The sequence below is a fragment of the Tenrec ecaudatus genome, chromosome 12 (assembly GCF_050624435.1).
Source record: "Tenrec ecaudatus isolate mTenEca1 chromosome 12, mTenEca1.hap1, whole genome shotgun sequence".
NCBI classification, from domain to species: domain Eukaryota; kingdom Metazoa; phylum Chordata; class Mammalia; order Afrosoricida; family Tenrecidae; genus Tenrec; species Tenrec ecaudatus.
In genome coordinates, this window is record NC_134541.1 from 15,750,095 (window position 1) to 15,820,781 (window position 70,687).

The 70,687-nt window shown below is 50.4% G+C and overlaps 2 protein-coding genes across 4 annotated transcripts; one reads left to right on the top strand and one right to left on the bottom strand.

Moving 5' to 3' along the window:
• Positions 1 to 16,212: 16,212 nt before the first annotated feature.
• On the bottom strand, positions 16,213 to 40,776 carry SLC2A10 (solute carrier family 2 member 10). 3 transcript variants are annotated; one of them, XM_075528661.1, is made up of 6 exons: positions 40,596 to 40,755; positions 26,335 to 27,612; positions 25,310 to 25,432; positions 23,323 to 23,458; positions 22,380 to 22,487; positions 16,214 to 21,255 (listed from the first exon to the last, which is right to left on the bottom strand). In XM_075528661.1, exons 1-5 carry the CDS (start codon positions 40,597 to 40,599, stop codon positions 22,382 to 22,384), a joined length of 1,647 nt encoding a protein of 548 aa, XP_075384776.1. In that variant the 5' UTR covers positions 40,600 to 40,755; the 3' UTR covers positions 16,214 to 21,255; positions 22,380 to 22,381. The 3 variants fall into 3 exon arrangements, with proteins under 3 accessions (XP_075384778.1, XP_075384776.1, XP_075384777.1); XM_075528663.1 differs by lacking the exon at positions 25,310 to 25,432 and having other exon boundaries at positions 16,213 to 21,255; positions 40,596 to 40,776; XM_075528662.1 differs by lacking the exon at positions 22,380 to 22,487 and having other exon boundaries at positions 16,215 to 21,255; positions 40,596 to 40,748.
• A 46-nt stretch (positions 40,777 to 40,822) lies between these two features.
• On the top strand, positions 40,823 to 54,256 carry TP53RK (TP53 regulating kinase). Its single transcript, XM_075528664.1, has 4 exons — positions 40,823 to 40,927; positions 41,088 to 41,193; positions 48,427 to 49,142; positions 53,673 to 54,256. The coding sequence occupies exons 3-4, from the start codon at positions 48,860 to 48,862 to the stop codon at positions 54,149 to 54,151; spliced, it is 762 nt and encodes a 253-aa protein (XP_075384779.1). The 5' UTR covers positions 40,823 to 40,927; positions 41,088 to 41,193; positions 48,427 to 48,859; the 3' UTR covers positions 54,152 to 54,256.
• The last annotated feature ends 16,431 nt before the right edge of the window (positions 54,257 to 70,687 follow it).

Here is a 70,687-nt window from a genome sequence, read left to right on the forward strand (position 1 = left end):
GCATGGCCCACCCAGTCCTGTCAGTATCCACTCTCTCCGCATCCCGTCTTTGTCCTGTTGGTGCTGGGAGTCACAGAGTTGAGTCCCCCTCGAGGCAGTCTGGTAGCACAGAGCAGAATGGCCCGTGGGCTTCCCGGGCTACTGTTCTTACACAGATGCCCTGGTGGGGTACTAAGTGCTGAGCTGGGCTTCTCACCATGAGGTCAACAGCTGGAGGTCCCCGGTTGATCCCGGGGAGAAAGACGAGGTGGTCTGCTCCCGTAAAGAAGTACCTCCTGGGAAATGCTCGGGAGCAGATCCACTGTGCTCTCCAGGCCACAAGGGATCCGAGCCTTCTGGAATGGCTTGCCTGACTGTTTTCTGCTGGCAGTTACCAAGGTCGTTGTGTGGCAGGATGTGGTCTGCGACGTGCTTCCCTCACACCTGGACGGCAGTGGCCTTTGTCCACTGGACACTGCTTTCTCTGTGTGGGAGGTCTTTGATGTCATCCCATAACTCTCCTGTCTTTGGTTAGGAGTGGCCTGTGCACTGAATCTATACTTGAGGTGGCCTCCATTTGAATATCCTCAAGGTCATATGTGGCTCTCTTGGGGGCCAGGGCCATCCAGACAAGTCCTTGCCCTCTGACTTGCTCCATTTGGGGCAGCGCTGGGGTGGGACCAAGCAGGATGAGGCTGATGGGAATACCGTCTTTCCAGGCAGCCCTCTGTGAAGCCAATGAGAGCGGACGATGGAATTGGTAGGGGGGGAGGGGGGGTGGCGTGGTGGTGGACAAGGACTCCTGGTGGCACAGTGACTAAGTGCTCAGCTGTTAGCCCAGAGGTGGGCGGCTTGAACCTGTGTGACCTTGGAAGGCCCAGGTGCCTGCCTTGGACACATTGCGACACGAGGCCTTTAGAACAACTGACTTTCCAGCCCTGAGCTGTGGCCCATGCATGTTTTGGTGAGGGGGCCCCACTATTGGTACAAAAGTGAAATGAAAGACACCGAAGATGTCAGGGTGAATCACACAACACGGGTGCCGGGAGCGCCGCCATTGGCGGGCATGCACACGGAGGCTGTCGTAGTACCGGCTGCTGACCTCCGGCTGGAGAGCTGTCCAGACCGTCTCTCAGGGCCGTCCCACCAGAACCTGACCGTGGAAACAGACCGGTTCCCCAACAGGCTCCCACGCTGTGGGGAAATTGAATCGGGGAATATGGTCTGAGCAGACATTTTGTTATTCCCCATACGCAGGCGTCACATTAAGGCTGCGGCTAAGAACCTGTAATATTGTGTGGTGCCGTGGTATTTCCCGGGGCTCTGTTCCTATGCTTGGCATCTGAAATGCTGAAATCTCTCTCAAGGGAGCCGGAGAGAGCTAGACAATCCCTCATTCTCCCCTCTCTCCCTGCCTGGTGCTTCTCATCATGCCAGTTCAGCCACTCTCTGGCTGCGTCCTTCAGCGAGTGCCCGCTGTGAGCCACACAGCTGCCGGGAAACACTGGAAGCTCCTGGTCCGATGAGGGCGTGTGGCTGCTGAGGATGGTGATGGAAGCTGGGAGAGAAACAGAGAGACTGCTGGGAGATGATGGGGGTGGGCTGCTTCAGACAGAGGAGCAGGACAGGTCTCCTCCGGGAGGGGGTGCATCTGAGTTGAGACCCGGATAGCAGAGGGACCCAGAACCGGGCAAGCATGTGCATCATGGGCAGAGCCCTGGGGTGATCCCCAGTCCTTCACCTGCCCTTCCTTCCAGTTCACCAGAGCTTTGCCCTGAGTTCATCAACCTTCCTGCTTAGACGGGGCCCCTGTGTGTGTGTCTGTGTGCATCTTTCTCTGCCTTCTGAATTCTTTTTATCTCCCCTAATTTTTAAAAATCATTTTATTAGGGGCTCATATATCTCTTGTCACAATCTACCCATCCATCCGTTGTGTTAAGCACATTTGTACATTTGTTGCCATCATCATTCTCAAAACATTCTCTTTCTACTTGAGCCTTTGGTATCGGTTCCTCGTTTTTCTTTCCCTCCCTCCCTCGTGAGCCACTGATAATTTATAAATTATGGTTATTTTTTCATGTCTTACACTGACCGATGGTCTCCACAACTCTGGGAGCCAGACCGCCCATATCCCCATTGTCCTGACATTGAACCTGAGGTTCAGATGGGCTCATTGACTCACTCAAGGCCATAGCCAGGAGACCAGGATGCTCCTTGGACTCCTCCTTGTGAATGGGGTGAAGCTGTGCAGAGCAGACGAGCCGTGTTCCATTCAACAGTCCATGTATGTTGGTTTGCAACCCATCCACAGCTGTCCCCTCAATGCCTCATCCTGCTTCCTCCCCGGGTTCCCTGTTTCCATGCCTCTTCCTTCCCTAATGTTCAGAGCTGTGTCTTTGGACTGGGGGTTCATCAGGCCCACCTTAGTCTGCTTTTGAAGCCTCTGGCCTGAGCCTTGGCTTCAGATGGGCCCTCGCTGCTGACTGACAACGCCTTAGGTTCTTCTTGCCGAGTCTTGTAGCCATTGGCACTCTCTCTTGCCTGTTCAGATGAAAAGGGCCCCAGGGGCTCAGTAGTTAAGCAACCAAATGCTAACTGCCGTGTCAGTGGTTCCAAGATGTTCCGAGGAAGAAAAGGCCCGGAGGTCAGCTCGGGTCAGGATTAAACCAAACCCACTGCTATCCAGTCGATGCCAACTCGCAGTGACCCTGTCACACAGCGTGGAACTGTCCCTGTGGGCTTCCAAGACTGTCACTCTTCACAGCCCCATCTTTCTCCTGTAACCACCCCTCTGACAGAGCTTCCCCTTAAGGATTGCACCAGTTCCCTTGCCCTGCAGGCTGCTGGAAGTCAGGTCCACCCAAGGCAGCAGACCTGTTCTGACTGACTAACAGTGCTGGCCAGGGACCTGGGTGACAAGAACCCTGAAGCCTGGGGGCAGCAGTGTGCACTCACTTAGCAGCTGTCTATTAGGCACCGACTGTGTGCCCAGCCTGTTTTAAGCCCTGAGAACCCACCATTGAACTGAGCAGCTGGCAATCACTGCCCTTTTGCACACCAACAGAGGGAGGCCGATGATACATAACCCAACAGGAACCCGCAGATGACGTCAGAGTGTAAGGAGGATGGTCAGCGAGGAAGGGGCCTGGCTGCCATTCAAAGACAGTGGCATCAATGAAGTGGCCCAACTCAGTTCTTGACCACGGCCAACTCCTTCTCCCGATCCAGCCTCTGCTCACATGTCACCTCCTCAAGGAAGCCTGCTCTGACTGCCTGCTGCTACTGTCCCACAGCCTGCACGCTTCAGGCCTCCATAACCAACTGAGCCCACTGAGTCAGTCATTCCCACTCGTGGTGACTCCACAGCGATTTCTCGGCTGTCGTCTAGAAAGAGCAGTTCACCAGGCCTTTCTTCCGAGGCTCCACTGGGTGGGTTCACACCGCCAGCCTTTGGGTTTCCACCCAAGCGCGGACTGTTGTGCGGGGTGCACCTACCATGTGCCCTTAATCCTGCAGAAAGCCAAACTCGCTGCCCCAGAGTCCATTCCGACTCGTAGCGAGCCCACGGGACAGAGTGGCGCTGCCTGGATGGGTTTCTGAGACTGCAGCTCTTCACGGGAGCAGACACCAGCCTCCTCTTTCTCCTGTGGAGCCCCTCGTGGTTTTAAACTGCTGACCTTGAGGTTAGCAGCCCAACACATAAAGCACTGTGCTATCTCACTGGCAAGACTTCAGAGAGTTGTCGTCAGCCTGAGGTGTTTTCGGTCACCTCACGTGATTAGAAAGTTGAGCAATAAGTGTCGTGGGGGCAAGTCCATGCCAACCCATCGTGACCCCGGGCACGAGAGAATGAACCACCACTCAGTCCCGCATCCTCCCCACAATTGTTCTTACGGTCGAGACTGTTGTCGCGGCCACTGTGCCCATCCATCTTGGTGAGGGACTTCCTCTTTTCAATCCCTCTCCACTCTACCAAGCGTGTTGTCCTTCTCCGGGGACGGGTCTCCCCTGACAACAGGTCCAAAGTCTGTGAGATGGAATCTCGCCATCCTTGCTTCTCCAGAGCATTCGGGCTGCCTTCTGCCCAGACAGAGCTGTTTGGTCTTTTGGCAGTCCATGGTACTCAGTATTCCTGCCCAGCTCCCCCCGGCTCAGACGTATCAAGTCTTTTGTCAAAAAGGAAGAAAAAGCAATAAGGGATTAGCCTTTAACCACCTTCCACGGCCATTCTGACAACCAGGCAATCCAGACCCCTTTCTATGGTCGGAGCACCCCTCGAGGGGGCTTCACCCCCACGGGGACCCGATAGCAGGATTGCTAGCTTTGTGCTCCCAACATCCCCAGCTTCTAGCAAAGTGGCACAACGTAGGAGGTCAAAAGACCCTGTTGAATAAATGGAGACAGACACAAGTGCCAAACAAATAAACAAAAGCCCCACCCTTGAGTTGATTCTGGCCCCTAGTCACCCTCCAGGACAGAGTAGAACTGCCTCTGTGGGTTTCCAAGACTGGAACTCTTTATTTTTTTAATTAATCACTTTGTTGGGAGCTCTTACAGATACGACAATCCATAATTCAACTAGATAAAGCATACTTTTATAATAGCTACCACCACCAATTTCAAAACATTTTCTTTGTTCTTGAACTCTTTGATATCAGCTCCCCTTTATCCCTTCCCTCCCCAACCCTACCTCCCCAGGAACCCTTATTATAATATTGTAGATTATTAGTTTTTCTGTATCTTATACCATCCGATATATCAATTTACCTGCAATTTTGTTATTCATTCCCCTCAAGTGGGGTTATACAGTCATCGTGGCTATCAGCTCCCCCTTCCCCCTCTTACTGCCTTCTCTTCCCTTACCCTCAGGGAATCATTACTCCCGTTACTGTTTCTGAAGGGTTATCTATCTTGGCTTTCATACATCAAACACTCTTAATTATACAAATGAACATGCCCAAGATTGTAACTCTTTATGGAAACTGTAACTCTTTATGTTTCCCCCCAAAGAGCAGCTGATGGGTTTGAACCACCCACCTCCTGGTTAGCAGCCTAAAGATGTTGCCATGAAGGAAGACTCCCCAGGGCTTTCGGTGGTTCTCAGCTGGTGTGGATCTATAGTGTGTACTGGTTTGTACCATGACAAGCAATCAACCACCTGCACAGTCTAAGAAGGCAGAGAGTGATGCCGTGAAACCTGTGGAGGCCGGCAAGTGACAGCGCCCCAGGTGTGGTCTTACCACCTCCCCCTGCGCTCTCTCGATGAGCGGGAAGTATTTGTGCTTTCCTTCTCCACCAGCTATCTACCGCCCATGGATTCTGGCTTTTGCCAGTTTCCTGTAGGCTTTAAAAATTTTTTTATTTAATGAAATGAGAAGAATTCTTATTTTCCTTCTAATGAAAGGGACTCTTTAGCCTCCTCTTTGGGCACTCTCAGTTTCTCTAGTCATCTTCATTCTCACCAGCGAAGCAGGAAAATGCAGCCCCGAGAGTTCTGGGTGCCAAGGAGGGGAGGGGTGAGCAGGGAGACCTGCAGTAAGGCCTCTGTCCCCTTCTGGCCCCTCCCCACACAGGGACTCCCAGAGCCATGCTTCCGCTGACCTTCACATGCCAGCCCTTATCTGGAAAACAACAACAACCAATGTATGGACAACTTTGCTTGGGAAAAACCAGAAAGGGAGAACACAATATTTAAACGTTTAACCACCCCACCCAGTCATGGGACTGGGGGCCATTTATAGTTGCCTTTTAAAATTCATTTGGGTTTCTTTTTTTCTTTTTAATTTTTCTAAATTTGGGTTTCTATCTTCTTTGCTGCTAGGAGCCCTGGTGGAGCAGGGATTACACAATGGGCTGCTAACTGCAAGGTCAGCATTTCGAAACCACCAGCCTCTCTAGAGGCGAAAGACAGGACTTTCTACTTCTGGAAAGAGTTACAGTCTTGGAAACACACAGGGGCACTTCTGTCCTGTCCCAGGGGGTCGCTGTGAGTTGGCATCGACTCAATGGCTGTGAATGAGTATCTTTTCTGCTGCATGAGACCCTCTTAAAGTGTTGGAGACCCGGGCAATGACTAAGGAAGACGCCGGAAGAGTGGATGCACTCGGGTGATGGTATTAAAAGTGTCTGGGACTCTGGAAGAATGACCAAAGGCGTCTTGGAATCAAGACAGCCAGAATGCTCCTGAGAAGAGGGGATGGTGGGACTCGGTCTTGCGTCCCTTGGACAGGTTGTCAGGAAACCCAGTCCCTGGAAAAAGACATCATGTGCAGAAGAGGAAGAAACAGAGGCAGCCCCCCAGCCCCCCTTAAGGAAATGGATTGACCGGGTGTGGCCGCAACGATGGTCTCCAAAGCAGCAAAGATGCTGAGGACGGTGCAGGACGGAACCCCGGGGCACCTAGCAGTGAGAACAACAGCTGTTCTTGAAGGCACCCCCCCCCCCAGTTCCTTTTGGGGGGGGTGGGGGTGTCTTAGAGTGTCTTTATTTGCAGCTTCAAAGGAAGAAGCAACCACATCCCACCCCTTCAGGGATAATTCCTTGAGTTGGACCCTTCATTCCCCCCCACCTTTCTTTGTTTTTCTTAAAAAAAAATCATTTCATTAGGGGCTCATACAACTCTTATCACAATCCATACACACATCAACTGTGTAAATCACATCTGTACATTCCTTGCCCTCATCATTCTCAAAACATTTGCTCTCCACTTCAGCCCTCTGCATCAGCTCCTCATTTTCCCCCTCTCTCCCCCCTCCCCCTCCCTCATGAGCCCTTGATAATTTATAAATTACTATTTTGTCATATCTTGCCCTGTCTGATGTCTCCCTTCACCCACTTTTCTGTTGTCCGTCCCCCAGGGAGGAGGTTATATGTAGATCCTTGTAATTGGCTCCCCCCTTTCCAACCCACTCTCCCTCTACACTCCCAGTATCGCCACTCTCACCACTGGTCCTGAAGGATCATCACCCTGGATTCCCTGTGTTTCCAGTTCCTATCTGTACCAGTGTACATCCTCTGATCTAGCCAGACTTGCAAGGTAGAATTCAAATCATGATAGTGGGGGGTGGGGGAGAGGAAGCATTTAGGAACTAGAAGAAAGTTGTATTTGTCATCGTTGCTACATTGCACCCTGACTGGCTCCTTTCCTCCCCTAGACCCCTCTGCAAGGGGATCTCCAGTGTCTGACAAATGGACTTTAGGTCTCTACTCTGCATCCCCGCCCATTCACTATGGTAAGATTTTTTTGTTCTGATGATGCCTTATACCTGATTTCTTCGACACCTCGTGATTGCACAAGCTGGTGTGCTTCTTCCCTGTGGGCTTTGTTGCTTTGAGCTAGATGGCCGCTTGTTTACCTTCAAGCCTTCTAAGACCCCAGATGCTATATCTTTTGATAGCCGGGCACCATCAGCTTTCTTTGCCGCATTTGCTTATGCACCGCTTTGTCTTCAGTGGTTGTTTCTGGAAGTTTAGCATCATAAAATGCCAATTTAATAAAGTATTCTTGCATTGAGGGAGTACTTGAGTGGAGGCCAATGTCCTTCTGCTACCTTAATACTAAACCTATAAATATAGGCACATAGATCTATTTCCCCGCCCTCATATATAACTATATTTGCATATGTACATGTCTTTATTTTTGCCTCCTAGCTCTTTCCTCTATTTCCCTTGACTTTCCTCCTGCCCCACTAAAATGCTCAATCCTCACCTGGGTTTCAACAATTCCTCTTGGTTACGTTATCCTTGATCATGCCCTACCAGGCCTCCCACACCCACTTCACCACCATTTTGGATCACTTGTTGCTCCCTTGTTCCTTGGTTTATTAGCACCACTTCCTTTCCCCCCCACCTTCCCCTATCCCATGTACCCCCAGAACAGTCAGCCCTGTTGTTTTCTCCTCCAGATGGTTCATCCAGCCTATCTTATTTAGATAGCCCTGCAGAGATAATAACATGCACAAAAACAAAACAGAGCAAAATCAAGCAACAATATACAACAAAACAACAACAAACCACTGACAAAAAACAAAACACAACAAGAAATAAAAGCTTGTAGTTAGTTCAAGGATTGTTTGTTGGCCTTTAGGAGTGTTTTCCAGTCCAGTCTGTTGGGGTACTACGCCCTGGCCCCAAAGTCCACCTTCAGCATTCCCTGGGGACCTTGCCACTCCATTCCCTTGCTGTTCCGCTGCACTCCCCCAGTGCTTTACCTTGGTGTGGCAGGATCAGATTGGGCACAATTCCCACACTGTGTCTCTGGTGCTGTCCCCCGCAGGGCTATGGGTCAGTGAGGGGGCTGGCCGTGTGGTCCTCTCTGTGGACTGGCTGCTCTAATTGGGGTTATCGTCCTCAAGGCCTGGTGGGCCAGAATATGCTCCACTCTCTCCTACTCCCCCTTCATCTGCTCCCTTGTGCTCCAATCAGATATGCCCCTAGTTCCTTAATAATGAAAAACCTGAAAATGGAAAAGCAACAAAGGAACTCTGGCTCCCTCTGCTGTTCATTCACTGGTACTGCAATACAGCTCCTGGGTTCTGCCCGAAGTTGGGCATTTGGGGGGAGTGGGGAGGTGGCAGGGTATCACAAGAGAAGATCTTCCCCCAGAATTTGGAAGCAGATGGGGAGTCATGGATGTCTTCCTTGCCCCTGGGAATTCTGAAATCCACTCATACACTCATCTTTTGGAGAGGGGCCCAGATACCACCCTCCCACCCTGATGGCCCCATCCCTCGTGTCCCTTCCCTCCCACTGAGCTCTAACTGTCGTCAGTGGGCAAGCCAGACTGTCTTGGCTGGAGTCCCATCAGTAGAAGGTCACGTGTATATGAAGGTCACAGAAAATGGGATGAAAGGTTTTCCCACAAACCTTCCTGAAGTGTGGGGGTTTCTCGCGTCCGCACCGTTGGGTTTCTGGTCAACCTTTCCTGTGGCATGGGCTGGGGCTTTGTAGTGGGTTCAGAATCATCTCTAGTCTCCCCAACCCCACCCCCCGGCCAGGTGCCAGCAGTACTCCTCTCCCGTCACGGCACTGAAATCTCCCCAGACACTGCCAGTGTCCCCAGCAGCTCTGGCAGCTCCCTGGGAGGAAGGCCCGGCCATCCACTCCAGGAAAGAAGAAAAACCAGGGCAGTTGTAGTCTGTCAGAAGGGAGGGACCACTGGTCACATCACGTCCACTGTCATCAAGTCAATTCTGACTCTGCATGACCCTGTGTAGGCATTCTGAGGCTTATGGGAACAGACAGCCTCATCTTTCTCCTATGGAGTGGCTGGTGGGGTTGAACCTCAGATCCGATGGTTTGTAGTCCAATGCTTACCGAACAGCACCACCGGGGCTATAGTTGGAATTAACAATACCACCACCAACAACAACATAAAAGCAAAAGAAAAAATAGCTATCAAATCAATTTGGGCTCATAGCAACCCCATAGGGACAGGGTAGAACTAGCCTGTGGGTTTCTGAGACTGTAACTTTTATATTGGAATGGGAAAGCCTCACGTTTCTCCCAAGGAGTAGCTGGGGGTTTCCAACCTCTGACCTTGCAGTTAGCAGCCGGATGCATAACCCACTGCTCCACCAGGGCTCCCTAAGAAGAGAGGGATGAGAAGACACTGCCCCCTGGTAGATAGACTGTACCACCAGTTAGCTGAGGCCCTGGATGCAAGGTGGACTCTCACTCCTATCCCCAGTCAGCATCCCCGGTCCTGCCTGAGCAGGGCCCCACACTGTAAAACCTGTGACCAGCTTCCCAGGCCCTCTTCCCGCTGGGCCTGTTGTGCTTGGCGCTGCCTGCAGCCTCCAAAGGCGGGGAAGGTATTCAATTAACCTAGAAAAACAATAGCAGGAAGGGTCAGCACTAGCGTGAAAAAAAGAAAAAGTGGGAGAAGATTCTGGCAAATGGGCTGGGGAGGCGGGGAAAGGGCCTGCAGGGGTCCTGCAGGGGTCGGAGCTGTGGAAAAGCTCAGTTGTGCAGGGTCTCTGGTGGCCCCTCGAGGGCCGGGCCAGCTAGGCAAACAAGCAAGGGTCCATCTCCAGGCCCATGCACCTCCCATTCCCCGTGAAGGCGAGGAAAACATGGGCACCCTCTCCCTGTCTCCTCCCTGGCCAGGGGCAGCGAGGGCAGAGAGGTTAGGGGGCGCTTGGAGATCGAGGGTCCTGTGGTGCTGGGGGAGGATTCGTACCTCGCTGTATCCTAGGAGAAAATAGCTTTTAGGGCAGACACAAGGTCCTGCAGGCCTGGGGAAGGCAGGGCTGATGGCCTGGTCTCTCCTCCCAGGAGTGTCTCTATGGGGAGCTGTGTGTCCTATCCACCTGCTAAAACTCCAGAGAGCAAATTGGTTTGCTCTTCAACCCCTCGCTCACCTTTTCTGCTCCGTGGCATGGATTGGCGTGTCCCACAGTGCAGCAGCTCTCTGCCCGTGTCCTCCTTGGGTTTACAGGCTCCCTTCTTCCTTTGTTCCTAGCCCCGCCCCTCTTCTGAGCCCCAGCCCTCGGCTGATGCCCGCCCTGGGGTCCCACAAGGAGTTCTGACCTCCCCGGTGTGATTGCTCACCTTCCAGGCCTGTCCGCTGGGTGGCTGGACATGGAGCAGCGAGTGTGAGCTCCGTTCCAGGCAGGGAGTGTGTCTAAGAGTCACACACACAGGTTCTATTCAATCCGACATCTGGTCGTTTGCTCTACTGTTTCCTCCACTCTAGTCAGAACCTACCTCCTATTGGGATCCCTTTTCAGTGGGATCCGCAGGGGTCGCTGGGTCCCCTCTAGTCCTTCCGGTCTCAGAGTCATGGAGACTGGGTTCAATGGTCCATTAGTCCTTTGGACCATCTGTGTGCACGTGTCTTTGATTTTTCCACTTGTCTTGGGTCTGGATGGGGAGAAACCAATCATCGCCACTTAGATGGCCACCTGGAACCTTCTTTGGGAATAATAGAGCTGAGGGGCTTTGCCTACAGAAACACTCCTGGGAAGGGTGGCCCCGAAGGTAAGTAATGACTCCCCCAGTTGTTGTGTAGGGGATACTCGGACCCTTGGAAACAAAAGTTAAGAAATCAAACAGCATTGGGACATCTGCCACACAGAGGTCTTTAAAATGTGAAAAAGCATAGATGCCACTGGGAGGACCCAAATATGCTGGACCCGAGCCATGGTGTTTTCAGTCGCCTTGTTTGCATGTGGCCGATGGACAATGAACAGGGCAGCCCAGGCTAGGAAAGATGCCTTTGGATTGTCATGTGGGTGAGGAATGTTGACCATGGTACCTGCTCGGACTTCCAGGAGAATGAACAATCCGTCTCGGAAGAAGGACAGCCAGAATGCTTCTCCGGAGGGAGATGACATCATCTTCAGACTTTGGATATGCCAGCAGGAGTGGCCTGTCCCAGGGGAGGACGTCGTGCTTGGTAAAGTAGGGGTCATCAGAGAGGAAGACTTTCTGTGGGACACAGGGTCAACCTACATCTGAACCCACGGACGCCGCCGCACAAGCACTGTAAACAGCGATTTACAACCTCATGTCATTCCGTCTTCATCGTCACCTTGGACAATCTGTGCGTCTGGGAAACACTCACTGCCCATCCACCCTGAGCCTGGTTCTAGGCTGGACGATGGAGATATGTGGGGATGCGGGCAGCTGGAGCGGGGTGGGCGTGGGGGAGTCAAATGGTGCCCCCGAGCGATAAAACCGTTTGTCTGTCAGATTTGTATAAAGTGACAAAGACCTGGTTAACCCAAAGACCCAGCAACCCCAACTCCTGGGTCTTTGCCCTGGCAGTGGATTTCAACCTTCCGGATGCTGAGACCCAACGGGGTCGAGACCCACAGGTTGAGAAGCGCTGCTAGAGAAACACAAACTTTCGTTCACACAGAAATGGGTCCACGCCCATTCGCGGCAGCTTTATTCATCACTGCCCCAGAGTAGGAACAACCGAAATGCCCCACTAATGGGGAGCACATACACAGCAGTGGCACACCCCTGTTGAGGCCAAGGATTCAGCAATAAAACGAGAACCTCTTGCCAACCACAGAAACGCGGAGGGATCTCTTAAGAGAGCGCAGCGAGCCTTGAAAGGCGGTGTGCTTCAGAGTCCCATTGGCCTTGGCTTTGTGGGAAAGCAAGACCTTGGCGGAGAATCGCCTGTGGTGTGGTTGCGGGGAGGGGGCAGGAAGGGGGTGTAGGTGGAGGGTGAAACTAGGTCTGTGTCTTGATTGTAGTGTATTGTCTATGTGTTGGGCTGGATCGGCAGTTCAAAACCACTAGCAGCTGAGAGAGAGAGAGAGAGAGAGAGAGAGAGAGAGAGAGAGAGAGAGAGAGAGAGAGAGAGAGAGAGAGAGAGAGAGAGAGAGAGAGAGAGAGAGAGAGAGAGAGAGAGAGAGAGAGAGAGAGAGAGAGAGAGAGAGAGAGAAGACACTAGGCTTTTTCCTTCCTGGTTTGCAGTGACAGTCACCAGCCAGACAACTGTGGCTAGGAGAGTGAATGTCGCTGTGGGTGAGTTGGCAGATGTACTCTGTCACAGGAAGTCCCCAGGAGGAGTGGGAGGTGGCTCACCTGCAGTAACTTCTGGTTCCTTTTTGGTCCAGAAGTGGTCTGGTTCTGGAGGCAGAGTCGAAGAGTGGAGTCCGAGATGAGGAGAATTTGCGTCTGGGCTGCTGTGAAAATGGAGCTGCCCACAGTAAGAGGGCGAAGACTGGGTGCGAAAGGAATCTGGGAGAACCCGGCACCCCGTTATCAAGTCGGTTTTAAGGAGCAGGAGGCTGGGGTCTGAAGAAACTCACTCCCGTGCGCAAGGTCACATAGGCAATGCGGGATGGAGGTGAGGTTTGAAATAGGGCAGGCTCCTTCTAGAGACCCGGGAACTGCTGGGTCCAATGACACTCAAAACGGGGACCCTGGGGCCGGGAACGCACCCCCAAGGCATTGGACCTGGGCCTCGTGTGGTTCGCAAGGAGCTTTGCGCATGCAATGTGCTTCTGGTGGGAGGAACCGATCATCTGACAGAAAGAAGCGTAAGCCATAAGATTTCTAGAACGCACACTGTAGTAGGAGACTGACCACACGCGAAAACGAACCCCACTTGCGAGTGGATTCCTGCTTCCGGCGACCTTTCACTTTTCAGGGTGTAGCTCTCCGAAGTTCGCCCACTCCTCTCCCGGGTAGCTACACAATGGATGCTGAGGCCCAGTCCTCTCATCTTCACCCGGCAACACCCCCAGATAGGGAGGAAACTCCCTCCCGTGGCTGTATGGGAGCAAACTCCAAAGCCTTTCCCTAGAGCCACGGAACACCGCCACTGCACCTCTTATTAGGCCGAGGGAGCCACTCTGTCATTTATGAGCCAATCACTGGCCAAGGAGAATGACTTAGACCAATCACAACTCTGCCCGGGGCCTGGGGGCGGGGCTTCTCGCTGGAGTGCCACGGTAAGTCTTTTCCGAGGCAGACTGCCTCGTTTTTTCCCTTGCCCAGTGGCTGGTGGGTTTGAACTACCATCCTTGGGTTCGCAGCTGAGTGTTTCACCACTGTACCACCTTAACTCGGCAACGGTGACTTGCTTTGGGGGAAACTTCATTTTGGCACACACACACACACACACACACACACACACACACACCCCTCTTTCCTTCCTTTCCATTTTCCGGTCTACGGATTTCCATCTCTGCAGCCAATTCCCACTCAAAGTGACCCCCGTGTCACAGAGGAGGACCGTGGGCTCCAGGGCTTTCTCAGCCACGATTTCAACGGACGCGCGTGGCCAGGCCTTTCTTCCACAGTCCTCTGGATCGCTTTACGCTGGTAACCCTTGGGGGGTCGTCGTCCTTAGGTGCGTTGGGTCTGCTCCCACCCGTCGTAGTTGTAACTGTGTACAACAGAAAGAAACTGTGCCCATTCTTCACGGTCAAGGGCAAGCCCCTAGAGCCACCATTCAGGCTTCCCTTGATCTCTGAGGCCCTGCCTCATCTTTTCAGTGGACCTGCAAGGTGACACGACAGCGGTCTACGCTTAGGAGCAGCCAACCCACTTAGACCCCTCCCTCCTCGGTCTGCGGTAAATAGACTCTCACCCTATGTTCCGTCAGGAAATGGACGCTGGTGTTATTCCGCTTACAAGATTGGCAGTCTGGTCCAAGATGGAGCCGGGATCCACCCGTTTCTCACCGTGGGACCCCGCAAGAAGTTCTCCGCCTTCCCTCCCTTCAAATACACGGCTTCCACGGACCTCTGCGGTGGACACTGAGCCGACGTCCAGGGCGCCCTTGCGTGTCCACGTGGTGCACTAGAATGGATGGGTTTTCATAGCAATCGCTACAAGACCAAACCAGTTAGTTGATTTCCTACACACGGTGACCCCAAATACATCAGCGGACAACTGTGCTTCATGGAGTTTTCAATGACTAAGGATCCCTCGTGGCACACTGGCTGCTAACCCAAAGGTCAGTGGTTTGAACTCGGCAGGTGCTTCCTGGGCATCCGATGAGGCAGCCAGCACCCGTAAAGATGAGAGCCTTGGAAAACCTAAGGGCAACTCTCTCTCCAGCAGGCTCTCTCTGAGTCAGAATCGACTGCTGAAGCACACTGCCAGACCTCCCTTCTCAGACACCTTGGATGTACTCGAGCTGCCCACGTTGGGTTTATAGACAAGCCTTTAACCACGGTGTCACCCAGGGACTTCTCTGGTGAGAACAACGATGGTCGTGTGTACGGAGCACTGGGGTGTCAGGCAAGGTTTGAAGACATTTAAGTACACTCTCTGGCTTTTGACATAAAGTGTTTCTTTTCTGGGTCACTGTGCACATGATAAGGAACCCCGATGGCACCCTCAGGTAAGCATTGGACTGCTAACCTCAAGGTCAGCGGTTCAAACCAACTAGCATCTCTCTGGGGAAAAGATGAGCCTATCTGTGCCCATAAAAATGGGCGGCCTCAGAAACTCAGTGCAGGGTGGCTGCAGGGTACCTGTGAGTCAAGACTAACTTGATGGCAGTGGGGAGGGCTTGTTTGGTTATATGCACATGGTTTTTAAAACATGAAACAGCACACAAAAACTGAGTGAAAAGTTCCTCTTCCTTCTCCACGAGGTGAGTGGTGATTTTGCTGCTGGGCCCTGGGCGCACATGCAGTGGATTGCTCACCCCGAAGTCCGCAGTTCAAACCCACCAGCCCTTCCACAGGATAAAGATGAGGCTGGCTGCTCCCAGAAAGATCTGTAGTCTCAGAAACTTCAGGGAGCAGTCCTCTCTGGCCTAGAGTGATATGCAGGCATTGAGTCAGTGGTGGGATTCAAGTACGTTAACAACAGTTCACTGCCCTCATGATAAAATACAAGAAAGACCGACCGAAAGGTAGTGTATTATTTCACACAATTAATACTGACATAAGAACACTAGCAGAGGTCCACACGAGTAGATTGTGAGTTTCAAAAGATTGATGAGAAAGTCACGCTACAACTAACAAAAACGACCACGCTGTTATTTAAGGTATTGTTACACTGCTTCTTGAGTGGCGTCCTCATTTGCATGTTCTTCACTTTGATCGAGCGTCCTCAGCTGGGTGATTGATCCTTCCCCCTCGGTTCTCTATCCCTTCAGAGGTCGGCCAACTGGATGAAAGTCATTAGGCTCGATGGATTAGAAACAGGTGACGTCTCCTCTCTGAGCAGTTCATCTTTGGAAAAGCCCCGTCCATGTCTGCTGGGCGTACAGCAACTGTTCTGACAGCACTTTTAGCTCTTTGAGCACTTTTAGGAATTGTATTAATTCTCATAACTCATGAGAATTTGGGGCATAACACCAAGCTGAAACGAACGACAGCGTGTCACCCTCTGGTTGTTTGGCTTGTCTTCTCTTTAGGTTCTATGTTTGATGAGTTCAGCTGCTGACCTTGCAGTCAGCAGCTCAGCACTGTAACCACTGAGCTACCAGCGCTCTCCACACGCAGAGAACCCTAAGTGGGAAGTCCGCTCTTTCGCACCCTCCCGACCCTGCCAGGCCCCGTCAGTCTATCAAATCAGGAAATCGGGTTTGATTTCATATCCCAAATCTGGAAGAATTTAGCAACTCCCCAATGCAAAATCCCAGGGGGAAACAGCACACGATGACAATTGTGAATGCTGCTGATTTTATGTGCAAAACCCCCAACACCAACAACAAACAAAATAAAATTTTTAAATATTTTTAATTTTAAAAATCCTATAAAACAGAAGTTAAAGACTCTCAAGTCTTTTAACAAAAAGACCAGAAAAAAGTTCACTCAAATATTAAACTTTTATTTAATGAAATCCTTTAGACCTACACTGAGACAAATTTAGACCTAGATTTGAGGCAATGGGTGTTTTATGAAATTTTAATACAAGGCAGATGAAATAAATGTATGCCGTCCATAAAATGTGTGTCACATTTTGGTGTGCAGATTCATAATGCTAAACAAACAATTTCTCAGAACGGAATGGGGCTGTGAGTCCTTTATTTTCATGAAGAATATGACGCTCCCATCCTTGCCACCTACTTGGGGATTTTTGGGGCATCTTGTGAGGATTCATTAAAGACAGACATTCACAAGGTGGATGAGCCCCCAAACCACACAGAGGAGCAGGCATGATACATCCTTTTCCATCCCGGAGGGGGCCAGCCTGTGGGGGAGGGGGGCCTCTCAGAGGGTGGTTCTGTCAGATGAGTGTCACATCAAGCTCCACCCATCTCCTCAGCCACTGAGGGAAAGACACTTGCACCAGAATTTGATGGAACAAATATGGACGCTGTGGGTCAGAGCAGAGGCAGGGACCCCCTTACGTGGGGCAGGACACCTCTGTACAGCTTAGTAGGCGACTTCCCCTCCAGCATCTCAAGGGGTCATCCCAGCTGCTCTTTAGGGGAAGCCATCTGCTGCCCCCATTTTACAGATGGGGAAACTGAGGCACAGTGTGGTAAAGTCATTTGCCCCAGGTTACAAAACTAGTGGCGTGGTGGTTACACGTGGGCTGTTAACCTCAAGGTCACCAGTTCAAACTCACTAGCACTTCCACCGGAGAAAGATGAGGCGTTCTATTCCTGCAAAGAGTTTTATGCTCGGAAACCCAGAGTGGGCAGTTCTACCTTGTCCTCTAGGGTCGCTAGGAGTCGGCATGGAGGCAGCACTCAAACCCAGCTCTCCATGCATTTCCTGGGTGTTTCCTCATGGTCAGGTCACCTTCTGAAACATGAGTGAGCAAAACATAGCATCTCGAGTATCTAGTGCTGCCGTAACAGACTGTGGGAAACAGAAGGATTTCTCCCAAGTTGTCTCCCCCAAATAGATGTTAGACTTAGGACACTGCTGGCAACTAATGGTAAATGATTGTCAAGTTACCTCTCTGAAGACACCAGCCATCCAGAGCAAGCAGACACCATTGTTTCTCCCAACATAAGCAGGACTCACTCCCTGTTGTTAGGGACAGTGGATTGCTTCCCCTGAAAGCTTAGGCTAACTAGTCTCCAGCTCTAGGGCAATCAAGGTGAGGCCGCCATCATGAATCTAGGGTCCGCCCATCTTGTCACATGTGTACCCCTAATCCCTCCCCTTCCTACCCTAGATCACCCCCTCCCATTACTGTAGTACCTATAGTACAACCCCTTCCTGTGATGTATGCCTTTACCCATAATTAGGGGGCTTGCTCGTCCCCAAAAGATATATAAGACTTGGTTAGTAATAGATCTCTCTCGCTCCCACTTGCTCTCCTGCCCTGTACCACCGAGAGGAGCTGAGGTGAGCATGCCACTATGAAGCATGTCTGACTCCGTTATTTCAATCTCCTTTCTATCTCTCTTACTTTCTATAACTTTACTACAATCTTTATTTATGATCGCTGTACAATTGCGCCTGCCAGGTCTGTGATGACAACAGACCACAGTGGGGGCTGTAATAAACAGAAACTTACTTTCTCACAGTTTAGGAGGCCACACGTGTAATCGCAAGGACGCCGGTTCCAGAGGGAGTCTCAGCGTCTCGTCCATCTTTGCCCAGCGTCTGTGGACCTGGTGTCCACGGGCTCCTTGGTGATCTTCATGGGGCCCGACATCCACCAGCCCCCCTCTGCTCTTGAGGATCTCAAAAGGGAGTGATTGAACACACCCTACACTGATACTGCCTTGTCAGCAGAACAGAGGGAATGCCATGTCCAAATGGGATTCTAACTAATACCAGGTTCAAGGGTGAAAAGTGAGAACACATATCCCATATTTGAGGGAATACAGTTCCCTCCATAACAGATGACCCTCTGCAGATGGGCCCCTCGGTTGTCAGTTTCTCCCCAGAAAGACTCGCTGCCAGTGAGTGGATGCTGGCGCCGACCTACCCTCTGGGACACGGCAGAACTACCCTTGAGGGCATCCAAGGCTGTAACTGTCCGGGAGTGGACAGCTCCAGCTCTCTTCCGCAAAGCGGCTAGTGGTTTATGAACTGCTGACTCTGCGGTTAGCAGCCCAACACAGAACCCACTTCACCACCAGGGGTCACAGCAGGATTAAAAACGCAAAGCCCACTGAAACCCTAAGTACTTCCCACACCCAGCTGCCTGAAGTCTAGCCTAACTGGAAGCACAAGTTTAACTATTTAGAACCTGAGGAAGCTGCATTCCCAGCCTCCCCCAATCAACCCCTCCTTTCTGCATTGCTGTTCCCAGACAAGAGACTCCCTGAAAGACCCCAAGCCACCGCTAACCACTGAGGCTCTCTGCCCCAGTGTGGCAGTTACATCATCTCCTGCCAACTTGAGCAAAGGAGTGGAGTCTAGCCTGTCAATCAGGTCATAGCCAATGAGGCCTCTGGGTGCACCTGGCCTGCTCTTGATTCTGGGAATTCCTATCTTCCTCTCTGGAGGCAGGACACACATTCTGTCTACTTGACATTGCTGTTGACCAGCCACATGGAGCTATGCTGACGGTAGCCAGAGCCCTGGAGCTGGAGGAGCCACACGGAGACCCACGGTCAGCACTGAGATGCTTCCACCACCACTGGATCCACCCACTGGCCTGTGATCCTCCTGCATTGCATGTGTCGCGTGAGTCTCAAGAGGAATTTATAGACTGGCATCAGACATAAGGGCTAATAGCAGGCTAATGGTCTTGATCTGGACTGGGCTGGGATGTTTTCTTAATATATATGGGGAAAGGCCAGCCCCCACAACTAATCACGGGTTCAGTAAGTGCAATTGTACAGTTAAGATACATAAAGATTATAATAAAGTCATAGAGAGATGAGAGATAGATTGAAATGATGGAGTCAGACACATTTCATGGTAGCACGCTCACTTCCTGGACAGCTATGATCTTACCTGCCAGGTCCGTGCACAGCATGGGCCAACGTGAGGCGGGGCAGAGACCTTGTTTATTGCTAACCAAGGCTTATATCTACTTAGGGGGCGTGATTACAGGTAACCACACACGTCACAGGAAGGGGCTGTACAATAGGCAATAGAAGCAATAGGAGGGGGATATACCATGGGCATAGGTGTAACAGCAAGGGGATGAGCTAGGGGTGTACACATGATAGGAAGGGGAGGGACTAAGGGTACACATGTGACAAGAAGGGCAGACCCTAGATTCATGATGGAGGCCTAACCTTGGTCACCCTTGGGTGCGCTTGACCGCCCTGTGCACTCTTTCAGGGAAACAGTCAACTACTGTCGTTATCAGAAGGGAGTGGGTCCTACTTGTTGTGGGATGAACAGTGGTGTCTGCTTGCTCTAGATGGCTGCTAACTCTTAGGGAAAATAACCCCTGACCTACTTCTGTTGACCTCCAAGTGTAGTGATTTGCCATGTGTAGCAGGCAGCTAGGTTTGGGATCTATTTGGGGGAGACAACTTGGGAGAAATCTTTCTGTTTCCCACAAATATACAATTACTCTTTGATACAGAACACTCTTTTACACACACACACACGTGCCCCTGGATTTCTCTAGTCAACCTGGACTAACACACCCAGAGACTCCCTACGTGACCACTGAGCGCAAGGCCACCAGCAGCTTCACTCGCAACTTAGTGTCGCTGAGTTCCAGTTTCTGTTGAAAGTGTTTCTGATGAATACAGGGGTGGGCTCGCCCCCCCCCCCCCCGGACCAATGTAAGCAGTGTTGTGCTAGTAAGTGTGTGGCACCTGGCTCTGTGGGAGCAGAAAAGTGCTTGAACACACACAGGTGTGCAACACATGAGGCTGAAGGATGTGTCTGCTGCCCCCCGCACCCCCGCCCCTGTGAACTAGCATTGATAAGCTCCTTACTGTAGACTCCACACAGCCAAGCGGTTTCCCCGGCACCTTTCAGGATTTTGGACCAGTCCTCATATATATCCCCAGCCAACCACGGAGCTTAGACAAAATCCGAGTGGGGACAACGGCTGGGAGCCACGTGACTCAGCAAAGAAGCCCCTCCCCCCCAAGAGCGAGCAGAGTTCACAGGAGCGCTGTTGGAAATGCTTTGTGTGGGTTAACCAGGAGGATGAAAGTCAAGGTGGACTCTTGCACTCCGAGCCCAGCGGGGATCCCCCCTGGAGGCAGACAGGGGTGCATGTCGGAACGTCATGGCTTCCTCAGAGACTCAGGCAGCTCCTCTGCCAGAAGTAGATAACCCTGAGCCCTGAAACAGATCCTGCCTCAAAGTGTAGTGTGTTGTGTGTGCGCGTGTGCACATGGTATTCACAGTATGACAGCTAGGCATGGCATATGTTGAAATGTCCTTTGCATATCTAACACTTTACCCATCACTTCTCGAATCTTGAAAATCAGCCAAACCAAGCCACCATGCCTTGATGTGTAGTCTTCTCCCTGGAAGACGCACCGTCTGCTTCTGTAAGGATGACCGTCACAGAAACGTAGGGCCAGCTCTTCTCTGCCCCAGGAGGTGCGGAGTCACAGCACATCAACCAGACAGCAGTCGGTGCTGGGAGAGCTCCTGCCCATATTGGTACCCTAGAGTTCTTGGGCAAAGTCCACGGCGCAGAGGAGACGGCATGAGATGTCCTCACCTGGACCGCAGAGATGCTCCATGCCAATGAAGACCACAAAGCTTGAAGAGTTGTGGGTTCTCAGACTTTTGCTCTAGCAAAGACAGGGAGGAAGGAAGGAAAGGGGGGAAAGAAAGACCTCCTCTGGGGCATGGAAGTGTCTAGAAGGGCTGGGGCCCAGGCAAGGCGGAAGCTGGAGACATGGTTCCAGCAGCTCCGGGCAGGCAGAGACCTCAGGAGGCCATGGAGACGTCGATGCGGCGGTAGTGGATGCTGGCTGAGCTCTGTCCATAGCCAAAGCCTAGGGTGAACCTGCCCAGTGGAAAGTGAGCCAAGTCAGGGTGGCAGGGCCAGTGGGCCCCTCCCAGAGGAGATGGGAGTCGACCCCACCCCCCATGCCCAGGACCTCCACCCCCAGCTGCCTAAAATGCTGTCTCCCAGGAAACATCTCGGGAGGTGACCTTGTTCTCACCATTCAAGTCTCAGCTCAAGTGGTACCGCCTCAGAGAGACGTTCTCTGATATTCTTTGATTTATTCAAAAAGACAGTATCGATTAGTGTATGTACAGTATCGATTAGCTGTGGTGTGCGGGCTGGTCCTAGGCCCTAGGCCCTAGGAATGCATGGTGCACAGAAAGGACTCATAAGAACTCGCTGTGTGTATGGAGAATTCAGGATGCATTTGCTCAGGAATGAGCCCATAGTGCACCTGGACCTAGAGCACACTTATACCCATAATGCACGTGTGTCTATAGCTTGTATCCACAGGCACTTGTTCCTATAATACACTTGGGCCCATAGCCTGCACCCACAGTGCACTTGTTCCTATAATACACTTGGGCCCGTAGCCTGCACCCACAGTGCACTTGTTCCTATAATACACTTGGGCCCGTAGCCTGCACCCACGGTGCACTTGTTCCTATAGTAGATGCCATATTGTACTAGAACAGTGATTCTCAACCTTCCTCATGCCGTGACCCTTTAATACAGTTCCCCATGTTGTGGTGACCCCCAACCATCAAATTATTTTCGTTTCTACTTCATCACTGTGACTTTGCTACTGTTGTGAATTGTAATCTAAATATCTGCTATGCAGGATGGATTAGGCGACCCCTGGGAAAGGGTCCTTTGACTCCCAAAGACCCGCAGGTTGAGGACAGCTGTACTAGAGTAACTGTGCCCGCTCCCCACTGCACAGGAAAGCCCTCCAGTAATTCACAGGTGGGCACCTGCTTGATATTCTTTACAACCATCCTAAAATGATGTTAACTGCTTTCTGGTCCTCTCTCCCCGCTCCCTGAACATGCGATTTCTTTCCTCAAGAGTCTGCAGAGAGGGGACTGCCCACCCTCCGGGCGGGCGCACGTGCTGTTCTTCCTGCCCGGAGCACTCAGAATGCTGCTCCCTCCCGTGGCCACGTGCCATTTAAAGCCTACCTTCAGAGAGGCCGTCTCTCTGGGCCACGATGCCCGGTCCCTCGGTCCTCCTCTCTGCCAACCTGGCCCGTCTGACACGTTTTGTTCGGGTTAATTTCCTGCTGATCTCTGAGCATGTACCAAAATGCTCATTGTCATTCATTTGCTGGCTTGTTTATTTTCTGTTCTTCAGCGCCCTTCGCCCGCAGTACCAGATTAGAAAGCTCCACAGTCAGGGCGCCTCAATGAGGTTCCATCCTCTGTGAGGTCCCGAGGCTGAGATGCAGGCAATGGGTCACAGTTCTCTGTGCCCGAGTCTAAGAGCCCATTGAGCCTAACGTGGTGCTTCTCTGAGATTCCACCACGCTGTGACTGCCAGATTCCACTAGTCTAGCCTTCTAACAAGTGTACCCCGTGCTAGTGGCAGCCGAGTCAAGCCCTGCTCCTGGTGACCCCAAGGATGGCAGCGCGGAATCATGTCCCACAGCATTTCCGAAAGCCAGGGGGGTGTGCACGGCTAACATGCACTGCTGCCAATCGAAGGCCAGAATTCAGGTCCACCCAGAGGTGCCTCGGAACAAAGGCCTGGAGATCAGCTTCTGAGAAATCAGCTGCTGAAAATCCCACGGACACAGCTCCACCCCCACCCTGGTGAACACATATGGGGGGTCACCATGAGGCAGACTGGACCCCGCAGCAGCTGGGACGGATGCACGGAGCAGGGTTTCAGCATCCTTGAGAGCCAGGCCTGGCAGTCGGGTGAAGGCAGACACGGACGCCAGGTAAGGGGCTTGTGGCTGAAGGGGGGCATGCTCACAGTGCCGGCAGGAGGAGAGGCAGGCCGGGAAGAAAGCAAGCTCTCTCTAAAGAGGACACCTGGGCTGCGGTGTTCTCAGGCTTTAGAGTGACTCCCCCCCACCCCTACCCCACCCCCACCCCCCGGGGTGCCCTGTCCCTCACGTACCGTGTCTTCTGGAACTGCCGATCTATCTCTGCCAAGGACTGGCCCTTTGTTTCAGGGACGAAGAAATAGATGAAGCCCAGGCCGAGGACAGCCGTCAGTCCGTAGAGCAGAAAGGTGAAGGACAAGCCAATGGCATCTGGGAACAGGAGGGGTAGGTGGGGTGCGAAGCGCTGAGGACCCCAGCCCACCCCCCACCCCCGGTCTGGGCCAAATGGGTGACTCTTGGGGAAGCTTCACCATCTAAATTACCTCGAGCAAATTCTCCACTCGATCTGCAAACTAACCACTGTCCTGGATGCTCTCAGGGAAGGGACTTAAGCAGGAATGGAACGGGCAGCTGTGGAGGCCAGGGCAGGGCCAGGACACAGGTCCACACGCACAGAGCGGTGGCCACGTGCACACATAAAATGTGGACCACTGAAGGCAGCGTGCCCAGAGTCTGAAAACAGGCTGCGAGGAGAACCAGCATTCGGCTCAGCAGCCAGCCGAGAGCCACAGGGGCCCCGCAGCCTCAGCAAAGCTGAGCTTCAGAAAGGACTCTCAACACCAGGGCACTGGGCTTCCTCTGACCCAACCAGGCAGAGCTGACTGGCCTGCGTCCCACTGGCCCGAGGGGGGGCGGGGAACTGGTGCCATGGTCTGGTGCCCTCCATCCCAGTTAGCCTTTCTCTCTTCCTGGGGTCTCGGGCAAGGGGGCTGTGTGTCAGGGCTAGCCAGGCTACAGAGAGAACTGGGCAGGGAGCCGGAAGACCCAAGTTCTAGTCTTCTGATGATCTGACCGGGCTTGGGAAGGACACATTGCCCCCTCCGTGAAATGAGGACAGTGTTGACCCTGACTGGGTCTTACTCTTCAAACAAACCTCCCCCTCCCTGTGTCCTTTCCTTGCCCCCTCTCACTTGCGCATACAGGTCACATACAGAGAAACTGGCTGAGGCAGCAGGGAGAAGCTTGGACCCCCATAAGGCAGGGCTGGGAGGGCAGGAGGGGTCCTGGAAGAAAGGTATCTTCAAGAGGTTGTCCCCCTGCCCGCCACCCCCATGTAGCTGTGCCTCTGTAGTGCAGCCCTGGGCCAGGAGCCCCCCACTCATACCCATACCGCCCGGCCTGCAGAGCCTCCTCCATTTGCTCAGCCTACCCACCAGCCATTCCGGCTGGGTATGAAGAATGTATGATAGGCAGAAGATGAACTTCCCACCCCAGCTTGATTTTCTCAGAACGCCTGCTGGCTGCCGGGCAGGTGTTTGTGCCAGGCCAGCCCCAAGGGGGTGTGTGTGTGAGAGCAAATCAAGTGAGGTGTAGCCACTGAGCTTCCAAGTGCCCAGTGCCAAGCACAGACTGCCACAGGTTCTGGCCTGGAGCCCAGATGTGGTCTCGAGCACTGAGCTTTGACTGAATTCATTCTGCTTGCTGCTGCTGTTAGGTGTTGTCTTTGCCGTGCCCCTCCCCCCATTTGCCCAAAACCCCCATTACAGAGAGTCCGAGCTCCTCCCTCTCCCTGCAGCCTCACCCTTCTGACATTTATTTCCCCTCCTGGGGGGTGAGTGAGCGAGTGAGAGGCAGAAAGGAGAGAGGACAATGTCGGGAAGGCGGGTGGGTAGGTGATTCTGCAGAGTCCATGAAAGTCAGCCCAGGCCTCTTGTTCGAGCTACTGGGAAAGACACAGTCTCTTTGCAGAGGCTGCCAAGCTGAGACCTGAGGGTGGCCATCCCTGGAGCCTGCCTGAGAAGGACACGCGCCATGGGGAGCAGAGCCCAGAGAGTGGGAACAAGGGCTGATGGCTTTGCTTGAGCCCCAGGTCAGCTGTGCCTGAAGACCGCCTCCCGTCCCTACTTCAGAGGCCTCGTGATTCATTCGCCGGACGCTTCTGTGCTGGCCGGCGGGGGACTTGCAGTCACTGGGAGCCTGCCCTGTGGGTGCCCTGCTGCCTGGGGAAATGGCTCCTGGATTGGGAGGGGAGTAGGCCCGGGATCTCAGACATGGACTCACTGATGAGGTGGAGGAAGGACAGGCTGATGAAGAGGTTGGTGGCCCAGTTGAAGCTGTTGCAGAAGGCGAAGGCTCTCCCGCGGACCTCCGTGGGGTACACCTCGCTGAGGACAAGCCAGGTCACTAGGGGAGGACAGCAGGCGAGGCTCTCAGAGGGAGGCCCGGCACCGGCTGGGGGCACCCGAGAAGCAGACGACAGCGTGAAATCAGCAAGCCTCAGCCTCCTGCTGCCAGGATCTCCCCAACTGCTTCCCCACCACCTGTCAGAAACCCCTAAGAGAACCAGCCACCCTGGCTCGTCTGGGGCTGAGAGGTTTCTGAGGACACAAGCTTACCGTGTCCAAACCAGGATGCAGGCCATCCTCGTTATGCATTGCTTTTTCGTGATACCTTTTAGAGTGAGCCAGCTAGGGACAGAGCCCGGCTTTTACTCTGGCGGCATCATTGGGCTATGGACTAAGCTGTCTTAGCAGTTCCAACAACGTCAGTGGTTCAACCCCACCAGCTGCTCCGTGGGAGAAAAACGAGGCTGTCTACTCTCACAAAGATTTAAAGTCTCAGAAGCCCTAGAGGGAAGCTCTACTCTGTCCTATAAGGTGGCTGTGAGTCGGAACTGATTTGATAGCATCAATCAATCAACCAATCTGGGCCTTTAGAAAGAGACAAGATGACAAACGTCAAATGAGGCACGGGTGCTTGGAAGGAGCATACACACGTGAGGGTCCCTGAGGCTGAAGCATCTTAGGCTTTATGAGCCTGGTGGCATTGGGCTTATGCGTTGGGCTGCTAACCACAAGGTCAACAGTTTGAAACCACCGGCCGCCCTCCAGGAGAAAGATGAGGCTGTCTGCCCCCTAAAGAGTTCGGTCTTGGAAGCCACAGAAGCAGTTCTACCCCGGTCTATGGGGTCTCTCGCTGTGTCCCAAGATGGCAGTTTCGTTTTGTTTTTTGGTTTTTTTTTTCAGAGGCTGACATTCCCAAACTTTCCACTAGGAGGAGCCGGAGGCAAGGAAACGCCCACTTACCTGGTCCAAATCCGAAGGAGAAGGCGCTGACAAAGACCATCAGGCAGATGAGCGCCATCCAGTGCAGCAGGGCCTGGCCGGGGTGGGTAGTGGAGCGCACGCGGGAGGTGGGGCTCGGGCTCCGCAGGGGAGCGACCGCGGGGGCTCCCGCTCTAGGGCGGGGCTTGGTTTTCTGGGAGGTCGGCAGGACGGGTTCCCTTGGGTTCTGGGAGGTTCTTGGCAACGGAGGTGGAGAGGAGCCCAGCGACAGGGTGGGGTTCCCGGACGGTGTGGTGGCATTGGGTCCAGGCAGGCAGCTTGGCCCCAAGTCCATGGGCATGGCAAAGCAGACGAGGCCCATGCCGCTGACAGCCAGGGCCATGAGGGCACAGCCGGCGAGCAGCAGGGCCCTGCGTCCTGCGCGGTCCACCAGCCCCATGGCGGTCAGGGTGGCCACCACCTTCACCGCACCCAGCCCCACGGAGGCCAGCACCGCGGAGGAACCCCCGCGGAAGCCCACGGAGCGGAAGATGGTGGACGCGTAGCACAGCACGTTGGGTTGTCCCGTTAGCTGCTGCAAGAGTACCAGCCCCAGGCCCACCGCCGTCCGCCCTCGCATGTTGTCCCGCGCCCGGAAGAGGTCCAGAAAGGAATACCGGGGCCTGCTCGAGCCCAGCTTGGTGGGCTCACCTCCCCGGAGGGGAATGAGGTCCTTGTGGGCGGCCGCCGCCTCTGGTGCAGTGGAGGGCAGGAAGAGAAGGCTGAGGGACTGCAGGAGGGCGGGCGCGGCAGCCCAGCCAAACATATGCCTCCATCCCCAGAGCACACCGGCCAGCGCATAGTTGGTGGCGTAGGACAGCAGGATGCCCACGGTGATGCCCGCTTCGTAGAGGGACACCAGCACTCCCCGCTGCCGAGGGCCCACCAGCTCAGACACGTAGATACAGCAGGCCATGGAGGCGAGAGAGATGCCAAAGCCAGCCACCAAGCGGCCCAAGACCAGCCAGGTCAGGGAGCCGGCCAGGCCCAGGCTCAGGCTGCCTGCCAAGAGCACCAGGTTGCTCCCCAGGATGACTTCTTTCCTGCCATAGCAGTCGATGAGGATGCCTCCCACGAGGGAGGCGAGGAGGGCCCCCAGGATCAGGCTGCCCACCAGGAGCTCCTGCTCGAAGCAGCTCAGCCCAAAGTCAAGCTGCAGTGGCAGCAAGGCACCCGAGATGACAGCCAGTTCATAACCGAAGGTCAGACCCCCCAGCAGAGACACAGCGGCACACAGGTGCACTGCGGGCGGGCGGTGGCCTGGAAAACAAGCCACAGGGGCAGCATTCAGAATGGTTCCTGGATGGAGCATCCACCCACCCAAGCTCCCCTCCATCCATCCACCTCCTCCACCTGTGCATCCACCCACCCACCCACCTACCAGCCATCTGAGGCACACTCATAGCAAGCCAGGGATGGGAAGAAATGGAGAAGCCAGTCCCGGGGCTGTCCAGGACTAGCTAGGTCAGGGAGCCATTCATCCATCATCCATCCACCCACACATCCATCCATACATACATACATACATTACATCTCCATATTCACCCATCTAGCGATCTATCATTTCATTCACTGAACTATTCATCCATTTATTAATCTATCTCTCAACCAATCTATCCATCCATCCACTCATGCACTTGTTTTTGTAATTCCATCATTTCATCTACTCACCCATATCTACCCACGCCCACCTATCGATCCATCCATCCATCCACCCATCCATCCATCCATCCCCCATCCATCCATCCATCCATCCATCCACCCATCTATCCATCCATCCATCCATCCATCCATCCACTCATGCACTTGTTTTTGTAATTCCATCATTTGATCTACTCACCCATATCTATCCCCACCCACCTATCCATCCATCCATCCATCCATCCATCCATCCATCCATCCATCCATCCATCCACTCGACCTTTTAACAATGTAGCTCTGTGGCACTTACAGCGTGCTAGGCATTGTTGTGCAGAGGTGGTGTCAAAGACCTGGCATCCGAGGAGGAATGGGCAGATGACACACGACACACACGGGTCATCTACTCTCGAGGTGTGATGTGTGTCATCAATACAAAGCAGGACAGAGAGGGTGAACGTGATGGAGGAGCAGTACAATTTTAAGCACCGTGGGCAGCTAAGGCTTCTCTGAAGAAAGGGCATTTGAGCATAGATCAGAATGAAATAAGAGCAAACGCCAGGGCACCGTCTGGGCAGAGAGCACGCTAGCCAGAGGGAACAGCGAGTGCAAAGGCCCTGAGACAGAGCAGTCGGTGGTATGTTTGAACAAAAAGCTACTCCTACCGCTAGCAGTGCCAGGCCTTGTTTTAAGAGATCTCCGTTCAAATGTTGTGGTCAGGAGAGACCAGTCCCTGGAGAAGGACATCACACTTGGTAAAGTAGAGGGCAGCAGAAAAGAGGCAGGCCCTCGCAAGAGGGATCCACACGGGGGCTGCAACTAGGGGCTCAGAGATGAGAATGGTCGTGAGGATGCGCAGGACCGGGCGGGGTTTCCCTCTGTTGTGCTGCCAATCAGAACCGACTCGCCGGCACCTGACAACCCTGAAACCTGATGGTATTTCATTCTCACCACCATCGTTGGGCATGCTGCGCTGGCCAACCTCCTCCGAGGCCCAGAGCGGGGACGCAGCGAGTACCACACTTTCCACAGATCACGCACCCCCATAAATCACATGCACACACACGTAACCCACATGGTGGTCATAGGAAACTAGTATGTGAGGGGCCCTGTCGTTTGCCAAAACACAAATGGTCCACGGTGTCAGGTCTGCATTACCCGTGAGCGAAAGCAGTAAGGGCGGCCTTGAAGTGGCAATCGAGTGCAGCCTGGGGCCCCGAGAGCCAGGGCAAGGGTGGCAGGAGACCATGAGATAGGAGCAGGCGGGGACCAGCTCCTGGGGGATTTCTCAGCTGAATTTCATTCTCAGCCTTTGGAGGGCTGAGCTGAGTTGTCGCTAGGGCTTCTGTCCCGAGACACTGAGTGAGGTGTTGTTGTTCACGCAATGTCCCCCTGCGCCTCTTCTTCTGCACCGGTATCGGATTATGCCCGGCTAAAAGACTACCCTCCCAGCCTTTCCTGCAACTATTGGTGGCTATTGAAATCGAAGGGACGGCTTGGGTGAGACTCAGGAAAGCTTGGAAAGAATGGAGCAGAGGGCTGGCTAGCATTCTTTCTTCCTCTTGAGTGGGATGCAGGTGTGACGGCGGTGGCACAGCAGCCTTCTTGAGCCACGGAGGTGACCACACAGATGCACACCTACTGAGCGACACGCCGACATAGAGGATGCTCAATGACAGCCCATTCTGATTGGATTGCCAATCTGTGGACTTTTTTCTTCTTTTTTAACATACTGGGGGCAAAAAACAAACCAAACATCCCAACAACTTCTAACTTGAACTATGCTGTGCGGGGCCCTGGCGGTGTCCAGGGGGCTATGCGTTGAGCTGCTAACCACAAGGTCAGCAGTTCAAAACCCCCAGCTGCTCCTCGGGAGAAAGGTAAAGCGTTCTACTCATAGAGATGGGCAGTCTCAGAAACCCACAGGGGCCACTTCCACCCTGTCCCGTAGGGTTACTCGGCCTCAGACTGCGCTGGATGACAGTGAGGTAGGATTTTGGTTGTTTGTTTGTTTTACTGTCTCATCTGTACTGCTAACAGACTCGGTTCTTACCTGGAACAGGTAAGGAGTGTGTTCGAGCTTGCATTCCGAGTACTAGATTTCTAGCGGGTGCCCTCAATCCACTTGGAGCCCCACCCACAGACCCAGCCTACTTGAGTTTCTTGAGCGCTGACAGGCGATGTAATAAGGGGCTCTGTTGGAAAGTAGAGGGCTGTGACCCCTCAGGCCAGACCAGCAAAGAGCAAGCTCACCCTCAGGCACTTGCTTGGGTGCCCTTGATGGAGACTGGAGTACCAAGTCTCCATGGTCAGGAATCATATTCTGACCTAAGTGGTCAGAGGACCTTGAACCTAGAGTGTAAGTGCTTTCACCTGTGCCAATCCCGGTCCCTTTCTCACGTCCGTCGTCCCTCCGTGAGTGACTGTAAGGAGATCAACCTTGATTTTGTAATGACTTTCCTTTGTTTTCCAGCCTAGACAACATAGCCGCATGGCTGGGAATGCTGTGGACGCTGTGCTGACCACACGCCGAGATCTTCCAAATCCGAATGCTTTGTCTTTGCATCTGTCCTGTTTAAGGCTCCATAAAAGTGTGTCTAGGAGCCCTGGTGGTGTACGGGTTTCATGTTGAGCTGAGATCCCAAGGTTGGTGGTTCAAAACCACCTGTCGCTTTGAGGGAGAAAAATGAGGCTCTCTACTCCTGTAAACAGTTACAGTCTCAGAAACCCACAGAAGCAGTTCAATCTTGTCCTTAGGGTCGCCATGTGTCATAATTGCCTCGATGGCAGCGAGTGTGGCACAGGGATCTCTATAAAATATGTTTGCAGTGGGGGTCTCTCTCCTCACCCCTCTAACAGGAGGAAGAGGGAAACTGAGTGAGGAGGGTAGAACAAGACTCCAGACTAGAGCAGCAGCGCCTTAGCCTGAAGGGGAAATTCCTTGTGGCAGGAGCTGCACAGTAACAGCCAGGTGGACGGGCCTGTGTGTAGGGCACTAAGCAGTGGTAGGGACTGCAGCGCGCCTCCTGTTGAGCTCCCACGTGGCTCGGGGTGCTGTTGGTCTTGTTGTTAGTGGCCAGCAGATCAAGTCTGCCTCATAGCGACCTCATGTGTGCAGAACACAGCTGCTCCACAGGGCTAGGACCTTTGGGAAGCAAATTGCCAAGCCTGTCTTCCAAGGTGGCGCTGGGTAGATTCCAATGCTAACCTCTTAACTTGTAGTGAAATGTATACCATTTACACCACTCAGGGAGAGCCCCAGTGAAGCAAGTGGGTAACATGTTGGACTGCTAGCCTAGAGGTCAGCAGTTCAAAACCATGGGCTGATCCGTAAGAGAAAGACGAGACTTTCTACTCCCCTAAAAAGTTACAGTCTCCGAAGCACACAGAGGCAGTTCTCCTCTGTCCTATAAGGTTTCTACAAATCAGAATGGACTCAACAGTAGTTGAGTTGAGTTTGGTTTGGTAGGAATTCCACAGTTAATAGTACCAATATTGTTAGTTCCATGGGAAGTAAGAGGGACTTAGAATGTGAAGGTCTGAGGTCCACTCTCCACACCACCACTTACTCTGCGCTCTTGGATGCGTCATTGCCTCTTCTTGAGTTCAAGTTTGTTCATCTAGCAAGAGGAGCCCCATCCCATAACTTCTCCCTTTGAGCACACACTACAGGGTCGCTATGAATCAGAATTGACTCCGGGCAGTGAGTTTGGTTTGGGGGTTGGTCCTTCTGCCTGGTGTAGTCCGCTGCTTCCCCTCAGAGCTCGTCCCTGCCACAGCTGGTGCTAAAAGTTTAAGAAGATGCTGACCTCTTGAACACTTTCCTCTACATCGGGAGTAAAGAGACCATGCCAACGAGAAAGACTGGTCTGCTACGCCTAGTATTGCAGGCATTTTCTCAACCAGGGCATTTTTCATTCCGAGAAGCAAGACCCAACAAACACACAGAAACCATCGAGAAATGTGAAACGCATCTCTTTGGAAATGAGTGAGAATAAATGGCCCAGGGAACAAAGACTGTGAGATGTGGGCTAGGAGGTGCTCAGGTAAAAATCATAGCTTTTCATCAGAAGCCAAGCAAGCCTGGAACTAGATGAATTGAGCCTTCAACTGTAGAAGCTAGGGAAATTACCACGGTGGAATTAATGACTATAAAACCCGAAGCGGATGAGATGGAACAAAAAGACAAATGGGACAGTTGATCCCTAAAACTCAAGTTGACTCTGACATGAATATGCAAGTAGAGGGAGCTTCGTGATCAAAGAACAATGACATGCCAATAAGCAGCACGAGGAATTATGAACAGGTCATAACAGATTCTGGGAAACAAAACATACAAGCATTTCAATAGTTTGTTGAGGTGAAAATCCCAATGGTAGTCAGAGCAGATTCGAGGCACGACGCGGAAGGGGTAGGTTCATAGCCCTTCTCAGACCCCACTGACTCACAGCAGAGGCAGCCACATTGACATGCACTCTGAGCCCCAGGCCCACGCGTGTCTGCATGTTCAAATGGGCTCCACTGAACAGCCATGGTTACACGCGTGTCTTGTAAAAGCACTTAGAGCCGGTGCTTAAAGTTCACACAGACAGTCTCTGTCTTTTAAGAGCTGAGCTTACTTTTATTATAATTACTGATACACTTGAACTTGCTTCTGCCACTTCGTTCTGCATCTGTTATTTACCCCCCCTTTCCTACTCTCAATGGATCGAGTAAGTTTTCCTTTTGTTTCACCCCTTTTTCTTCTGTTGATTTAAGTGTTCTACATTCCTTTCTTCTAGCGCAGCTCCGTCAAAGTTAGAGATGGCTGTCTTGGCACCGTCCAATCTTGTCATCAGAGGACACACCTAAATACTGAGCATTCGAAATATGCCTCATGTGACTGAGAAACTGAACTTTTTCAAGTTAATTTAAATGCAACTGTAGGTGACCATAGGAGCCCTGGTGGTGTTGCGGGTCATGCGCTGGGCTGCCAACCAGTAGGTCGGCGGTTCGAAACTCACAGCGATGCAGCAACAGGATCAGCACCCAAAGCCTGACCTGATTCCCAAGCCCACGTGCCTCACCTCAGTGAAAACGTTCTACTATAAAATCAGAGAAATGGGGATTTTCACAGATTTACAAATGCGAAGCTCTTGCATCTCCGTCTAGGTCTGTCCAGGTCTGGAGGCAGTGTTCCCATCTCTCTGATCTGTCCCTGAAGCACTCTGTGCTCTTGGACGTACTGAAAGTCCAATGGCAGTGTGGGCCTCCTTGGCACTCAAATCAGATCCCTTGGAAGTGTTATCTGAATTTGGGGACAAAAAGAAGTCTGAAGGGGCCAGACCAGGGCTGTAGGGTGGACGGGGTCCGGTTTCCCAAAGAAACCTTGCTGCCCTTGAAAGAGCAGGCACAAGGTCATGATGGGGAGAACTGCTCAGCAGAACTCTCCTGGCTTTTTCCCACCAGCGCAGTTTTCCATTTTCTTAAAACTTCTTCCGAAAGAAACATCCATGACTGTCCCGTGTCCTTTTAGGAAATCTATTCAAATGATTTCCTTTGGAATAAAATAAAAAAAACAAATGAATGAAAAACCCCAATTACTATAACCTTCTGAGTTGACCTCTCTGACTTCACTTGAACTGGCCCCAGTGATTCTGCCCAGCCCCGGAAGCCACTGTGTTTGATGTGTGTGATGCTTCTTGCTCTTTTTTTTATTTTATTTAATTTTGCTTTTATATTATTTTTAGTTTTACTTATTTATATATATTTCATTTCCCCCTCCCTTTTTGTTTGTGGACTATAACCTGCACACACGCGCACAAAAGTGTCTTCTATGTGGTGTACAGCCTGTCTTATCAAGCCACGTCATGATGCCCTGGGCCTGTGGTTCTTTTTCCTTTCCCACCCGCTCCCTCCTGTTTCCTGTCCTTTCCTCCTCGCCTCCGACCCCGCTGTCCTCTTCGAAGTCTTCCCCTTTGGTGTGAAAAGCATTTTCCTTTTTCTTTCTTCTCCTTTAGAATAATGCTGTCATAGACAGTTCTCTTTATAAGATGCACTGACTTTGTTAGGCAGGGTGCTCTCTGACTGTGTCCGTGTCTTACGGTGTTGGACAGACGTGAAACTGTTTCCTACAGATGAAAGAACCAGAGTTAGTTTATCCGTCCCTCCACAGGCAGTGTGCTGGATTGTTTCCGCCTTCTCCCTATTATAGAAGTTGCCGCAATCACCATGGGTATGCAAATGTCTGTTTGTGTTTTGTTCTCTATTTCTCCAGGGTATGTACCAAGGAAAGGGATCGCAGGATTGTAAGGTATTTGCATTTGCATTTGTCTAAAGAAACATCCTACAGCTTTCCATGTGGTTCTGAATTCTACAGCCCACCAGCAATGTCTGAGCAGGCCAATCTCCCCACATCCTCCCCAACATCTATTATTTTCTAGGTTGCTGTTGTTTTTAATGTTGTTAAGAGTGTCGGTGCGAGGTGGTACCTCCTTGTTGTTTTAACATGTATTTTGCTCTTATTGTAACGAACCGAACATTTCTTCCTGTGATTTTTGCCCTCCTGGGATTTCTTCTTTAGTAAATTAACTGTTTGTGTCTTGTGCCCATTTTAAAAAATTGTGTTTATGTGTATTTTTCTTATGAAGGTGTTATAGTTTTCCTAGAGATATTTGAAATTAGCCCTTTATCTAAGATGTCATTGCTAACCATCTTTTCCTAATCTATGGCTTCTCTTTGATGAAGTCTTTTGATGTGCATCAATGTCATCTTTTTTAGAAGAATCCAGGCCTCTCTTTTGACTTCTAGAGTGTGGGTTGTTTTTTTTTTTTCATTTCGTTCAGTGGTGTATTTATGTCTTGTATGAAGCCCTTAAGTTTGTCCCTATCTTTTGTCATGGAGGGTCTTCATGGTTCTAGGGTTTACACTTAGGTCTTTAATCCCTCTTGGATTTGTTTGTGCGCATCGTGTGAGACATGGATGGAGATCCCATTTTCCCAGCACATTTACTGAACAGGCTATCTCTTCTCCACTTAGTGGGTGTTAATCCTTGATCAAAGATCAGGTGTCTGTAGGCACTTGGTTGCACGTCTGGGTCTCAATTCTAATTCACCGGTCTTCATGTCTATGGCTATATCAATACCAAGCCGTTTTGGTTACCCTGGCTACAGAGTAGATTTTAAAAGCTGGGAATGAAAAGCTTCCAACCTTGTTTTTGTTTCTTAATAGTGTTTTGTTTATCCTGGGTTTCTTTCCTTTCCACGTAAAGTTGATGCTTAGTTTTTTCTATTTCTTTGAAGAATTGTGCTGCGGTTTGGACTGGAATTGCATTGAATTCTGATGATATTGAGATTTTCACTATATTTAGTCTTCGCATCCAGGAGCATGGAAGTCTTCTGTTTGTGTAATTTGTTTGTTTGTTTAGTTTCTTGTAGAAGTGTTTTATACTTTTCTTTGTTTAAGTCTTTTGTTCCTCCAGTACGATTTATTCCTAGATATTTTATCTTTGGGGGGCAGTTATTGTAAATGATATTGTTCTTTTCACTTATTTTTCAGTGTCGTCTTCTTTAAACAAGAAGTCAACTGATTTCTGTATGTTGAACTTACAACCTGCAACATTGCCAGGGTTTCCAATTAATTGCAGCAGTTTTTAAATGGAATCTTTAGGGTTTTCTTTGTATAGTATTATATCGTCTGCAAATAAAAAGAGTTGGTTTTTTCTCCTTCTGTGCCGATGTGGGCGCCTTTAATACCATTTTGATAATAGCTGGCTCTGGCGAAGACTCCCAGGACTAGATTAAGTAGGAGGGATGATCACGGGCATCCGTCTGGCTCCCCTTCAAAGGGGGAATGTTTTCCATTTCTCTCCATTCAGTGCTATGCTAACCATTGTTTTTATGGCCTTTATTATGTTGAGGAATTTCCCGATGCTATTGAGTGTTGTTGTTTTTTTAATCAAGAATGGATGTTGATACTGGCATGAAGCAGGGAACCAATAGAGAGGTCCGAGGGTCTGGCCCCAATCCCAAATAAGTGGACTGACCCCTTCCTGGCAGAAGAACTCATTTCAGAGGACAGCACTGAGGCTACAGCTCAGGGAGAGGGACATGTCTGATAGAGCACACGGGAGCAAATGAAGGGGGAGGAAGAGAGAGTGGAGCACATCCTGGTCCATCAAGCCCTGAGAATGATATTCGTGCTCAGAGCAGCCAAAGCACATAGAGGTCCATAGGGAGGCCCCACTAAGAGACACGACATCCCTCACTGACCATATCCCTACAGGGGACAACACTGGAGAAACAATGTGGGAATTGTGCCCGATCTGACCCCACCACACTGAGGTGAAACACTAAGGGTGTGCAACAGAACAGCAAGGGGAGCAGAGCAATGAAGTCCCCAGGGAATACCAAAATTAGACTTTGGGACCAGGGCATGGCAACCCATCAGTCTCCAACAGAAAACACTCCTAAAAGTCAGCAAATAGACTTTGAACTATTTACAGGCTTTGTGTGTGTGTGTGTGTGTGGTCATTTTTTGGTTGTTGTTTTGTTTTCTTTTATTGCTTTGTTTTATTCTGTCTTTTTTGTGTGTGCATACTATTATCTCTGCAGCTCTCTCTAGATAAGATAGGTGGGGTAAACAATCTGAAGAAGAAAACAATAGGACCCAGGGGTGGGGGGACATGGGGAAGGGGGAAGTGGGGGGGGAGGAGGAAGTGAGTGTTAACAAACCCAGGGACAAGGGAATAACAAGTTATCTAAATTCCATGGTGAGGAGGGTGTAGGAGGCCTGGTAGGGCTTGATCAAGGAAAATGTAACTGAGAGGAATTACTGAAACCCAAATGAAGGCTGAACATGACAGTGGGACAAGAGGAAAGTAAAAGGAAATAGAGCAAGGAACTAGGAGGCAAAGGGCATTTATAGAGGTCTAAATACAGGCATGTACATCTGTGTATATATATTTATATATGAGGATGGGGAAATAGATCTATGTGCATATATTTGTAAGTTTAGTATTAAGGAAGGTAGCAGATGGACATTGGGCCTCTACTCAAGTACTCCCTCAATGCAAGAACACTTTGTTCTATTAAACTGGCATTCCATGATGCTCACTTTCCTGACACGATCACTGAAGATAAAGCAGGTGCATAAGCAAATGTGGTGAAGAAAGCTGATGGTGTCCGGCTATCAAAAGATAAAGTGTCTGGGGTCTTAAAGGTTTGAAGAGAAGCAAGCGGCCATCTAGCTCAGATGCAACAAAGCCTACATGGAAGAAGCACACCAGCCTGTGTGATGATGAGGTGTCAATAAAATCAGGTTATTGGCATCAAAGAACAAAAAAATCATATCATTGTGAATGAGGGGAAGTGCGGAGTGGAGACCCAAAGCCCATCTGTAAACAACTGGACATCCCCTTGTAGAAGGGTTGTGGGGAGGAGACGAGCCAGTCAGGGTGCAGTATAACACCGATGAAACATACAACTTTCCTCTAGTTCTTTAATACTTCCCCCCCCCCCCCACCACTATCATGATCCCAATTCTACCTTACAAATTATAGACCAGAAGATGTACACTGGTACAGATAAGAACTGGAAACACAAGGAATCCAGGACAGGTAAACCCCTCAGAACCAACAATGAGAGTAGCAATACCAGGAGGGTAAAAGGAAGGTAGGAGGAAAAAGGGGGAACCGATCACAATGATCTACATATAACCCCCTCCCAGGGGGACGGACAACAGAAAAGTGGGTGAAGGGGGACATCAGACAGTGTAAGACATGAAGAAATAATAATTTATAAATTATCAAAGGTTCATGAGGGAGGGAGGATGGGGGAGGGAGGGGAAAAATGAGGAGCTGATCCCAAGGGCTCAAGTAGAAAGCAAATGTTTTGAGAATGGTGATGGCAACAAATGTACAAATGTGCTTGACACGATGGATGGATGTATTGTGATAAGTGTTGTATGAGTCTCCAATAAAATGATTTATATTAAAAAAAAAGAACTAGAGAAAAGTTGTATGTTTCCTCGGAGCTATACTGCACTCTGAAGGGGTGGGGTGGGGGGGGAAATGGATGTTGAATTTTACCAAATGCCTTTTCTGCATCAACTGATATAATCATATGGTTCTTAACTTTTGCTTTGTCTGTGTGGTGGATTACCTTGATTATTTTTCTAATACTAATTCATCCTTGCATACCTGCTATGGTTCCCACGCAATCAGGAGGTATTATTATTTGGAGTCTTTGTTGAATTCTGTTGGCTAGACTTTTGTTGAAAATCGTGGCATCTGTATTCATTGGGGAAACTGTCCTGTAATTTTCAAATTCTGGTGATATCTCTGCCTGGTTTAAGTATCAGGGTAATACTTGCTTTCTAAAATTAGTTGGGTAGGATATTGTCTATTTATATATTATGAAGCAGTTCCTGTAAGGCTAGTGTTAACTTCTTTACATAGGTGGTAGAACTCCCCAGAAAACCATCGGGTCCTGGACGTTTTGATGTTGGGAGCTTCGTTAATGAGCAGATCTATTTGGAAGCCACTACTTTGGCTGGACCTTTTCGGTTTTTTTAGAAAGCCTTTGAGGGAGAGATTAAGATAAGCGTATGACTAGAGAGCCTGTTCGCAGCCATCCACTGATCACAGAAGCAAGTTTAAAGACGTTTGCGTTGGAATAAACCATGAATGTGCGGATCGGAACCCTAGCATCGATTTTCTGGACGTAATCTCATAGTTCAGTGCTTAGTTGCAGTGAATTTTAAGCAAGAAAGGGCCATAGGAGCTGGGTGGGACATGAGAGTGACCAGGAACACAGAGAGGAGAGGTGGAAGGGTAAGAAAGCCCTTGGGAGCTTTCTGGAGAAACTACAAGAGAGCTTCAAAGGAGCCAGGGCCATTAGCAAGACTGGGGGAAACATCCCCTACCTTGAATTTCCCATGGCTCTCATCACCTCGGCCATTAAACCCAGTCCCTTGGGATGATAGCCAAGACCCCACTTTCACCCCACAGGCTGAGCCCACTGCAGCTAACAGCTGACCTGTTCAGCCACTTCCCCACTACTTCCTGAGCCTGCCCATCCCCAACCCCTCCACATGGCCTGCAAACCCTGCTGTTTCCAGCATGCACCACACATGTCCCAGCCGCTGCCTGGACTGCCCTTTCTGCCCACGGCCTATCTGACGAGCAGATCTGTCATCACCTCCACTAGGAGCTTGCAATCAAAGACGCTCTTTAGGTACGCACTCCCTGCTTTGAAGTTGGGGAGCTGCCTTTCTCCATCTTTCAGCATCGGAAGTTTGGGGGGAAATAGCTGTCCCCACCGCCACCGTCACTGCTCAGCTCTAGAATGATGTGCATGGCTTGGGTCTGACCTAGCAGGTTCCCTCGCCTGGACAGCAGTGGCTGGAGGTGTTTCCTCACAGAGCATGCTTCCTGAACCAGCTGGAGCGCTCCTGCCCCAGGAGGGAAGGGCTACTGAGAGGGAGTTGCCCCTAGAAGGTAAGAACGCTGAGAGGAAACAGACCCAGCCTCAGGGAACAGCCCCAGGTCGTGAGGCAGGGCTGGTGAGTTTGAACTGGTGACATTTCCATTAGCAGCCTAGTGCTTAACCACCTTACCACCAGGGCTCCAAAGATGATCCATAATGATGGGTCACCTCCTACGCCCCAGCACGAGCAAGGGTTCTGTTGCATGTTCTCTACAGGACAGCACAGGGTCACCTTTGAAGGCCCAAATCAGTTTCTACCCCAATCTGGGCCTGCAAAGCCCTGCGCAGCCTGGTCCTGCCCACCACTCCGGGGCCCACTCCCTTGGCCTGCAGTGGTGCAGGCCACTGGCCTGGCTCACACCAGCTCCTTCCTGCCTCGGGGCCTTTGCCCTCCATGTTCCCTCTCCCTGGAAGCCCACCCCCCAAGTCCACAAGGCCCACTTCTTTTCAAAGTGAAGGTGTCAGCTCCAAGGTCACCCTCCATCACACCACCTCACTGGGTGTGCACACAGCCCCATCGCTCGCTAAGACGATCCACTCATGTGGGGTTCGTGGACTCAGCGCCCTGGCTGGCCCCGCTGGAACACCAATCTAAGCCTAAGTCTGTTCCTGGCACGTAGCAGGTGCTCATTAAAGAAGGAGTGACTGACTCCTTGGCTTCTGAATCCAGAAAGAGTAAGAAACCTTCGTCCCTAGGAGCAACAAAGTCCCTTGTCCCCTCTTCCCCAAATTCTGAGGTCTCCCTCTACTAAGCCACCCCAGGGCAAGAGTTTGGGCCCTAGCTCCCAGCCTCAGGCTGGGCGGTCAAGGTGCCTGGCGCCCCGTGGCGTCCAGCGAGTGAGAGACTTCAGGTATTTACTTTCAGGAAGCCCTTCTGGCCTCCCTGCCCTCAGCTGTGCACCAGGGGGTTGGAGTGGCGGGGAGCAGCGCTCAGTGTGAGTAAGAGCCCCCCCACCCCCGCCAGAGTTATCCAGGAGGGCGGGAGACCATGCACCCCCAGCCTTGGCCAGCACCCACAGGCCTGCTGGCTGGCTGGCGCTTAGCGGGCAGGGACCTGAGACGAGCGCAGTTAAGGGGGTCCCGGAGGAGGGGACGCACCCGGAGGGCCGGCTCCCGGAGCGCACCGCCACGGACACTTACCCATGGCGAAGGGGCCTCAAAGGCTCGCTGGGGCCCCGTGCGCATCTCCCAGACCGGCTGGAGTCCCGCCGAGCGGCCACCAAACAAACTTTCAGGCCCGGCCGGCCCCCTTCCTCTCGGTCCCTCCCTCCAGGCCCGTCGCTGCGCGGGCCGCTGCCACGTTGGCCAGCCAAGCCCCCAGAGCCTGGAGGCGGGCCCCAAAGGCCCCGGACCCGCCCCCGACCGGGCAGGACCTGGAAGGGACCCCCCACCCACCCGCGGATCTTCCCAGGCTGCCGAGAAGGGGCTGCCAGCAGAGGAAGGAGGTTCCCCAGTCTCTGCAGCCCACACTGGTGTGTGTCCCCGGTTATGCAAACATACAGTCACACACACCTATAGTCTCATGGTCTCACATCCACACAGTCACACTCAGGGACAGCCACTGGGGTGGGGGGTGGGGGGGCTCTCACTCTCCAATGGATTCCTCCATCCATCCATCCCCTCAACCCTTAGGCACAAGACGCCGACTCTGAACCTGGCACTGAGCTGGGCTTGGGGCAGCTGGAGAAGAAGACGGAGCGTTCTCCATCCCTGAGGACATTCCTCTCTACAAGGCAAGGTGGGTAAATAATGCCACAAAGGAAGTGGCGATAAGTATGGGCAGACTAAGACTAGGTGATGGGTTAAGCAGGTACCCTGGGAGCTCACCACCTGGGGCCCCCTGAGGAGCGGGGAATGGAGGGACAAGGAAGTGGCAGCCAAGTCTGGGAGCACAGCGCCCCAGAAGAGGGAGCAGCCAAGGCAGAGGCAAGAACAAACTTTGCTCTTGTTGCTGGGTGCCAGCGGGTGGATGTCAACCCACAGCCAACTCATCTTTACCCAGTGGGATTAAGGCCTGGCAATGGCTCCAGGACGGATGACAGTCTACCAGACCCTCTGGGGCAGTTCTCCTCTATCACACGGGCTCGCCTTGAATTGGATTTGACTTCATGGTGTGGTCCACAATGTATTGGGCTGCTACCCACAAGGTTGGCGGTTCAAATGCACCAGTCTGTCAGAGAGAGAAAAATGAGTCTATCTGCTCTTAGAAACATTTAGTCTCAGATGCCCTCTGGATAGTCCTAGGAATCAGAATGGCTGAGACAGCGTGGGTCTGGGATTCATCTTTACCAGAGCAGATCAGGCCTTAGCTGCCCAACTCTTAACCCTCGCACCACCAGAGCGCCTTTGAATGAACTTGAGGGGACGGGGCACGAACAATATAAAGCCAGAAGTGTCCACAACAAGGGGTCCGTGAGGAGAGTTGACACAGTTTGATGTATGGATCTGTGCAAGACTGTGCATTTGATGTGTGGATTATCACAAATGACGGGTAACATTTCAGAGAATGGGAATCCAGCACACTTCATACTGCTCGTGGAGAGCCTGTACACAGACCAAGAGGCAGTTTTGAGAACCGAAAGAGGGCTGTTGGGTGCTTTAAAATGAGGAAAGGCTTGAGGCGAGGCTGTGTCCTTTCGCCAAATCAACATGCTGAGAAAGTCACAAAAGGAAACGCAAAAGCTAAAGCTTCACAATTGGGAAGGAAGTTTTATCGCTTTCATTCATGTTTGAATCCTTACTGTTGTCTCTAGAATTATGCCTGCCAGATAGTAGTGCTGAAGAATTTTACTTTCCTCCCATTCACACAAGAAGGCCTCTTCTCACACCAGCCTGTGTGACCACGAGGTATCAAAGAGATCAGGTATCGGGCATCAAAGAACAAAAAAATCATATCATTGTAAATGAGGGTGAGTGGAGAGTGGAGACCCAAAGCCCATCTGTAGGCAACTGGACGCCCCCTTAATGAAGGATCACGTGGAGGAGACCAGCCAGTCAAGGTGCAGGGTAGCAACGATAAAACATACAACTTTCCTCTAGTTCTTAAATGCTTCCTCCCTCCACTATCATGATCCCAATTCTACCTTACAAATCTGGCTAGACCAGAGGATGTACACTGGTATAGATAGGAACTGGAAACACAGGAAATCCAGGACAGATGATCCCTTCAGGATCAATGGTGAGAGTGGCAGTACCTGGAGGGTGGAGGGAAGGTGGGGTAGAAAGAGGGAACTGATTATAAGGATCTACATATAACCTCCTCCCTGGGGGGACGGACAACAGAAAAGCAGGTGAGGGGAGATGACAGCCAGTGTAAGATATGACAAAATAATAATAATTTATAAATTATCAAGGGTTCATGAGGGAGGAGGGGGAAAATGAGGAGCTAATATCAAGGGCTCAAGGAGAAAGCAAATGTTTTGAGAATGATGATGGCAACAAATATACAAATGTGCTTGACACAATAGATGTATGTGTGGATTGTGATAAGAATTTTGCGAGCCCTCAACAAAATGATTTTTTAAAAGTTACAGAAAATAAGTATTAGAAGAAATATTCAAGTTATGCCAATATGTGTTAGGTTATAAATCATTCAGGAATATCGACTAATACAAATTAAAATATAAATTATAATGTGTAGTTTATAAATTTTTAAATCAAAATCACACAAACTCGAAATTTTAAGGTTGTGAAAGTTTAATCAAATCTTAAATATGTTAATAAAAATGAACTCCACTTATAAAAAAGAAGAAGGCCGCTTCTAAGATTTTCTGAATCATCTTCCCCGAAGCTTAACCTTTAAAATAACTTAGATCTGGGCCTGAATATTCGCCCACCTAATGGGACCATGCAGGTGCTCAGAAAGAGAGAAGTGGCCTGGGAAGAAGGCAGTGTGGAGTGGTGAGGATTGCGGCAAACCAAAGGCTGTGCATTCTGAGCAGGAGCTGGCAAGCTACAGCCTGGATGTCTGTTTTTGTAAATGAGGTTTATTGGAATGCAGCCCCACCTGCTCATTCAATTATTGTTTATGCTGCTTTTGCACCCCCACTCTTGGCTGGCTTCCCTTCTGCATAAGGTCCCTGGTTTGCACTCAACCCCTCCCAGCTGCCCAGAGGAAGGAAGGCTGGTCTAAGGATCTGCTTCCATAAAGGGGACAGCTGAGAACATTCCATGAAGCGGTTTCATTGTGTAGCACATGAAGTGGGTGCTGAGCACAAGGCCGGGGGGGGGAGGGAACCTCCTCAAATGAGCTCCTGGCCTTTAGGAGAGGCTGATCATCACTAGGGGAGCTGGCCATCTGTTAAATAGTCACAAGAAGAAACAAACAAACACACACAAATAGGATCCGCGATGGGGGAGCTAATGAGGGACGCAGAGCTTCTAAAGGAATGTCCCAGAGGGGGAGAGATTTGATCTGAGGATGGAAGGATGTGCGGATGCTGACTGGAGAAGGACACCATGTAAAGTCAGCGAAAAGGAGGAAGATCCCCAAGGAGATGGATGGACATGGTGGCTGCAACCATGGGCTCGGGCACAGGAACAATGGTAAGGATGGCACAGGACCGGGCAGTGTTTTGGTCTGTTGTGCAGAGAGGGTCACGGTGAGTCGGAACCGACTTGGCGGCACCGGACAACTAGGCAGCGGAGGAGGGAGGGGAGAGCAGTTTGGGCGCAGGCAGCAGCAGATGCCAAGGCCCTGCAGCAGAGAGAGCGTGGCAAGAATGCGACAGAGAAGCCAACTGGGTCTGAGGAACTGAAAGCACGCGGGTGGATGGTAGGAGGTGAGGTGGATGGCAGAGGACAAAGGGGTCCCAGACGGAGGCTCAGGGGCCAGATTCAGGGTCGGATCTTCTTCCGAGAGCAACAGGAAGCCTTGGGGGGTGGGGGTGAATGGGGTTTTCTACGACGGAGCTCAAAACCAGTCTGACCATAGCAAACCTTGGACTTGCAAACATGTTTGCACAGTGGATTTTGCAAAGTAAGAGCTCAGACGAGTTTGGTAACCATAGAGATGGATACCAAAAATTAGGAGAAGGAAGCCACGGAGTATTCTACATAGCACTCGTCCTATGGGAGCTTTGAGTGGCGTGGGCTGATGGTAGGCACCGGCACCACATTAGGTGGCCCGGGGTGTGCGTCAGTGAGCCCCAGGGAATGCACAACCTTGTGTCATAGCAACTCTTGAACCAGAGGGTCTTTCTCTTAGGTATTTCAAACGGGACCCCAATTGTGTAGGGAGGTGGGGGTGGAGGAGGAAAAGAAACAGGAAGAATGCTTTCTATCCATCAAGTACGCTCACAAACAACGCCCGACTTAATCTTAGGAAGCATTCAGCAAACTAGACCAAATCACCCCCAATGTGACAATGATCCAGCTGAAATGACGGTCAGTGTCACCTGACACTCAAGGCCAGGCACTATGGCTGCCTGCCCAGTCACTCAGCTCCCTGCCTCCTTGCTGTAAGGAGCGTGTCTCCATCCATCAGGGACCCTCACTTTCCCAGCTTCCTCTGCAGCCAAGACAAAGATCCATGATCCAATCAAGGCCAACATCTTGGATGACAAATCTAATGGGGGAAAGGAGGGACTCCCAGGAAAGAGACTAGGAAATCAGCCTCAGGCAGGTGTCGTGTGTAGCCAGAGGTCAGACGTGGCCTCCACACCATTTCTTCCCACTGCAAGGCTTCCTCCTGGGCCAGCCTTGGACTCAGAGAAGGCTCAGGGCTGAAAGTAGAAGCCCTACCCTCTGGTACTTGGCCATTCTACCAGAGGCAGCTGTCCATTCTGCAGCCAGAGGCAGAGGTCTCCAGGGGATGCTCCTGGGGTAGTCACCCCGTTTTGCAGAGAGTCCTTTGGAACCAGGCCAGTGTCCCTCCCCTTTTTAGCTCCTAGCCTGTCCTCAGCGTCACCGTGCACTGATCACATGTTGCTGCTGGCCCTTCTCCAGCCTAACCCTGGCCTGGGTCTGTTTTCTCTGCTTGGAAGCGCAGCACCCTACTACTCGCCCACCTGGTGAACATCAATGAGGACAAAGGTTCAGGGGAGAGAGAGACGTGCAGCACTCTCTGGTCCTGGCCAACAGCCCTTCAGAGATCTCAGCTGTGCTCTTCTTCTGGGCTTGCTGCGTTTGAGATGGCTCTTAGACCCAGAGGCATGACTTTGATGGAAATGTGGGTTTTGTCTTTCAGCAGACCACCCCTCAAGGAAACAACCACCATGTGACTGGGTTCACACCCTATCCATTAGCATAGCGAGGAAACGCCTTCTAGGATGGGATGCTAACCCAGGCACAGAGTCCAGAATTACAATGCATCCTATAGGGAATAGGGGGCTAGAAGGGCCGTGCTGATTGACATCTCATCAACCTTTGACATTTTTATTTTGTTTTCAGCGTGAGCAAAATTCTGTATCGTAAGAATTTGTTCCAACCTGAATTAGCTTTGCCAGTAACAAACAGATCCCAAGAGCAAACATTTGTTCCTTTGCTCCAATACGGCCTAGATTCTATCTCTTGATTTGGCCTCCTCCCCAAACTCACCAGCCCCACACTCCTTAGCAAGTGCCCACTCTGAGCCTCACGTTCTTGTCCATGAAACGACTTGTCGTCATTTAACCTCACTGCTTCTTCAGACATTCAACCGATGGCTGTCACTATAGTCGATCCTCGGGCCGCAGATTCTATCCACTCACTAGGACTCACTGTCTCCCCCAAGTCCATACTCGGGTGCTTTGCAGTCGTTGGAGAGTGTGCCTGGGGAAGAGAAACATTTGAATTGCCCAAAACACGCATTTCCAGCTGAAGCCAACAAGGGTGGCACCCTGCCTCTGTTTTCGCTGCCACATTGCAAACAAGCATCCTTTTTACTGGTCCATTAATTGTTTTTCCAAATCAGTGCTTTTTTGTTGATTTTGTCATTAAAATGGCTCCCAGGCATAGTAGTGTCAAGAGCTCCTTAGTCCAAGGTAGTTATACCTTTAGAATCTAATAAATCTATTTAGAAAAAGAAAAAAACCAAACAACTTTATTCAGACAGAGTGCCACTGGCCATGAATTTAATGCTAATGAGTCAGTAACATATAAGGTGCCTAGAAAGAATAACACATGAAACAATGTTATGCATCAAAGAGTGCCGATGGACCATGGTCAAAGAACTTGGCTGCTGCTTCCTGAAAGAGGTGGCAATCTGCTTTCCTAAAGATTCACAGCCTTGAAGACCTATAGGAAATCCTATCCTAGCCTATTCTATAGGGTCACTATGAGACAAATTAACTCAACAGCAATGGTTTCTCTTGATTCATTGGTGGGCTGATGAGAATGTTGTGACCAGAGACTCACAGGAATCTAAGCCGCCCTACCTTCCCGGAACAAGGACTCGGTATCTGCCAATTCCATGTCCGAGGCAACTAAAATACAACGCAACTACAGATTAGCTTAACACTTAAAACCTAGGAGTTGTTTGAGGGTGCAAAAGTGACCCTAAATTTCAAAAATAATTTTTAGGAGAATATTGTCTTAAACAGGACAGACAAGACATGTCATCTGGATGCAGTAGAGCATTAGCATAAGGTCCCAGTGATATCCAAGGGTTTGCTGAGATTCCAAGACTTTCAAAGGGCAGGAAGGGCAAAGGAAACTGTCATAAATACATGATTGACAGAAAATCAATATGTCACATTTGCGACATTGGATTATACAGAAGAGCTTACAAGATTGGTCCAGGGCCTTCTGACCAAGCTAGTCAGGGGAGGACTCAGGAGTAGGGGTCCCCAGTATGCCAGTGCATTCTGCCTGCAGTTAAGACTGTTCACGTTCCTGGTCCACGGGCAGAAGGAATTGGATGGAGGCGTGTCACCCACACGCAAACAGACCTGGGGCTTTCACTGCCTTCCATGGCCTTCTGCGGGCGCACGCAATTCAAGCTCTAAGACAGAGTCAAGGGACAAAGTGTGGAATAAGCAAATGGGGTGAAGAAAGCTGATGGTGCCCGGCTATCAAAAGGTATAGCGTCTGGGGTCTTAAAGACTTGAAGGTAAACAAGCTGGAGAAGGGCCAGCAGCAACATGTGATCAGTGCACGGTGACCCTGAGGACAGGCTAGGAGCTGAAAAGGGGAGGGACACTGGCCTGGTTCCAAAGGACTCTCTGCAAAACGGGGTGACTACCCCAGGAGCATCCCCTGGAGACCTCTGCCTCTGGCTGCAGAATGGACAGCTGCCTCTAGCTCAGAAGCAACAAGCCCACATGGAAGAAGCACACCAGCCTGTGCGATCACGAGGTGTAGAAAGGATCAGGTATAAGGCATCATCGGAACAAAAAAAGGTCTTACCATAGTGAATGAAGGGGGAAGTGCAGAGTGGAGACCCAAAGCCCATTTGTCGGCCACTGGAGATCCCCTTGCAGAGGGGTCTAGGGGAAGAGACGAGCCAGTCAAGGTGCTATGTAGCACTGATGAAAAGTACAACTTTCCTCTAGTTCCTAAATGCTTCCTCCCCTCACCCCCCCCCTACTATCATGGTCCCAATTCTACCTTGCAAGTCTGGCTAGACCAGAGGATGTACACTGGTGCAGATAGGAGCTGGAAACACAGGGAATTCAGGGCGGATGACCCTTTCAGGACCAGTGGTGTGAATGGCGATACTGGGAGGGTAGGAGAGTGGGTTGGAAAGAGGGAACCAATTACATGTGACATCTTCCCTGGGGGACAGACAACAGAAAAGTGGGTGAAGAAAGACGTCGGACAGGGCAAGATATGACAAAATAATAATTTATAAATTATCAAGGGCTCATGAGGGAGGGGGCAGCGGGGAGGGAGGGGAAAATGAGGAGCTGATGCCAGGGGCTTAAGTGGAGAGTGAATGTTTTGAGAATGATGAGGCAATGAATGTGCAGATGTGCTTTACACAATTGATGTATGTATGGATTGTGATAAGAGTTGTATGAGCCCTAATAAAATGATTTTTTTTTTTTTTAAGGGACAAAGTGTGGCTTCTTTGGATGGCAAGAGGAAAAAGAACAGTTGGGAAGCGGAATCACTTCCATGGGCCGGAAGTGTCGGAGGTGGAGCCGTGGGCGGGGCTGAGGAAGGCCGAGCATTTCCGGAGCTAGCCGAAGGATCTCCGACAGCTTCCGGAGAGAGCCGAGGGAGGCCAGGATTTCTGGAGCTAGCCGAAGGATCTCCGACAGCTTCCGGAGAGAGCCGAGGGAGGCCGAGCATTTCCGGAGCTAGCCGAAGGATCTCCGACAGCTTCCGGAGAGAGCCGAGGGAAGCCGAGCATTTCCGGAGCTAGCCGAAGGATCTCCGACAGCTTCCGGAGAGAGCCGAGGGAAGCCGAGCATTTCCGGAGCTAGCCGAAGGATCTCCCACAGGCTGAGGGACCCCGAGCGGCGGCGAGAGCCGCGTCGAACATGGCGGCCCCCAGCGGTCCCTCCGGGGAGACGCCCGGGGAGCCGGCGCCCGAGGAGCCGACGCCCGAGGCCGCAGCCTGGGAGCGGAGCCAGCGGCTCCTGAGCGGCCTGGAGCTGGTGAAGCAGGGCGCCGAGGCGCGCGTGTTCCGAGGCCGCTTTCTGGGCCGCGCGGCCGTGGTCAAGCACCGCTTCCCCAAGGGCTACCGGCACCCGGCGCTGGAGGGGCGGCTCCGGCGGCGGACGGTGCAGGAGGCGCGGGCGCTGTTCCGCTGTCGCCGCGCAGGTAGGGCCGGTCCCTCGGCGCCGAGGCGCGGGAGACCGCGGGGAGGGCCGCCCTGGGCTCGGCGCTGCGGCCGGCCTCAGTTTCTCCACGCAGACCCTTGGCGTCTCCCGCCATTCATTTTAGGTTGTTTTGCGAGGCGTTCTTAGATACATTTAGGGGGGGGGCACATTCAACAACGTCCACACAACTGTTGGGTAACATTGGGCACAGCCTTTACAAGGCCTTCTTTACGCTCCCGTCGGTCGGTCCATGCATCGTTCTCCTTTATCTTTGCTGCCAAGTACTTGCTGACTGACTGGCGTCATCTCAGACACGGAGGCTCTAAAGGACAGGGTAGGCCTGCTCCTGGGGTTCCCGAGATGATCACAGGCTGCGACTCTGGTTGGGAGTAAGAAGGTTCATGTTCCGACCTCCGGGTAATGGACGCTTTAGAACTGCTGTTATTGATCAGCTGGGCTCGGATACCCAAAACCAAACTCACTGCTGACTGACAGCGACCCCCTGTGGGTTTCCAAGGCTGCGACTGTGTTTGAAAGTAGAGGGCCCAGTCTTTCCCCTGCGGGGCCACTGTTGGTTTTGAACTGCCGACCATTCAGATTGCAGCCCAGCTGGTAACCATTATACCACCAGGACTCCAATAAATGCCCCCCCCTTTTTTTAAATAAAGGGGCACAGTATTCACTGGTGATACTCCGATGATTTGTTTTCTTAGTCTGTTATTTAGCTGGGAGGTGAACTGGAAGGCTAGTTTTAGTGTCTGGCTAGAAACCATTTCTGGTCAATATTGGGGAGTCCTCCAGTCTGTATTAAAGCTTAAATTCCGAGCATCGGGATTGCAGGCTGCTAACCACAAGGTCAGCTGTTAAAAGCCATGGGAGAAAGATGAGGCTTTCTATACCTGTGTTAGTCTGGGTGGACTAGAGAAACAAATTCATGGGCACACACGTGTATATGAGACAGTTTTATATAAAGGGTAATTGTACATTACGAAAGCATCCCAACCCATTCCAGTCCAAGCCCATAAATCCGATATTAGCCCATATGTCTGATACCAGTCTATAAAGTCCTCTTCAGACTCAAGAAACACATGCAATGATGCCAAAGGCAGGATGATCACAGGCCAGTGGGTAGAAAGTCTTTGGATCCAGTGGCGTTGTAAGCATCTCTGCGCTGGCAGGGGTTTCCATGTGGCTTCTCCAGCTTCCAGGACTGCATCAGGGTAGGTCCATGTGACTTCTCAGGGATGTCTCACAGGGAGTCATGTCTCTCACCTCCAAGAGGAAAATACAGGAGTTTCCAGAATTCTCAGAAGAAGGCTATGCCCACACAGAGGCCTCATTGGTTATATCCTGATTGACAGGTCAGACTCCACCCTTTCACTTGTAATCCTCTCAGATTGACATGAGATGATGTAACTACCACAATTCCCATAAAGAGTTAGTGTCGAAACCCATGGGGATGCTTCTGCCCTGTCCTGTAGGGTCATAATGAGGCAGACTGTGTTGTGTGGCATTGAGTGAGCGGATTAGTTATGGATGACAGTGAAACCCCACATCCATTTGCAGAGCCCCCATGTGGATTAAGCCTCGCTTGAGTTCCTTCTGACCATTGACCATGGATGTGAACAGTTGCCCTCAGGTAGAGTACATTAGCCAGTGGGTTTCCTACATCCCCCTGACCAGCCCAAGGAGGGGCAGTCTCCCTTAGAGTCGAGCCTGGGTGTGTCCTTGATGTAGAACATCCTACTAGGGTCCCCTAATCCTGAGTCCTACCTTGACTCATCTTGCAAGCTCTTCTGTGTAATACAATGTGCATGTCCCAATCGTGGTCCCGCCCCCACTTTTGTCCCACCTGTAAGTGTGATGAATTGACCTGCTGCCAGTCACACTTCTGTGACAGTTTCCTTTGCCTTCCCAGGTTCCTTTGCCCTGGAACCTCAGCGAATCCTTGGATACCATTATGACCCCTTACTAATGGCCTCCCTTTTCCAGAGGATGTTTTTGTCTTCGTCCCAGTTAGGACTTAATAGATGTTCTCCTAAAATTATACTTGAGATTTGAGGTCTTCTTTGTACTCTAAAATATGTCTCAGCTGTTCTAGTAAGGCTTTTTTTAAAAAAGAAATTTGAGGTTCGGATCCATCTAGTATGCCCTCATCAGATTGTATGGCGCCATCTTGTTCATCTGGTCTCAGGGTGGGTGGGGCCCCAGATTGTGTAGAGTTGTTGTCTTTAGTTTCCTTGTTTTGATTTTGCGCCCGTTGAGATGGGTAGAGACCAATGATTGTCGTTCAGACAGTTGCTCCGATGCTTGCATTTTAAGATGCTGCTCACCAAACTAGGATGTAGCACATCAGCCTGCTGAGTTTATTCCGGCAGTTGGCCCAGGTGCCCCGTGAGGCTGTTCTCATTCTTCAGTTGTAGGAAACAGGCTCTCTGCGTTCAAATTCCAATTCTACTTCATTTGTAGTCAGCCTTGTGGTGCTTACATCCATCTGGTGTCAATTTGGGAGTTGAGAGGATTAAGTGTGAAGGCGTGGAGTCTAGTCTGTCAATCAGGTCATAGTTAATAAGGCAGTTGTGTGGGCATGGCTGTCTCCTGAGAATTCTGGGAACTCCGGCAGTTTCCTTCCTTGGAGGCAGGAGACACACTCTTTCTGCTCATTCCTTGAGAGACACTCTACTGTTGAGAGACACTCTACTGACGAAACACATGGCACTACGCTGACTGACCTGTGTGCCCTGGGAACAGGAGGAGCCACGTGGGGACCCCTGCCAGTGCTGAGATGCTTCTACCGCCACTGGCCTGTGATCTTCCTTCATTCGGGGTCACTGCATGTGTTTCCTGAGTCTGAAGAGAACTTTATGGATTGGTATTGGACATATGGGCTGATATTGGCCTTATGGATTTGATCTGGACTGGACTGGGATGTTTTCTCAATACTCAACTGCTCTTGTATGTAAAGCTCTTTCTTAGGCACATATGAATGTCTGAATTTGTTTCTCTAGTCTACCCAGACCAACACAAGCCTTCAGCAAGTTCTTCCACTTCTCTGGGCCTCCGTATAAAGTAGAATTAACAGTGTCACACTGACGCCGGAGATGTTGAGAAACTTAGATGACATATGCTAACCATGTCGTTTCTTTGATTTTATGCCTGGCACAAAATAAAAACCAACGGTCAGGGAGCCAGTTCTGACTCATAGCGACCCCTTGGGATGGAGGAGAGCTGCCCGGTGGGTTTCTGAGGCTGTAAATCTTTCGAGGAACAAAAAGCCTCATCTTGCTCCATTGGAGCAGCTGGTGGGGTCAAGCTGCCGACCTTGCAGTTAGCCTCCCACACAACACCTCTACACCAGGGCTCCTTGCTCAAAGAATGCACTCACGCTAGGTTTTAAGAAATCATCACCCACCACCACAAGTCTTGTTTTCAGATCTGAAATTGAGGCTCCTGAGGGGTTGTGACTTGTAAAGACAGGCTTTGGAATTCTTCCACACGTCCTACCTTTCTTTCTCTTGATTTTAGGCACCTGCTGAGTGCATCAGAAAGTGGGTGGGTACTGAGGTGGGGGGTGGGATTGAGTGGTGACTAAGCAGACACATCTCTGCCTTCTCTGGATTTAAGAAAGTTACTTGTGTTCATATTTTCTATTTTCATCCATTCTCGGATGTAAGCAGTGTCCTGAGCCTGGCTGACACTCCATAGCCGCGTCCTGATAACACTCGTTGGAGGTATTGTTTCCACCAGGGAAGCTGATTAACTTTGCTGGTGCTGCCGGTCTTGACTCCTAACAATCCGACTTCAGGACAGAAAGTGCAGTCCAGTCCTGCACCATCCTCACCACCCTCGCTCTGTGTGAGCCCATGGTTGCAGCCACTACCAGTCCATCTCTTTGATAATCTCCCTCTTGCGCTGACCCTCCCCTTACCAAGCTTGATGTCCTTCTACAGGGACTCCCCCCCGCACCCCGATAACGTGGCGAAAGTAATGATACCACGTCTCACTGTCCTCTGGCTGATTCGAAGGTAGATTCAGAATGGAATATTCCAGCTACCTGACTGTAGGGTGGCTGTGAGTCAGAGTGGTCTTAAGGGCAATGAGCGAGTGGATGAACTAATCAGGAAGGGCGCTGGGATTTGAACCTTTCCCTTTCTGGCACCAAAGCCACTATACTGTCTCAGCCACCATACTGCATGGTCTCCTGGTCAGGCAGAAGCGACTCTGACGAGACCGTCCCCATCCCCGCCCCCACCCCCGACAGGCGCCCTTTAGTGTTTATAGGGAGTGGTCGTCACCGTGAAGCCCAGTGGTAAAGGATGATGTGGGAAGCAGGCGGACCCTTGGCACAGTCCTGCAGAGGAAGCTTCTGGATGGCGTAGGCTGTGCCAGGCCACACCCTTTCTCAGCCCTTTTTCCTGAAATCAGCAGAGAACTGACAACCAGAACACTGGCTCAATCTTTGAGCAATCAGCTCCCCATTTCAAAAAAGAAAATGAGCCCAACCCGATAATGGCGTATGTCTTGGTTGCAGGGATATGTGCCCCCGTGGTCTTCTTTGTGGACTATGCTTCCAACTGCCTCTACATGGAAGAGATCACAGATTCCATGACCGTCCGAGATTACATCCAGTCTACCCTGGGGTCTGAGAACGCGCCCCAGAGCCTCTCCCGTTTGGCCTCGGCCATGGGGCAGGTGCTAGGGCGCATGCACGATGAGGACCTCATTCACGGTGACCTCACCACCTCAAACATGCTCCTGAAAGGCCCCCCGGAGCAGCTGAACATCGTGCTCATCGACTTCGGGCTCAGCTTCATTTCGGCACTTCCAGAAGACAAGGGGGTGGACCTCTATGTCCTCGAGAAGGCTTTCCTCAGCACCCATCCCAACACAGAGCCTGTGTTTGAAGCGATTCTGCAGAGCTACTCCTCGGCGTCCCGAAAGGACAAGCCCGTGCTGAAGAAGCTGGATGAAGTGCGCCTGAGGGGGAGGAAGAGGTCCATGATTGGATAAGACGAAGCGGCTGGCAGCTGTCCAGGGTCAAGGCTTATTTTAAGGTCATTTTGAAAGGCTGCTGTGAATCTAAGCGGAGGCCAAAATAAAGGTGTTGAGAGATTTCTAAGTGGCATGTGTGGCCATGCTCGTGCAAGCATCTTTTTCCGCTGTTGACTGTCCTGAACTCAACACCATTGGGTCAGAGCTGATTCGTAGGACCCCCTGTGAGTTTCCAAGATTGGAACTGTGTATGGGAGTCGAAAGCCCAGTCTCTCACTCGTGAAGCAGCTCAGCTTGTAACAACTACACCAAGACCCGCTTACTCGCCAGCCTTGTTCTTAATAAAATTGAGTATTAAATCAATCGAGGCTAGGCATAATCCCAAATTGCAGCGTGCACGGCATAGGTACATGGGCTTTGGCACTCAAAAAGTGGAAGCACACAGTGAGAACGTTCTTCCTCTTCAGACCTTTGCTAGCCCTTGACTCTAGTATGTGTAGGCTCCCTGGTGTGCAGTGTACTTGATAGACCGGTGGTGTGAGCCCCGGCCCCTCCGGGGAAGAAGGATCAGGCAGTCTGCCGTGCCCACGAAGCGTACGAAGTGAGTAGCTGAGACAGATGGATGGCAAGTGCTGTGGGCAGTGATGCAGTCTTGAATGGCCAGGTCAGAGTGAGCGAGCAGAGACGGCGAACGGCCCGGAAAGAAAGGCAGACATGCCATGCGATGGGGGAGGGTTCTCCAGGAGACCCAGGTCACGAAGGAGGAACATCACGGAGGGACAGACAGCAGGGCCATTGAGGCAGCCCGCAGGGGGGGGAGGGGGGATTCATCACGAGGGCTCTAGCTCAGAAGACCTGCTGACAAAGGGGTTTCATTTGCAGGGGGACACAAAGGGGTTCAAGTGGGGGACAGCTGAGTCAGGTCTTGAAAGGAGCACACTAGTTGCTGGTAGGAAAAGGGCAGAAGCAAGAACCAGGGAGGAGGCTTTCTCAGTGGGCTGATGGAAGGATGCTGTTGGCCTGGCAGGGAGGCAGTGGTAGCATGTCACAACCCTGAGGGCAGTATGGGGAACACCGGCCTGGGCAGAAGTAGACGCCAGGGAAGCAACTAGGACAGTGGTTCTCAGCCTTCCTGATGCCGCCACCCTTTCTTTCATACAGTTCCTCATGTGAATTCCCCAACCAGAAAATTATTTTTGTTGCTACTTCATCACTGTCATTTTGCTTCTGTTATGAATCTGGTGACCCCTGTGTAGGGTCATTTGAACCACAAAGGGGTTGCGACCCACAGGTTGAGAACCACTGAGCTAGGATCTCCCTTTCAAGCATTCAGTGAGGGAAAGGGACTGGAGAAATGTAATGCTCCCAGGAACATCTGTGTACTTGGCAGTTGGCTTCTGGTAGGAGCTTGGGGGTTCACAAACATTCCTAGGCAACTGCATTCCTTCCTGGCTTCCTGTCTCTGGGAAGCAATCAGTGCTTAGCAGGGATGGGCCCCCAACAGCAACTTGGTGTAGCCTCCACCACCACCACCCCCCCCCTCACTGGACAGGAGAAGAAATGTGGAAGGCCATGTGCAGAGTAGTAGAGTTTCAGTGAGCAGTTACTAAGTTCTTGGTATTCGTTAGCCCATTTTACAGAGAACTGAGGCACCAACATCTTGGCCAAAGCTACACAACAGAGCCAGGGCAATGAGATGTGGCACTTGAGAGGTGGCCAACACAGATGCCAGGTGCTGGTTCTGTAGGTGAACATGTTCACCCTTGTGCTGGCCTAGTGGGGCCAGGGGTGGGATGGGGATGTTTCAGGGAGAGGGTGGGGAACACCTCTGCCGCAGCATTTTCTGAAGTTAATCGTCAGCCTTTCTTTCCAAGTCCCTCTGGGTAGACTGGAACCTCCCACGTCAGGTAGCAGACAGGTGCATCAACAGGGCCCCGCCAGTGCCGACTCCATGGGAGATACCACTCACATTTGTGAAGGCATTTAGGTTTGTTCTCCAAGATACAACCAAGTGAACCCTGATACCTGGCCCCAGTTCCAATAAAACTTTATTGATGACAACAGCTGGCCCAGGAGCCATAGTTTTTTTTGCCCATTGTTTTTTTTTTTTTTCAAAAATTTGTGCGACAGTCTGGATTACTGAAATTTTAGGTGTCCCCTGATATGTGATGTCCCACCGGAAGATGCCTCCCTTGTCTGGGTAGCCCTGTCCCTGCTGGAACTAGGAGTCTTCATGGCACCCTACAAGACAGGACCTGAGTCTGCAGAATTGGCTACCCTTGGCCACCAGAGGGCGCAAGTTGCTCCCTTTCCGAAGCACCAGGAGGGTGTGCTTCCCTTGTGGTTCTCCCTCCTCTCTTCCCTTGTTTTTCCCCTCCTGCCCTCTCCTTCCTTTCCAACCGCCATTCTTTTCCTCCCACTGTCTCCACCCTTGAGCGTATTCCATCCGCACCTAGCTGAGCTCTGAGAGGTGGACAGAATCCTTCCTGGCTCACTCCTCCACCTGCCCTCCCTCTCCGCTCTGCGTTGGACTCCCAAAAACGATGGGCTGAGACTGGGAACCCTTGGCCCCTCGCTAGACTGAGCATACACACACCCCACACCCCCATCCTACACTATCCCTAGCCAGCCCATGAACAAATCCTGTCCCCCTCATTTTCAGGAGAGTGGCTACCTCGGGGGAGGGCTAGCAACCTGGGAAGACTGAGGGGCCGTCTGGGGGAGAGGGCCAAGTTCTTCTGGAGCGGAGCGCTGTGCATGCCAGCGATTCTGGTTTGTAGAACTTGACGCAACCGCACAGTGCACTTGTGTGCCGGAGACTTCAATACGTGCATGAATGTATGCGTTGATCAGGTTCGACCCCCAACACCAACCTCGCATACTTGTACTTTTGGGGGACTGTGATTTTGTTGTTGTTGCCTGAGCCACTGCAGCAGCAGTCTCCCCTCCCTCCTTGCTCCCCAGCCGGAGGCAGTCCTCCCCACCCGTTGTGTGTTTCCTCTATGGGACGGATAGGCGGTCCTCACCTGACAGCCGCTGGAGGGAATCGGCTCAAATCCCAGTTCACACCTTGGCACTCCTCTCAGAGCAGCCTGCCGCCCCAACACCCTTCCCTCGCCCAGTCCCTCTTCTGCAGCCCACTCCCCTCTGTTCTCTACTCTTTCCAATCCAGCCCCGCCTCCCTGCTGTTCTTCATCCCAGCTGCCTGCAGGGGCGTCACCGAGCCGTGTCCCCAATTCCTGCCTCCAGCTCATTCTGCGTGCAGAGAGAAGGCACTGACCGCGAGCTATCCGTCATGCAGAGCCGGCACGGTGTGCAGTACAATGTTTACGAGCTTCTGCTATTCGTTTTGAGGTTTTTAAGAGCTTGTTTTCTGATTTTTACTTTTTATTGTGAATTAGGTGAAGGTATACAGAGCAGATCATCCCTTTTCCATTCCCCAGTTCACCCGTGCTGTTTCCACTCGTCCACAGCAGTCCCCTCGGTGCTCATTCCCGTTTCTCCGAGATTTTCCTGTTGCTGTGCCTCATCCGTTCCTGCCCTCTGAGCTCTGTCCAGGGGTAAAGGCTGCCCCTTTTTGAGCTTAAATGGTTGATTATTCCTTGGCTTGAATTTTTGAGTTAATGTTATCGTAAGATGCCTTAAAGGTGGGTGTCAGGTGTTTGGACAGGAGCCCACGTTCAGGACCTGCCCTGCCCCTACTATTTTCCGTAGCTACAACTCTTACCCCACCTCACCTCAGGGCCTCTGCACTTGCTGATCCCTTTGCTCAGAGCACGGTTCCTGCAGAGCTTCGTGTGGCCGCCACCTTTATGTCCTTCACATCTCTACCCACGTGCCACTTTATCTCAAAGCCCCGTGGACACCCAGTTTAAAAGGCTGACTCCCCAGCACCCTCTATCTTCCCAGCTTTGCACATCTCCCCAGTGATCCCAACCTCTGGCCTTCATCTTTTTCATTTGTTCATTTCCTCCCTGTCTGTCTCCCCTCCAGCATGTGGGCCTCAGGGGCCTAGCTTCTGCATTGGTGCCTGGGATATAATAGATGCTCCATAACATTTATTGACTTGAATTGGAGACCCTCTGATGAGTCCAGACTGCTTATTGGGAAAAAAAGTCAAGGATCCACATGAACTTCCTCCTCCTACCACCACCACCACCACACACACACACACACACACTTTCCACCTTCCCACAGTCTTCCCTGCTGGAAGCAGAACAGGATGTGGTCCTGGCCCACGGTTTGGAACAAAAAACAGTGAGATCACTAGGGGTTTGGTGCTGATCAAAGGCCTCTGGTGTTTGTAAACCTGCCCCCTCTGCCTGGGAGAGAGGAGGATGGGGGATGGCTCAGGACTCAGGCCAGGCCAGAGCAGGCCTGCCCTGCCATCCATCATGAAGCAAGGCCCATTGAGGCCATGTTGCTTGCCCCTGTCCCACATGGGAAATGAAGGGGTGTCTGATAGCAACCATGGCTTGGGGGTTCTAGTTGGGACCTGATTCAAAGCCAATATTGCTCTTGGAGCTTGGAGGCCTCCAAGGAAATGCCACACTGCAGATGCCCACACGGGTGCCTGCTGTGGCTGGGGGAGGGAGAGGGGAACTGGTGTCAACAGGGCTCCCCCTTGCTCCCTCTCTCTGCTGGACTTTTCTTTGTGGCACTAACTGCCATGGGACACACCATTGATTTGGGAAATTTCCCTTATGATACCCGTGGCCTTTGAGTCAGTTCTGCCCCACAGGGAACTCTTAGAACAAAGCAGAGCAGGCTTCCCTGGTCAGCTTCAGGACTATCTGGATATGTCTCTCAGACCGCCACATCTTCCAGCTTGAAAAGCGGCTGGTATGTTTGAACCACTGATCTTTTAGTTTGCAGCTGAACACTTAAGCTACGACACAGCCAGGATACCCTTGCCCTATGATAAAAGGGTCATCGAGCCCAGTGCTGTCCAGTGGACTCCAACTCACAGCAGCCCTGTCGGACACAGTGGAACCACCTTGCGGTCTCATCTGCGTACATCTGTATGGAGGCAGACTGCCACGTTGCTTGTTGTTGGAGCAGTTGCTGTTTCGGTTAGGACTGCTGGTGTTGAGGTTAGCAGCTGAGTGCTTAACCCCTGGAGCGCCAGGACACATTTAATCCTGTAGAACCACCAAGACGACTGAGAGCAGGGGCTTTTGTCCGATCGGCTCATTGCTATATCGTGAACACCAAGACTGGTCTCTGGTGGACAGTAAGGGCTCAGTGAATCCTTACTGAATGTTTGGCCTTCGTACTTTTGATACATATTAATGATAATACTATTAAAATGCTAACCTTTTAATCCGTTGCCGCCCAGTTGATTCTGACTCATGGCAGCCTCGTCTGGGCTCCGGAGCACTTTGAATCACTGACATTTGGAAGTAAATTTCCAGGCTTTTCTTCGTCAAGCCCAAGGGTAGACTTGAACCTCCCATCTTTCAGTTAGCATCTGAGTGAAGTAATTTTGTACCCACCCAGGGACTCCAATAAAGTGTGATGATTCTTAGATGCTCCTCTGCTATCCTCCAGGCACTGTCCTAGGCGATGGAAATGAGGCAGGAACAGTCTGGACAAGGTCTCTGTTCCCAGGGCATTAAGCTGATGGGGAATAATTTCAGACAGTGAGTCATCCTGTGAAGAACAAAGCACAGGGGCGGGGTTGTACACAGAGGGATGGTGCATTTCATTCGGCGGTCATGGTCGCCCCTGTAAGAGGTGGCATTTGAACGGACCGGGGGGAGGATGGGAAGAGTTTCAAGCAAAGTACGAAGGACTTGAGGTGGCAACAACGTTGTCTCCTTCGGGGAATAGGAAGGAGGCCTCACAGAAGGCGGCCACAGGCACCGAGGGAGGGAGCTAGGGCGTGGGGTCAGAAAACGAGGCAGGACTGACCCCTTCATGGAAGGCACCCAGCACAGCAGTGGTGTCTGAGACAGTAAATCTTCATGGACGAGTGGAATTGAAAGACCAAAAATATTTCCCACAAACTTTTAAAATTTCCACTTATGTGTATGTGTAAAATATAGCTTGTTATTGGCCAACAAACAAGCATTAATACCATTTAATGAGGGGTTGTTATGTCCCTGGCACTGTGCTGAATGAATAAACCTATGGAAAGCCCTTTGAACAGTACCTGGCATTAATTTATTGAACCTTTGCCATAACCGTGTGTGGAGTTGTTCTCATTTTATAGATGAGGAGACAGAGGTTCAGAGAGTTAACTTGGCCCCACCAAGTGCACAGTTTCAATTATTAATTGCTATTTAACAAATTATCCCCAAAGAGGCCCCATAGTCTGTTGTGACTATTGTGGGTCAGGAATGAGGGTTGGGCTCAGCTGGGTGATTCTTCTGTTCATTAAGACTTCAGTGGCCACTCGGTATTATTCAGCTAGTGGTTAAGCTAAAGGGTCTAAGAAGACTTTACTCATATTTCTTGTACCTTGATGGGAATGGTTAGAAGGCTGGGCTCAGCTCGGGCTGTTAACCAGAGCACTCACACCTAGCCAGCATGATCGCCTCAACGTGGTGGCCCAGCTCTAAGGACAAATGTTCCAGCACATAAGGCAGAAGCCACATGACTTTTTCTGGACAAGTTCGAAATCACATAGCATCATTGCTATGGCAAGTTGTTGGGTGAAGCAGTTAGCAGTTTGTGGGAAACAGAACCGGGAAAGAGTGTGTGAGGACAAACTCTCAACATTCATACATTGAGGAGTCTGGGAGACCTTGCTGGTTGGAGATGTGTCCCACTCACATTCTCTAAGTAAAAATTATTCCCCTCAGTGGCCCCCCATAATAATGCCAAATTTAAGGTGCTGTTTGCAAACACATGGTCACTCTTTTTTTTTTATTAAATTTTTTTATTTTAACAATTTATTGGGGCTGATACAATTCTTTTCACAGTTCATACATATACATACATCAATTGTATAAAGCACATCTGTACAGTCTTTGCCCTAATCATTTTTTTCTCTTTTCTTCTTTTACATTTTATTAGGGACTCAAACAACTCTTACCACAATCCATACATATACATACATCAATTGTATAAAGCACATCCATACATTCCCTGCCCCAATCATTCTCAAGGCATTTGCTCTCTACTTAAGCCCCTTGCATCAGGTCCTCTTTCCCCCCCCCTCCCTCCCCATTCCCCCCTCCCTCATATGCCCTTGGTAATTTATACACCGTTGTTTTGTCATATCTTGCCCTATCCGGAGTCTCCCTTCCCCACTTCTCTGCTGTCCCTCTCCCAGGGAAGAGGTCACATGTGGATCCTTGTAATCAGTTCCCCCTTTCCAACCCACTCACCCTCCACTCTCCCAGCATCGTCCCTCACACCCTTGGTCCTGAAGGTATCATCCACCCTGGATTCCCTGTACCTCCAACCCTCATATGTACCAGTGTACAGCCTCTGTCCTATCCAGCCCTGCAAGGTAGAATTCAGATCATGGTAGTTGGGGGGAGGAAGCATCCAGGATCTGGGGGAAAGCTGTGTTCTTCATCGATACTACCTCACACCCTAATTAGCCCATCTCCTCTCCTAAACCCCTCTATGCACATGGTCACTCTTGAAGGCCAACTGCTTGAAAGCTACTTGCCTGAAGGTTGTCTGCCATCGAAAGCAATCACGCCCTATTGTCTGTCCTGGCCTAAGTAGGGTCCCTCCCTTCTGATAAGGATCATAGATTGTTACCCTGGAGGTGAGCTCAAGGACACCGAAGGTGGAGCCAACTCAGAAGACCAAGGTTAGGCAGCCATCTTGATTCTAAAGTCTGCCATCTTGTTACATATGTGCCTTCCCGACATATGTGTGCCCCTAGTACAACCCCTTCCTATTTCTTGCACACACCTAGCTCGTCCCACTCCTGTTGTGTGTATGCCACTTGTACAACCCCTTCCTGTTTCATATGTGCTTACCATTGCCTGCATGCCTGAGATGATATAGGCTCGTGAGAATATATTAAGCCCTCTTTCTGTTCGGACCTGACCTGCCTCCTGGAGTCCTGACTGAGGAGGTGGGCCCTTGCATGCTTAATCTTGTCTGATGTATCTTTAATTTACCCCTCAATGACACAATTGCCCCTTGGACCCATTCAGTTGTGGGGAGGCTGGATCCCCAAGGAGTTTGCTTAGGCTCAAAGGGAAAAAGCAAAAACACCACCTCTCAATGAAAGGGTGGTGCAGAATTTGTAATCGTGCATATAAAACACCAAAGGCATTTGAGCTGCTTAGATTGTGAGTCACATCAAAGTGGGGATACAGCCTGCCAATTTCCAATTGTATTCCCAGCATCCAGCCCATGGTCTGGTGCTGAGTTGAACGTAGTAAATCATATTTGTCAAATGAATGAACCGGTGATTCCATGATGCCTGTAGCTTAGTAGATGTGGCTCAATAGAGGGCGTTAATGATTTCTTGTGGTTCTGCTGGATAAACATTGGGCTGTTAATGTGAGGTTGGTGGTTCAAAGCCACAAGTCACTCTTTAGAAGAAAAAGGAAGCTATCCTGTTCCCGTAAATATTTATTGCCTAAGAAACCCTATGCCAGGTTGCTATGAGTCAGAATAAATGTGAAGACAGTTGGTTTTTGGTTTGTTCCCAATGGGGAACTCTGATAGCCTACCCTGTGGTAGGGGTGCTGAATGTTAGAATTTGCATATTACTTCAATTCAGTCCCTCAACCCAGTCTGTGCTAGGCAATCGAGAACCAGCATGGTATGAGTAGACATGGCCCCTGCCCAAAGGAAGTTCACAGCCACTTATTTACCTGAGCTGGCTTGAGGTCTTATAGCATGATTGCTCACCTAGACACTGGCTATTTGGATCTTGACTGTCTGGGTGGTATTGGGCCATATACTCTGAACCTCCACTTGCTCCTCTCTTCAGTGAGGCCTCAGACAGGATGGTTGTTAAAAGACCCTTCCAGTAGCAGCAGGCCTGGAGGTACACCTTCTGATGCCCTTCTCGATAGGGGGGAGTGTGGTCAGCTAACAGCCTCCAGCATGAGCTCCACCAGGTGCTGCTCACATTTTGAGTTCAGGTCATGCTCCTCGTCCAGCTACCCTCAGCCCATGGCTGAGTGAGCAAGATGGCGGTACTGAACCCCTCCTTCCAGTGTGGGTCCCTCTAGCGAGGATGAGGTTGGTCCTCTGTGGTGATGGCACAGACGTCGTCAGATCTGCGTTGTTGCCCAGTGACTCTTTATACCCAGTCCCGCATCTCCTGATTCTTTCACAGGTGTGATTCCCCAAAAGTGCTTTTTAATCCTTTCCAAGACTGAACCCACTGCCACGGAGTCAATTCCATCTCATATTAACTCTATATCTCTAGGTTTTCCAAGTCTATACATCTGTAGAGTCGCAGATAATCTCATCTTTCTCCCGAGGAGAAGCTGATGTGTCAGTCTACACCATGAAACTGTTTTAGTTATGAACTTGGTTTTACTTACACTTTTTTCCCCAAGTCGTACACAATGTACGAAATTCAAACAGCTAAGGAAGGATATGCTGCAGGTGGTGTTCACGGAACTCGGAGATGATTGTGGTGGCTGTTTGCTGCTGTCATGTCCGCCCCTCCCTCATGGGGAGCCCGTTCACACCAGAACCAAATGCTCCGTCCACACGACCGATTGAGGGTCAGACTGCTGTGATCCGCGGGCCTTTATTGACTGATTTTCAAAAGTAGATCCTGGGTAGACCTGACTTTCTAGTCTGGGGTAGTGTGGAAGCTCCACTGAAGCATGTCTGGCTTCACAGCTACACTAAAACTCCACTGACGGGTGGGTGGTAGCTGGCTGCTTGGGAAGTTTGTTAGAGGGCTCTCGGGATCTACAGCTATGGATGGAAGGAAGGACATGAGATCAGGCAGAAGGAGAAGCCAGACTGAGGGAGGTCTCCACAAAAGACTTGGTCGATGGGGCACACTGGACAAAGGTGTCCTTTCATAGCTGTTCCTAAATTGGGATAAAGGGAGTGGGCAGACTTATATGAGGGGCTTCCAGAAGTTCATGGAAGAGACTTCCAGCAGCATTAGGAACTAGGCAGACACAGACCCTCAACCACAGAGACATGAGCAACCAGATGAAGATAATCCTGAAACCCTGAGCTTCAGAGGAAAGTATAGAGAAGTCCATTGAATACCACCTAGGGGAGGAGCTGAACAAAAGCAGCAAGAGAGGAGAGAGGCGGGTAAATGGTCCGCTAATCTGAATGGCCATCTTGACCTTCTGCAAGCAGCACCCTGCTGAGACAGCTGCTTTGGCATGCTAGTGTCTGGCCATGAGAAAGGTGGGCTTCTCCCTTCCCCCTATATCATGGCCAGGCCCTATCCTCACCTACCCAGAATTGAGTGGCATATTCCCCCTCTCCCATGCAGCCCTGCCCTGTGGATCAGATACTGGGTGCATCACCACTGTGTATAGGAGCCTGTGAGCTCCCCCTCAGCAGACCCATGGAGCACTCAGTGAGGAGTCCCTGGCTGCTCCTGGATGAACCAGACTCCGTTCATACCCAACTACCTTCCCCCAACGGCCCTCTAGGCCTGAAAAAGTTCTTTCTGGGAACAAGAACCCTGACCTCAGCTACCAGGTGAGCCAGCACAAGCAAATTCTAGATCAAGTATCATGACTCCAGATAGCATATAGGCTAACAGGAACTCCGTGCAGGTCCTGTGTCCTACCCCATCCCTGTGAATGTGGCTTGAATGGGGTGCTGACCCTCACCAGGTGCCCTGCTCCCCACAGTTTTCTCCTTTGCTTTGTTTTTTTCTTGTCTTTCCCTTGTTGCTTATCTTTTCTTTCTTGTTTTCATGTTTTTCATTCAAACTGTTGACCTTGTAGTGAGCAGCCTGTGTTGGTCCAGGTTGACTAGAGAAACAAATCCAGAGACACTCACACATGTAAGAGGGAATTTTATATTAAGAAATAATCATGCCTCAAAAAAAAAAAAAGAATCATGTCTCAATAAAACATCCCATCCCAGTACAGATAAGCCCATAAGTTTGATATTAACCCATGAACTCTTCTTCAGACTCATGCAGCACATGCAATTATGCCGAATACAGGAAGCTCACTGGCCGGTGGGTGGAAGGTCTTGTGGATCCAATGGCAGTGGTCACATCTCCAGGGCTCAGGCTGCCATCAGCATGGCTCCATGTGGCTTGTCAACAGAAAAGTGAAACAGACAGAGTGTGTGTCCTCCCTCCAGAAAGAAAGACAGGACTTCCCAGAATCCTCAGGAGAAGGTCAAACCCACACAGAGGTATCCTTGGCTATGCCCTGATTGAGAGGCTAGACTCCACCCCCTCACTCAAGTTGACAGGAGATGATGTAATGGCAGCACCCCAACTCATAACCTCGAATCTACCAGGGCCCCTCTCCTTCCCAGCCCTAGTTTTTCTTACTCTATTTTTTTCTCTACAATTGTTTTTAATTTCTTTTACCTTTTTAAAGTCATTAAATTATTTTTCCTGCTACTGTTTATCTATTTTCCTTTGATGCTTTGATTTGACGTTTAATTATTTTTGTTTCGTTTTATTTTACTATTATTGATTTCCTTGTTTCATCTGACAGGAGGCAATAACTTTGCCCACATGACCCAGCCATATCCATGCCTCCTGCAGCCATACCTACTAGGTGAGGACCACTAGCCACTCCTCCACCAGCTTATAATTGATTGACAGATTGCTGAAAACATCAATCTCAGCACAATTCACATTCTCTATTACACCATCCAGGTGTTAAGTGGCTAAGCACTCACCAGCATAATGTAATCATCAAGCATAACAACACCGCAATGTCTCAGAAACAACAGACAATTTCAGTTCACACGAAGAAACGAGCATGTAGCTCAAGCAAGGGACCAATATACAAAGCCAGACACCTTGTCATGAAGAAAAGATATGGGAACTACCTGATAAGTAATTCAAAAGAAAGATATTATATTCCTTCAATAGATTGAGAAAGGTTTAATTAAAGCAAAGAAAATGGGAGGTGGAGTGATGGTTTGAGAAAAATCCAGCAAAATACTAGAACAAACTGACAAAATAAATGAAAGTTTAGGAACCAAGTAAAAACAGCAAGTAGAAATGTGGAAAATTAATACGAAGATTTCAGAAATAGATGATACTTTAAAAAAAGCAATAGAATGGAATCAACGGATGGCTCAGTTAATGACCTTGAAGAAAAATCTCTTACTACTAATCTGCTAGAGGATCAACAACAAAAACAACAAAATTATTTTAATCTTTCCATTGCAATCGATTTATTTATCCATCTATTTATTTAATCATTTTATCGGGGGCTTGTACACCGCTTATCACATCCGTACATCCATCCATTGTGTCAAGCACATTTGTACATTTGTTGCCATCATCATTCTCAAAATACTTGCTTTCTACTTGAGCCCTTGGTATCAGCTCCTCCTTTTTTTAAAAAATTGAAATTTTAAGCCTAAGAATTATGTGAGACACAATCAAGAGGAATAACATGTGATAGGAATTTCAAAACATGGTAAACAACAAAAAGGGCCGGTAAAATTGTCAAGGAGTTACTGGAAGAAAACTTCCCTACATCATGAAGACTGGAAGATATGGATCAAATTGAATGAACCTCAAACAGGAAAGACCCCAAAAGAAAACCACCATGGCGTACCTTAATCAAACTTTCCAAAATGGGAGCAGGAAATGGAGGGAGGCAGAAGTAAAATAAGAAACTTATTTTTTTAATGTCCAAAAGAAGATTTAAATAAAAGAGAGAAAATTGAAGATAAATTTTAAAACGAAAACAAAACCCTTTGAAACCAAAGACAAGGAAAGAATTCTGAGAGCAACTTGGGGAAAATGAAACGTTACCTAAAAAGGGGAACACATAAAACTAAGTCTGATTTCTCAACAGAAACCATGCAGGCAAGAGGGTAATGGAGTAATACTTACAAAAATATGAAATAAAAAATTGTCAACCAAGAAATTTGTACCCAGCAAAATTGTCTTTCCATTATGGTTATGAAATTAGGACATTTACTAATTTGGGAAGAAAACAGAAATCAAAGGACTTTGCAAAAATCAGACCAATCTTACAAAAAAATATTAAAGGAAGTTCTTTGAACATAGAATTAACAACAGCATACAACAACCTGAGATTTACATTCATGACCACACTCCCTTAAATCAATACAGATTACATAGGTATCCTTATGTATAAGTGAACAACCCTACAAGACTGAAAATAGGGAAGCATATTAATTTGTAATGAAGATAAAAATTTGTAATAAAGGCCGTTATAAAGTAAACAGAGGGAATAGTGTAGTCACCAACTTACAGAACTTTCAAATGGAAAGGAAGTAAAGTATATTTCAAAATATACTTCAAGATATACAAATCAATAAATTACAGTGTAGCCTTGAAGAAATAAATAAGCTTCATCAAGAAGAAACAGGGGAAATAATAAAGATTTAGTAAACATTAAAACAACAGCACTGAAGAAAGTGACAAGGGAACCCATGAAAAAAAGAACCCAACAGAGAAAACAATATGAATAGAGAAACCAGCACTACCACAAAACAAAACACAGCAAAACTACAGCAATAAATCTATACCTATCAATGATACATGAAATGGAAATGGATTAAATGCATCAATCAAAAGACAGTGACTAACTCTGAGGATAAGACAGTAAGACCCATTAATATGCTCTCTACAAGACACACCTTAGATGCAAAGACAAGGATAGACTAAATATCAATAGACTGAAAAGATATACCAGGCCAATGGCAGTTTTAAAAGAGCGGGAGTGGTGAGAGTAGTTTATGATAAAGTAGAATTTAAGGCAATATCCAGCATGAGACAAGAGAATTATACAATGGTTAATGAGGCCATTGAACAAGAGGACTCGGCCCTAATGAACATCTGTGCCCCCCATGAAAAAGCGTCAAAATAATACATTAATCCATCTCTTATAGAATTGAAGAGGGAAGTAGACGTGTACAAAAATCACAGATGTTAATACAGCACTTTCAATGAAGGCCAGACAACTAGAAAGAAACCCGGTGAAGAACTGAACAACAGAATCAACCAACTTGGCCTCAGGAATAGACGCAGAACACTTCACCCAACAGCAGCACAATATACATTCTTTTCCAGCGCACATGGCACATTCTCCAGAATAGAATGCGTGTTCAGGCTACAAAGCAAGCCCCAATAAACTAAAAACCTTAGATAGTTTCGTATCAAAATGCCATTAAATTAGAAATCAACAATAGGAAGATCAAAGAGGAAATCAAATATGTGGGCATTGAATAAAATGCTCTTTAAAAACTACTGGGTAATAGAGAAATGAAAATGACAAACTAAATGAGAATGAAAGCACAACAGACTCAAACCCTTGGAACTCAGCAAACCAGAGCACAGATAGAAATTTATAGCCATAAACACACACATCAAAAATGAAGTTTCAAAGTCAACACCTTAACCTAACACCTCCAACCATTAGAAATAGAGCAGTGTGCACCATGTGAACTGCTTAGAACAGTGATGAGTACACTATTGTCTAAGTAGTAGGCACAGCCCTGCAATAAACGGTCGTTGTTCTTCCTAAAAACAGTACGGGAATAGTATGAGCGCCTGAAATCCTGGTCTCTAGTCCAGCTCTTGTGGCCTCCTGTCTCTCCACTGGCTGCCTCAGCCACCTTTGACACGCAGGCAACGCCCCTAAACCTAGGATTTTCTAACTATTCCTGGAAGTGGGCATAGGGACAGGCTTAGGAGACAGGCTGGTTGAGGGTTCACAGAACAACCTTGGGAGTCAGAGATGTCTCTGAGCCCCAGTTTCCCAAGAGGAGGCAAATGGGAACCAGGCTCTATCTCACTCAGAACCAGCAGAGAGGTTAAGGGTACAGTACATGACAATGGGGCAGAGGTTTCCATCGGTGGCTCAAAGTACTGACATTATTGTTCATTTCAGAAGGTACATCTGAGTCCATTTCACGTACTATCTACTAGGATGGGGGCCTCGTGGCACTGTGGTTAGGTGCCTGGCTGCTAACTGGAAGGCAACACAAACACTGCACCACATCTTTACCCAGGGATTGTCACCGCACTCAGGTGAGTTACAGGTGATAACTGTCCCCACTTCAGATAAGGAAACGCAGGCCGGCCTCTTGTCCAGGGCCACGGCACAACAGATGGCGGGCTCAACCAGAATTTGAATACAGCTTTGTATAACTGTAAGATTGGTAGTTCAAATCCACCAGCTGCTTCTTGGGAGATGAGCCTATCTACTCATAAAGAGTTAACAGCCTCAAAGCCTCTAGATAGGGTCAGTATGATTCAGAACTGATTCGATGGCAGTGGGCTTTTTTGGGTTGTCTAGTGCAGGAGGGACCGATTCAAAACAATGCAAATGGGTCGTTGTTAGGACTGACTTAAAATACACCAAAAATTTAAAAAGAAAAACAAAAAAACCCCAATCCACTGCCATCGCGTTGATTCTGACTCGTGGCAACCCTCTGGGACAGGGTGGAACTTTCCCTGTGGGTTTGAGACACCTAACTCTTTATAAAAGCAGAAAACCTCATCTTTCTACTTCGGAGCTACTGGGGAGTTTGAACTGCAGTCCTAACATGTAACCACCATGCCACTGGGCTTGTCGTCAAGCAAAGTCCACTGGCACCACCCAGGGACTTTAAGAATAATAGTATTGCTAATAATGTTATTACACTTGAGTCACCAGATGGAAGACTCTGCTCTAATGTCAACTGCTATACTGGGAGTCTCTCAGCTAGTTCTGAAGCAGAGGAGCCAGCCCGGGACTTGGGGCATCAGATTCCCTGGTTCCCAACGGTGTCATTGTGAGTGACAGCAGCTGGTCAGAATCCTCAGGCACAGCTTTCCTGATGGGAGCAAATTATCCTCCCACACCTACGCCTGCGCACTGCGTCCTGGCAGGTTTGGCTTTTCCATGCCCGGTTGTCTGGCTCTAGTTGAGCTGGAGTCTTTGCTGAAGCCGATCATTGGACATAGGAGCCCTGGCGGCACAGTGGGTAAACTCTCAGCTGTGAACGGAAAGGTCAGAGGCTCAAACCCACCCGCTGTTCCACTGGAGAAAAATGAGGTTGTCGGCTTCCCTGAAGTGATTCTCAACCTTTGAAACCCCATGGGGCTGTTCTGCTCTGTCCAATAGGATCGCTCCGAGTCAAGTTTGCATACTGGACAGCCTCAGGTTGGCTCCCCAACCTGAAATGTCCCAGGAGAAAATTTCAACACAGTTTGGAATGGGTCCACTGGGAGATGGATTGCTCTTGGGGTTTGTGAGAATGACAGACTGGCAGAGAGTGAGCCCAGCTTACACACTTCCTGGTACTGGTTTTGCACACTTCCTGGTCATTTCAGAGTTTTACGCTCAATTTCTGCCATTTTGTCACAGGCATGAACCCTTGGCATTATTTGCTGTTTAATTTTTTTTTTACATTTTGCTTCATATTGTAAAAGGAGCCCTGGAGGCATAGTGGATTAACAGCAAAATCGGTGGTTCAGAT

Bases quoted from the DNA above. Each gene is read 5' to 3' on its own strand.
- SLC2A10 (XM_075528661.1), bottom strand. The intron at 25,433-26,334 runs GTAAGTGGGCGT...GTCCTCCCCTAG, and splicing joins CTCCTTCGGATTTGGACCAG to TGACCTGGCTTGTCCTCAGC. The intron at 22,488-23,322 runs GTACGTGAGGGA...GTACATGCTCAG, and splicing joins CGGCAGTTCCAGAAGACACG to AGATCAGCAGGAAATTAACC.
- TP53RK (XM_075528664.1), top strand. From the start codon at position 48,860: ATGGCGGCCCCCAGCGGTCCCTCCGGGGAGACGCCCGGGGAGCCGGCG. The intron at 49,143-53,672 runs GTAGGGCCGGTC...TCTTGGTTGCAG, and splicing joins GTTCCGCTGTCGCCGCGCAG to GGATATGTGCCCCCGTGGTC.